The sequence below is a fragment of the Artibeus jamaicensis genome, unplaced genomic scaffold, assembly GCF_021234435.1.
Source record: "Artibeus jamaicensis isolate MK-2021 breed Jamaican fruit bat unplaced genomic scaffold, CSHL_Jam_final contig_1870, whole genome shotgun sequence".
Classification (NCBI taxonomy): Eukaryota; Metazoa; Chordata; class Mammalia; order Chiroptera; family Phyllostomidae; genus Artibeus; species Artibeus jamaicensis.
Genome location: NW_026521379.1, coordinates 3394 through 74398, shown reverse-complemented (window position 1 = coordinate 74398; position 71005 = coordinate 3394). Strand labels below are relative to the sequence as shown.

General features: G+C 41.0%; 1 protein-coding gene and 1 non-coding gene across 2 annotated transcripts; both read right to left on the bottom strand.

The window, feature by feature from the left end:
• Window positions 1-10593: 10593 nt before the first annotated feature.
• Window positions 10594-56372, bottom strand: LOC119056034 (adhesion G protein-coupled receptor E2-like). Its single transcript, XM_053671943.1, is given in 22 exon segments — window positions 10594-10669; window positions 22652-22762; window positions 22848-23016; window positions 24013-24104; window positions 24517-24583; window positions 26701-26936; window positions 27214-27411; window positions 31050-31229; window positions 31396-31616; window positions 31807-31914; window positions 40697-40874; window positions 41297-41374; window positions 41504-41550; window positions 42435-42626; window positions 43168-43325; window positions 43601-43754; window positions 46077-46231; window positions 46510-46558; window positions 48543-48692; window positions 53812-53931; window positions 54270-54323; window positions 56307-56372. Coding segments are annotated over 22 exon segments (2796 nt in total). The 5' UTR covers window positions 56365-56372; the 3' UTR covers window positions 10594-10648.
• Window positions 50475-50624, bottom strand: LOC128628377 (small nucleolar RNA SNORA57). The gene has a single exon (XR_008392768.1). It is a non-coding gene; the product is annotated as a small nucleolar RNA SNORA57 (small nucleolar RNA).
• Window positions 56373-71005: the final 14633 nt, after the last annotated feature.

Sequence of the window (71005 nt, the reverse complement as noted above, 5' to 3'; positions counted from 1 at the left end):
TTTAGCCTTCATTTGTTCCTCTAATTTGTGACTAAAATCAACCAGTTCTGTGAGCATCCTAATCACCAGTGTTTTGAACTGTGCATTTGATAAGTTGGCAATTTCTTGGTCCCTTAGAGTTATTGGCTCTGGGGGTTTGAGATCTTCTTGAGCCATGTTTTGCTCTGTTCCAGCCTGTTAAGTGTGAGGGGTAGAGCCCTAGGTGTTCACCAGGGCGGGGCAACTCAGTTGCTGGGTTGAGATGCTGTATGTGGGGGTGGGGTCAAAGAGAGGCATTAGCAGTCCCCTCTGCTGCTTCCCACCATTGTGGCCAGTACGGTCCGTCTCACTGCTCGCTCCTTTGCCTGGTTTATCTGTGCACAAATGTGTGACCATGGTCAGCCTGTGTCTGCCCACCGCAACCCCACACATGGGATCTGCCAATCACCGCCCGCATGCCTGGGTTGTTCTGGCCAAGTTTTTCTGTGCAACTGCTCTGCCAGTTGCTGGCTCTGCCCCTCTTACCGGTCTGGCTGAAGGGTTTGTTGTTGTGGGACTTCCGTATAGTTCAATTTTCTGTGTTTTGGTTGCGTTTTTGTTACTAAAGGCTTTGTTGTCTTTAAACTTGGTTGTGGGAGGAGGCACAGTGTTTCCATCTATGCCTCCATCTTGGCTGGAAGTCCAGAGTGGCATTTCTATTGTGGAAAATCATTGACAGTAAAGGTCAGATCTGAACACAACTCAATCTGTGAACTCATCATCAACAGGGGAAAGCAGGAAGGAACATGCATGGGGTGGAGATGAAAGTGGCCCTGATTTTGTTTCTATTGGTTCTGGTAGGGTTGCTTTCCACCATGGGCCTCCCTTCTCCTCCTACCCAGGATGCTTATGTTTAAAGTTTTGGCTCAGCTCTTCACCTTGGGTTGCACGTGGTGTCTGGGAATTCTGTAGCTGGGCCCAGCTGCCCAAGCTATGGCCTATCTCTTCACCACCATCAAGAGCTTGCAGGGTGTCTTCATCTGCCTGATGTACTGTCTCCTCAGCCAGCAGGTACCACAGCCCAACTCCCTTTCCATTCTCACTTCTCTCAGTGAGCTGACTCATAGCATGCTTTGCCTCTGCAGGTCTGGGAGAAATACAGGCAATGGTTGAGAAGGGTCAGGAAAATCAAAGTGGACTCTGAGAAGTACACACTCTCCAGCAGGGCCACACCTGAAGCTTCCAAGCCCAGCATGGAAAGGTGCTCCCAGAGCCTTTTGCTAACTGATCCACTTGAGTAGCTCATACCCCTCACACTGGATAACCTGGGAATACAGCAGGGGATGTCCTAGCATGACTCCCACAGGCCTCACTCTTTGAGTCCTTAACCATTAGTAATGTGCTCAGTTAAAAAACATGTATTTGCTCTTATTCCTTAGGAACTGTGTTCATCTTGACTTTTACATAACAGCACACTTATTGAACACCTGCTGCATGCCATGCATAGTCAACTGAATGACTGAGAATCAATGATCTGAAGCAGGGATGCACATGCCAGTCAGAGAGCCACATTATCTTATCCTTCATCCACCTCTGTGTCATAGTCACTCAGCACCACCCAACAAAAAAGGCAAAGATGGGGAAAATTATGTACATATTTAAGAATTAAACAGAAATCAGTGTTAGTTGGCATTTCAGACTTTCTTAGTAAGATTGCCTGATAGTTTTAGCACCCTCCACCCACTGCAAATTCAGGAAGGATAAGCCATAGTGCATGGAAAAATTCCTGGCAGTAATGACTAAGAACCACCACTAGTTTAGATTTAAAAAGCTCTTTCTTAATAAAATTTTTTTATACATGGAAAGTTCTTTTACTTAATTTTTCACCTCTTCTTCCATCTTCTATTAAACCTGTTGAGTCTTCTTTACCACTTAAAGGAGCCAACCGTGCTCCTAGGGAGTGTTGCATTTCTCTCACCTGTTCACCATGCTTCACACAAGCACTGGTTTCATGGTTGAATCTTCTATTTCCTTTCCTTCTCTCAGCAAATATTTTTACCACCTATTTCACAGACAATATCCAAGTCATTACAATGACTGTGAACTGCATGCTCTCAACCATACCATACAAACACTAGTGTGCATCATCCCCCTATTCCCATATCACTGACTCTATGTCCCTTCTTTCTGAAGACAGCAATTCCACCTGCATGTTGAATCCCATCATTCATGCCTTGTCAATTATTTTACATTATTTTTCACACATTCCCTCTCTCTTTCTCTTCCCTCTTTCCCTTTCTCCATCCATTTCCCCATTCATCCTTCCTTCACCTTTTCAAAAGTTGTTTCTCTCTGTTGTAGAAATATGACTGGTTCTTTTCTATCTTATAATCATGTACCACTTAGTCTGCCATTTCCTTGTAGCTGCTTACCAGCCAAGAGTTGACTCTTCTCTTTCTCTACTTCCTTGATTTAAATTAGTCTCTCAACCCATGTGAATATGGCTTCTATCCACCATCATTCCACAGAAGGAAATATCTCTTAGGTTATAATGATCTTCATGTCCTTAAAGGGCCTCCTAGAAACTCCTCACACTATTTATCACTGCTTTCTCATGAAACACTCCATCCTTATCCTGTCTCAATTTGACTTCCATGCTTCTCCTTCATGTCTTTCTTCATGTTTTCTCTTTTCCTTTATCCATTCATCCAATGGATTGGTTCCAGAACAACTTCAATTCTCATTAAATTCTTTCTTCCAAGGCTATAGCATTCATTCCTTTGTTTTAATCACCATTTATGTTTCTCTAGCTCTGACTTCTGTTCTGTAAACTAGAAGAGCATTTCCAGTTACTTATTTGACACCATTGATATCCCCAAGGCCCTTTGACTCAGTCTTCCAATATAAGAGTCAGAGTCCTTACACTATTACTAACCTTTCCATGGTGTCTTTCTCTCTGAATGGCACTATGTCCATTGTGTGGCCCAGCTTGAGAACCTGAAAGTTACTCTCATTAATTATTTCTCACTACTACCTGTCAATGATACAATCCTGTTGTTTGTATCTTCTCAGTATGTACCCAATATGCTCAGCTGACTCAGTCTCCCTCACATCCCCATGCCCCAACCCCATCCCTGAGCCAGGCTGTCACCTTCATTGCCTGAACCACTACAACATCCCCCTGACTGACCATCTCTTTCCAACGCCTCTTTACACAGAAGTCAGAGGGAGCTTTTCAAAACAAAAACCACAAATCATGTCATCCCTGTGTGAAACCTGTTATATGTACTTTCTCTTGAGTTCACTTCTGAATAATTTCCTGAAGCATGACATTTATAAACTTCTTGAGTAGAGAGAGGCATATGAAGTTGCCCATCTCAAACACTAGCAATTACACAGAGCTTTCTCTAGACCTAGAAATGAATAACCCATATTGGTGATGGAAAGGAGAAGGGAAAAACAGAAGAATTCAGTGCTGCTTTTATGTCCTTGGTAGTGGACAATAGATAGCATTTCTGACCTTTCATTAATTTCCCACCTTCCCTCTTTTATGACTGCAAACATAAAGTAACATTTCAAAACCTTGAAGCAGAGGGATCAGAACATACATTTTGAAAGAGATAGGTCATTTTTGTAGCACATTTAGTTGTTCCTATCTTCTGTTACTTGGGGTTTAGAAAATATAGGGAGATGAACCTTCTGAGGAAGCTGAGGTCTGTTACAATTGATATGGCCTTTTCCTATGCTGACCAATCCACCTGACAAGGGAATTTTGTGATTAAAAGCTTCTTAAATTTCTTATTTCTTTCATCAGAGTAAACTTTCAAGTTTTCTTTCCATATATTTATATTTCATTTCTACAATATTCTCTCTGCAGGTCAATTAAAAAGATCTTTCAGTCCATCATCTCTTATCCCATGGAATTCTAAACTGTCATTCTTTGAGCCATGGAAAGAGGATAAAAAGGTCTGTGGTGTGTTTCAAGAAATTCATATGTCAGCAACATGAAAGAAGTCATGGTGGACATGCTGGAAACTCAGTCCCTGCAAAATCTGGAAATTTTCTGTGTTCTGAAAGTATACCTGGAACACCCAGCATGTAAAATGCCAATGGTGGTCCAATTCCTTGGGAACTTTAGCTTAAGTTGGTGCAAAGTGGCTCCTTCCCACAAAGACTCTTTCAGAGTCTGACCATCTATGAGCAGGAAAACCAGCCTTGAAGGATTTTCATGCCAACAACATGAAAAAAATGGAATGTTCACATCATAGTCTGGATTTCTTAATTTCTTTGTTTAGTATTTCTATGGGTTTAATTGTTTACTCATTCAAAAATATTGTCTAAGGCAGAGATCAGAAGACATCCAGGTCCTGCCTTCACGAAACTCTCAGAGGGAAATAAAGTAATTTCTGCCGTTAGAGGTGCCTCAGAGGCCATCTCTGAGGCACCTCTAACGGCAGAAATTACTTTATTAGAACCACTGTCATGTCAACCATGGTACAGACTCCTTGTTCATCCTCACGTCGAAATGCAGGTCATGTCATGTATCATTCAGGCTTTGCGGGCCAGTGTGTTAGTTTATTATGGTTTTCCAGAGAAATATAACTGATATATTTCTTGGTTATTTAATATAATCCTATTGTTTATTTGTTTGTATTTATAAGCAAAGAAAAAAAGGTTCTCACACATTTAGATTTTCCTTTTCATCTCATGTAATGATCTATTTAATTTCCATAATTCTGATTTTCCAAGGACAGTCCTGGTGTATGCTTACTGTCCTGAGAAATTATTAATAGTGGCTTCTCTCACTCTCCAACATGTCCTTTAGATATAAAATCAAGACTGATCAACCAACACGTTTTACTTAAAATTATTTTATTTGTCAGACATTAATTGGTATAGCAGCTTTGCTTTGTTATAATCTTTTTACTTTTAAATTTTTAATGTTACCTCATCCTTTGTTTCAGGAAATTCTCATATAGCTTTATTATTGTCTGTTATTTTCTTCCACTTATTCTCAAAATGTCTGTCTTTAACTAGTATGTTTAGTTCATTTTCACTTGTTGTATTTATTGGTATGTTTTTAAGCATCTTTTTTGCTCCCTGTCATGCATTTGTTCTGTTTATTTTTAATTTCCCTTTGGATATACAATGAGTTTATAAGTTCCTTTTTTAAAAGGAGATTTTACATTCTATGCCTGGCCCTTTACTATAATAGTTACCTTTCATTGTTTCAAAACATTGCTATGTAACTTCCAAAGCCAACATCAATCACTGTGACAGCCTATCCCCTAAACAATCTTAGAATATTTTAACTTGAAACCCCTCCTTACCATACACAAGTTATTTTGGTCTGGCTGTACCATTACACATTTTCGTTAAAACTCTCTAAATTAGTCATTATAGAGAGCTTTGTCTTAGTCTGTCTTTCTGTTGAGGCTTAAACACATTTTAACACTTTCTTTGAATGGTGATTTTCCTTGAGTATCATTATATAGCTCTGAATCTGATAACATGTGCCCCAGAGAGAGTTTGTGAGCAGTGGAAGTGCTTAGATTTTGTTCATTTGAAAATGCCTGCATTTCACTATTATTTTTCCCACTTAGCTTTGCTAGTTATGAGGGAATAAATACCCTCTTTTACCTCAAAAAATTTAAGTTAGATTTCCATCACATAAAATTGAGGAAGTCCTGATTAACACAAGTGGTTTGAAAACTTATTTCTTTTTATTCCCTTGAATCCTCCTCCATTTCTATTGGTTCTATAGAAACCAGTAGATTTTTTTCATTTTCATTTATATGTCCAAATGAGAATATTTAGTACAAGATACTGACTCACATCATAACGGAAGCTGAGAAGTTTTGAAATCTGCTGTCTGTAAGCTGGAAACACCACCAGTGGGTGGTGTAGTTAAATAACCTGAGAGACATAGAGCTGATGGTATAGATTCCAGTCTGGGATCTTGAGAACCAGGAGCACTGAGGGTGGAATATAGGTGTCCCAGCTTAGTCAGGCTGAGTTAAGTCAACCTTGCTCTGCTTTTGCATTTTTCTTAGGCCCTCAACCACTTGGATAAGCCCATCCACATTGGAGAGGGCCATCTGTTTTCTCAGTTTACCAAATGCTAACCTCTTCTGGAAACATCCTCATGTAGACCCCAAAATCATGTTTAACTATCTATCTGGGCATCCTGTGACACAGTGAAGTTGATAAATAAAATTAACCATTACAGCCAAATATAGGCAAACTTTGGAAATGGTACAGATTCAGTTCCAGCAGTACAATAAAGTACATATTGCAGTGAAGTAAGTCATACAATTGTTTTAGTTTCTCTGTGCATGTAGAAGTTATTAAGTGAGCAAAGCATTATGTTAAAAAAACAATTTACATGCTCTAATTAGAAAATACTTTAATGCTAAAGAGTGCTAACCATTCTGAGCCAGTTAGAAAAATGGTGCTGATATACTTGCTTGAGGCAGGTTGCCACAAATCTTCAATTTGTAAAAAAATGCAGTGTCTGTGAAGTGTAATAAAGTAAAGTGCAATAAAATTAGGGTATGCTTGTATCTATAGCAACACCTCACCTCTGCCATTGTAGCATAAAAACAGCTATAAACACTCATAAACAAGTGAATAAACATGTTGTGTTTTAATACAACTTTATGTACACCAAATTTGAATTTGACGTAATGTTCACATGACACAAAACATTCTTCTGCTGACTACTTTCGTCAATTAAAAATCTAAAACATTTTTTAGCTTCTGGGCTGTACAAAAACAGGTGGTGAGCCAGGTTTGGCCTGTTGGCTGTTGCTTGTTGACCTCTGTCCTAGGATGTTCAAGAGAGCTCTTTGTCCTACAGTAATTTATTTATTCACTATTCAAATATTTGATTAGCACTTGCTCTTTTGAAAGGGATGATGCTAGATTGAAAGAAACTAAAATGAACAAGGCAGACATAATCTCCATGTCCAGGATCTTGAGGACCTTTGTATTATTAGTTAGCTTAGGCTGCCATAACAAAACCTCATAGACTGGGTGTCTTAAACAACGGGGATTTATTTTCTCACAGTTCTGTAGACTGAGAGGTTTAAGATCAAGGTTGACAGAGTTCAGTTTTGGGTGAGAAGTCTCTTGCTGTTGTGCTGAAGTCCACCTTCTTACTGTAGGCTCACAAGGGCTTTTCTCTATGTTCAAACATGGAGAGATTAAAAACAAAGGAAAACAAAAGATAAAAAGCTCTTGTGTGTTTTTTGTGACAAGTGAAAAGGGCACTAATCCCATTATGAGGGCCCCACCCTCATCTAATTCTGATTATGTCTCAAAGGCTCAATCACAAATACCATCACATTGGGGTTAGTGCTTCAAAATGAATCTTTCTGGGGGTGTGGGGGTGGGGAATACATGAACATTCAGTCCACAATAGTATGTAAGGTGGGAAACTAGGGGACCTGGAAGATACAGTAGAGTAGATACTGTGGGGACAGGGTATAAAGTGGACATAGCCATGGCTGGGAAGGCAGGTGGGAGGGAGCTCTAGGGTTAGCTGTTGGAAGCATTCCTAGATGATTATGATTTAGGAGGCAGATCTCAGCATTTACCCTTTTGCTTTCTTTTAAAATCTGCTAAATCTACTTTATTTATAATGGGAATAACAGCATTAATTTTCTCATGAATGTTCTGGGAGAAAATAATGATTAAGTTCTAGCGTGAATCACAAAGACAAACTAGAGCTAACTAGGGAAAGTACGCTTGGGGGTCTCCCAGCTCATTGCTTTAGAACTAAGTCACTGAGTCAGAAACAGCAAGGAGAAACAGCTCTGAAATGGGGTTCCACTTCTCACACTGTGGTCCCAGCACAACTCCACTCCCATCAAAGGGAGCGGGGAGGGGCTAAGACACAAGGGTGGAGAGGCCTGTTCCTCCAGCTGCACTTGGAGGGTCTGTTGTAATAGCTCGCATGGCACAGAGTGCCCTCTTTCTGGATCTGATGGTCACTGTCTGGATGAGGAAACAGGAGCTCATTCAGGATTGAGCCCCCCGGTGGAGAACACAGGATCTGGGCACCTGCAGCGCCTAACAAAAAACCGAAAGTCAGGAGACCACAGCGCACAGTACCAAAACCTTAAGTTTAAAGGCCAGGGGCCACAAAACTACTGACAGCGGAACGTGCAGACTTGGAGTTTTCCCGGGGGTGACTTTGATATGTAGAAGTTGGATCTGGGTCCTAGTGACCTGAGTACTGGCATGAGTCTGGGTTATGGAAGTTCCTCGGGGTTAGAGGGGCAGCCTCAGCGGTAAAACGGCGGGGGGCACCCTGGAGAAGGAGGCATGGATAGAGTGAATGGAGGGACCCGTAGGGGTGGCTGGGAACCGAGCTGGGCCAAGTCAGCCTTGCCCTGGGGCATTCTGGGGTGGGAATTTGAAAGGCTGATAGAACAAGACAGGGGTTTGGGAAGAACTGCCTGGAAAATTTTGCGAATGAAGATGGGAAAATTGGGAAGATGGTGAGAGGACCTGATGGGAATTGACTTGTATTGGAGGAGACTTGTGCAGAGAAAAAGGTACATCTAGGAATTTATGAGGAATTTATTAATAAATAACTAATTAATAGTAATTAATTAATATGTGTTTATTTACTTTCCTGTTACCTTTTATTTACAATTTCCAAGTTAAGATGAATTTGGACCAATACAGTAAACACACATATGCTGTTCATCTAGAGTCAACAATTGCAACAATTTAGAGTCACACTGAAGTTCTTTCTTAACGCATATGCACATGTATACACGTTCTTGCTGGCAGATATAATGACACTTTATTTTAAAATATTTATTTATCAAATATTGAAGAATTTAAATAATATTCTCACATAACTATGATACTATTATTACACCAAAGGAAATGATCAATTTTAATAACTTTTTGATAATTCATTTTAAATTATAGTCAACATACAATAGTAGTACCAAGTATACAACATAGTAATTAGATACTTGTTAATAATAATTATAATATCTGATACATATAGATGATTTCCCAATTGTCTCCAAAATATTTTTATGGTTGTGTTTCTAAATCGGAATCCCAATATAATTGACATTAAATTTGATTGTTATATTGCTTTTGTCCGTTTTCTAGAATAGCCTATAATTACTTTTTCAAGTGATAGTAACTATTTTTTTTAAATGATACTGACTTTAGAAGTGTCCAGATCACCTGGCTTGTTTAATGCTCTATATTCTTGAATTTTCTGATTGCTTCCTCATGATGTCAGTTAACTTCTTATTCTGTTCCCTATATTCCATGTATACTGATACTTAGGTCTGAAAGAACAGATCTCAGCAAGCTTTTTCTATAATAGACTAGTTAGTATTTTTCTGGTTTTGTGGCCTTGCAGTGTTACAACTATTCAGGTCTGACATTGTAGTATGAAAAAAGCCATAGACAACCCAGCAGTGAATTATTTTGATGTGTTCTAATAAAACTTTATTTACAAAAGCAGGCAGAGGCCCAGATTTAGCCTGCGTGTTAGTTTTCCAACCCTCGGTCTAAAAGCTGGGTTAGATTTAGGGTAGAGTGACTTGCACATAATTCATCATTTACTGCACATGGGATGTCGTAACTTCATGTCTTATCAGGAGACATATAAAGTCAGGTTTCCCATTATTGACAATGTGAAGCTGATCATTAAGTTCAGATCTCCCTATTGTCAATGTGCACTTTATCCCTTGTAATTAATCAGTAATCTGTGAGTTGTTTTGGGGGGCACTGTAGGACTAGCCTGTTCTCCAATAGCTTTTCACATTGTGTTTAGTGCCACTTACTCAGTATTGAAAAATCATAACTTTCTACTTTTATCTTGTCTTTTACGATCATTGGCTGATATTTTTAGGTATCACTATGGACTCATGAATGTTTTTAATGTTCTAACCATTTACAGTCATTTTCTGTGGTGTTCAGATTATACAAATGTGGTCTGTGGAAACCCACAGGAAATTTCTTTCAGGTGTAATTGCTTTGGAATTAGATCTTGCCTAGATCACATGCTTTGGATGAAATAATACATATAAATACATCTTACATGATGTGCTGTAGGAATATACGCCTTTTCCAAGCTCCATTAGTAAAATGTAAGGATGTAGAGACTGCATTGATTTTCCTCTAACTTTTTTTTTTTTACATATAAGCTCAGTGAAATCAGGACCTGGGATCTCTGTGAAACAGATTGTAAGAAAACTATTTTTTGAGTGAAAAATCAGTAAGTCTCTAGACATGAAGAGTAAAGAAGTCAAGGCATGCAGGTAGGGAGACCAAATACAGGTATTTGACTGGACATTACTTTCCTTTTTTATGATCTCATAAGAAAGATGTTTGGGGATGGTTTTCCTTGTTATGCTTGAGGGACATTTTTGTAGAGAAACAGGTTGAAGTTCAGGGCTTTAACCCAGGACAACCGAGGAACCGGATCATAGCTCCCTGACTATTCTGGGAGTGAGCTGAAGCATGCTGTGTGGACCAGAAAATCCCAGTTCCCTAGCAGTTGAGTGTCAAATGTTTTGTGCATGCTCTCTCCCACAATGGTGCCAGGATCAGTTACTGGTAACAGACAGAAAAGTATTTTCTGTACTCTTTGCCCAAAGGATGACAGGTCAGTGTTTTCCTTATTTTCCAGGAGACAGGATCATCTGGTTTAGTTGTTAATTTTATTCTCCTGAGAAGGAAGAGGTAAAAATGATACCGTGCTAAAAAGTGTAGGACCTGTACTATGACAACTAGAAAACATTGTCAAAAGACATCAAAGAAACTGAAAAAATGGAAAAAATATTGCATGTTCAGGGATCAGAGGATTTAATATAGTTACACTGGCAGTATCTCCACAGTGATCTACTGAGTCAACACACTCCTTATCAATATCTCAGTTAAATTTTCCTCAGAGATTGACAAACACATTTTAAAATTTATATGGGACTTCAAAGGGTATAGAATAGCAGAAACAATCTTGCAAAAGAAAAACAAATTTGTAGAGTTGATGCCCCAGTTTCAAACTTGGTACAAACTATAGTAATCAAGATATGATGGAAGATTAAATGTCCAAAAATGAAACCTTGTATTTATGATGAATTAGTTTTCATAAATATGCCAGTACAATTCATTGATGGTAAGAACAATTTTTCAATAAATGATGATGGGACACCTGGATATCCAAATGTGAAAGAAGGAGAAGAGGAAGGACCATTAAGGAACAAGTATAAAGGACCCATGGAGAAAGCCAAAGGTGGGTAGGATTGAGGGTGAGAGAAAGGGATGGGAGGGGAAGGGGAGGTTGATGGGGCAGGGGAAATGGAGATTGAACAACAATAAAAATTCAAGCACAACAATAATTGTGCTTGAACAACAATAAAAATAGATAAGCTCTGGCTGGCACAGCTCAGTGGATTGAACCAAAGGGGTTGCCAGTTCAATTCCCAGTCTAGGGCACATGCCACGGTCGCAGGCCAGGTCCCCAATAGGGAGTATGTGAGAGGTGACCACACAATTATGTTTCTCTCCCTCTCTTCCCCTCTCTCTAAAAATAAATAAACAAAATCTAAAAAAAAAAAAAGGATGCACCTCACACCATATTAAAACCTCAAACAATTTTAAAAAATTAATTCCAAATAAATTATATACCTAAATATAATAACTAAATCTGTAAGTGTTTAGAAAGAAAACATGTATTAATTTTATAGGTATTAAGCAGTTGTTTAAGTATAATACTGACAGTGCAAATAAACAAAACAAGATAAATTGGACTTTACTGATTTGAAAAACTTTTGTGTATCAATGGTCACTATCAATGGTATAAAAAATCAATTAACAGAATGAAAGAAAAATTAAAAATCATATGTCTGACAAGGGACTTGTGTCTACAATATATGTAGAATGTTTACAACTTATCAATAAAAATAAATGACTCGAATGAAAATAGCAAAAGACTTTAAATAGATATTTCCCCAAAGAAGGTATGCAAAAGTCTAATAACCATGTGAAATGATACTCAACATTATTAGACATTAGGGAAACACAGATCAAAAGCCTAATGAAAAAGCACTTTACATGCACTAAGTTATGAAAATCTAAATGAGCTCTGGCTGGTGTGGCTCAGTTGATTGAAGTGTCATCCTGTAAGCCAAAAAGTTGTGGGTTTGACCTCTGGTGGGGACATATGAGAAAGGCAATTGATCCATGTTTCTTTCTCACAATGATATTTCTCTCCCTCTCTTTCTCCCTCCTTTCCTCTCTCTGTAGAATCAATAAGCATGTCCTCAGGTTATGGTTAAAAAAAAACCAACTAACTACAACAAGTTTTGATGAGGATGTGGAGGAAATTGGAACACTTACATATTTCATCTTCTCGTAGAACTGGGGAACCATTTTAGGGACTTTTATGCTACACGGTAGTCTATAAAATATTTCTTTTGTGAAGATAACTGAGTTTTATGTGACTAACTACTGGAGGAAGGATAAGAGTAGATGGGGGAGACCAGCCAAGCAAGGATGACAGCTGAGTTTAGGGAGGTGTGGGAGGAGGTGTTGGGGTCAGTGTCAACAAGGCAGATCTGTGACTGCTGAGAAGAAAATACTAGCATGGTTTAGCAATGAACTGATCTGGTGCAGAACAGGGTAGGGGAGAGGATAATGGTAAGGATTTTTCAGGTCTTGACTGGTACAATGAGATGAATGGAGATGCCACTCAAAGAGATGAGAAACCCTGAAGAGGAGTAAGTTGGTAAAAAAAAAAAAAGATAAATTCTTTTATTGCCACATTGGGCTCTTCTGAGATATCTAAGTAGAGACGTCAAGCAGGCAATTGGGAAGAGTTTATCTGGGGATCATAGGTAGTTCAGAGCTACAGAAATATATTTGGCCATCATTTCCTTCTGCGTGGCTCACTGAGTGCCTTGCCTTGTAGACAAGATTGTCTATAAGGAGGCTATAAGGTGGTAATGGAAGTGCTGCTAAAACAAAGTTAGGTAGAATAAATGGAATCTAAAGAAGATGAAGAAAGCTCATCCAGAAAGGGAGAATGCCAGGGATATTGTAATTAATATAGGAGCTAGGGTCAAAAGAGAAGTTTCATAGTAAAGGCAGTAACCACAACATCCAAAAGTAATGACTGCTACAGTGAAATGAGTGGCCAGAGGGGAAATAAAGCCAGGGCCCTCACTACTGCAATCTAACAAAGAACTTAACACAGGTGGCTAAAAGCAAAGGAAGGTGTGTCTCACCCATTAACCCAGTAATTACTGAGCCTGGTCCAATAAGGTTGCCAGGCATTCCGAACAACACAAGTAAACTATGATAATGCAGGGGGGAGCCCTTGAAAGTCTATCTATAATCTCCACTAACTGGCAAAAGGAAAACCTTGAGACTGTGTATGCATCCCAAGTCTTAGAAGGGGTAAGAGGAGGGGAACTACAGTGCCCTCAAAAGCCTCTAAAACAACTTTAATGAATTATCTGCCTCCTATCATTTACAAAAGGGACAAATAGAGTCTAGATCAAGATAAGGATTCAGACTAACAGGCCCCCATCTCTACCTACATTTGGGCAGTCACAGAAAACTGGAACCACTTTTACCCACCAATAGAAATGTAATTTCCTTACCCCTACCCACCAATTATATAAGTCTTAAGAACAAAGGACTCAACCCTTTTTGGGCACCTGGCCTCTGTACACCTGGGTGCCAGTCACCCAATCTCTGCATACTCTGCTTTTGACACCTTTGCTCTGGTTTTCCCACTAGAACTTAGTGCTAATAAACTTTGCATGCATGCTAATAGGCTTACTGACCTGTAATTCCTTACTGTGTTTGTGAGAAGAACCAGGGTTTCCCCAGTAACAAGAGGACAAACAATATTTATTTTATCCAGTGATATGAAGATCATCACAGGCTTAAAAGAAAGCAGGAATGGTGGAGACAAATCCCAGTTTTGATTGTGTGAAGCAGAGGGAGAAATCAAATGTATAACTTAATACTTTTCAATAAGGTAGAAATTTCCCACGTGGCAATAAAGGTGGAAAGGATGCTGTTGAGAAGGTGGGATTGTGCAAGGATCAGAGAGAGGATACATGAACAGTAAAGTAATGGGAAAGTCAAGAATGTTGGGAAGCAAAATGTAATAGAAAGATTAGGGAGGAAGGAAGATGGTGATGGAGTAGGAGGGAGCAGATTCCACTTCCCCATACACACGGGAGACAAACCTGGCTGATCTACAGAGGAACAGAGCAAACGGCCAACAGTACCCCAGCATATATGAAAATAAGAGACCAAAAATTGTAGCAGACACTGAAAAACAAGACGGTAAGGAGAGTGCTTCAGGACAATAAGGTCCCAGGGACCAGTGTGGGGACCAGGGTGGCTGTAGCCCCAGGCCGGCACCCGGCACCAGTGTTGGGTCTACCACAGACTTCTTGGGAGTGATGGGCCTGCCACAGAGACCTTGGGAGAGAGCTGGGTCAACTGCTCCCTCCCTCCTAGCCAAACAAGGTATAAGCAGCACTGGGAGAGACCTGGTTGCTTGAAGTTGCAGAGAGGGGAATAAGGACAAAGAGACAAACACACAGGGGCTGTGAGAACAGGCAGAGTTTGTGGGCACTGGCTTGGGAGAGTTGAAAGTCTCACAGTGACATGCACTGACCCCCGATAGTCACCGGTTTGGCTGGAGAATTGGGCTGTACGAAGAGGCAGACTTGAGTAGGAGGAATTTTTCAAAAAGAAGAACTGTTTGGGGAATTCTCTGGCAACAGATGCTTGGCCTACTCCCCTCCCAGCCGGGCAGCAATCCCAGGTTTTGAGGAAGGTTGCCTGCTGGAGGCTGTGGGAAGCTGCAGGAAAGACCCTGTGTACCCCCACAGCACTGGGAAGGGACTGAGGCAGCCTAGCCAAGCACATGTGCATGCGTGTGAGCCCACATCCCAGCTCACAGAAGTAACTGTGAGGAAAGAGCCTCTGAGAAAAACCTGAATCCCACGAATCCCACACCAGAGATGCTGAGGAGTGGTGCCAGACTAACTCTAGACAGAGTGCATGCAAGAATGGCTGACTACACATTGGGAAGGGAGAAAAGCTATACCAATTGCCCCTCAGCCTGCTGCAGCCAGCAAGACCAGAAAAAACATTTTGGCCAGTTTGAAACCAACAAGAGGTGTTTTTTTTTTTTAAAGTAATCTTTTATTTTTGTTTTATCTTTCATTACTTTTTTCCTCTCTTTCCTTCTTTCTTGTTTTATTCCTTCTTCCTTTTTTTCCAACTTTATTTCTTCCTCCCCCCTTCTCCTGCTTTTTTTTCTTTTAAATACCCACAAGTGAGACAAAAGAATCTGGAACTGTGAAAGGACCACAGTTGGACCCAAAGAGGGGGCATCCCAACAGCTGAGACAGTGAGACAAATTCCACTTTGCTATTGCAGAGAAACTGCAAATTACTGAATATTTATAGTATTATTTTAAATTATTCTCACATCTTTTATTTTAATAGTATTTTTGTATTCTTATTCTTTCTGTATAGCCTTCTTTGCTTGGCTGGTTATATTGTTAGGTTTCCCTTATTCTTTCTTTTACACTGTATTGCTAATTTACTGTCCTTCATGTCACTTGTGTTCCTTTGGCACACTACTCAAAGTTCTATACCCCCTATTCTTGTTATCCAGATCACATAGATTCTGTCATATGATTGTTGCTCTACTTTAGTGGTTAACTCTATTCTCTCACACACTACACCTATTTACTACCCTTTACTCTCACCTTACTTCAGAATCTTACCTCCCACAACCACACTGCTTTCTAGATCCAACTCACAATTATTCCCTCCCCAACAAGAGTCCTATCTTTTTTTCATACTTTATTAAAAGTGGCTAGTTGCGTGGAAGATCACAGTTAACACTATACATAGCCAAAGGATCTTCTATCTTTTCTCTACTGGCTGCTACTGTAAATATCATAGAATACTCTCTTGCTGTCTTAAACCATTTTGCCTCCCCTCCAACTGATTACAAAAAAGAATAGGTGGAAGTGGTGAACACCAGGATACATACTGGAAGAGGAAGCCTACCAACAAAGGAACCACCAACAGATAACAACAGAAGAAGGTAAAGGAGGGAGTGGAAACCTCACAAACCTCAATCCAGGACCTATCTGAAAATATGAATAAATAGTGGAGAAACTACCCAGTATGAATAACTGAACAAGAGTGAAAGAAAATCCTCAAAAACTTGTACACATGGAAGAACTAGCTTCAACACAAACTGCCCTAACCAGCACAACAAAATACAAGAGGTGGTGGACAGAATGACCATCAATTAACCAACTGGTAGGCAGAACTCACAAAAGGAAGACCCCAAAACAATCAAAACCCAAAGACAAATACAGAGCCAACTTAAAGAACAGCCCAAGACCAGTGATCTCATGAGATCAAGCAGACTACACCACCGAATCTCACAGGTATTCTACCACAGAAGTTCACACCATAAACCCAGGAAGCCAGAACGAAACAATTTAAGAAGCTGAAGCTAACAAGAAGAGTCTCACAAACAATGGGAAGACAAAGAAACAATCCCCAAATGAAATGAAAGGAGAAAGCCTCAGAAATAATGCTAAATGAAATAAAGGCAACTCAACTCTCAGATATTGTGTTAAAAGCAATGGTTATCAGGGAGCTCAATGAGCTTACAGTGAATTACCAGAAACTACAGGGAAACTACAATGAACTCACCGCAAATTATATCAACATGAAAAAGAAAATGGTAATATCAACAAAGGCCAAGAGAAAATGAAGAATGCAATATCTGAATGGAAGAACACAGTGGAAGAAATCAAAAGCAGGATTGATGAAGCAGAAGATCGGATCAGCAAGTTGGAGGACAAAGTAGAAAAAAACACGCAGAATAAGCAAGAAAAGGAAAAGAGGCTTAGAAAGAATGAAGAGGCATTAAGAGAAATGCAAGACAATATGAAATGTAATAATATCCATATAATAGAAATATCAGAAGGAGAAGAAGAAGAACAAGGGATAGAAAATCTACTTGAAAAAGTAACGATGAAAAACTTCCCTAATTTGATGAGAGAAAAAGTCACACAAATCCAGGAAATAGAGAATCCCAATCAAGAAGAACCCAAAGAGGCCCACTTCGAGACACATCATAATAAAAATGGCAAAATTTCAAAACAAAGAGAATCTTAAAGGCAGCAAAGGAGAAATAGGAAGTAACATACAAGACAGCCCCAATAAGGTTAGCTGCTGACTTCTCAAATGAAATTGTCCAAGCAAGAAGAGAATGGCAAGAAATATTCCAAGTAATGAGAACCAGAGGCCTACAACAAGGCTACTTTACCCAGCAAGGCTCTCAATCAAGATAGAAGGCCAAATAAAGAGCTTCCAAGACAAAAGAAGTCTAAAAGAATACACCTCCACCAAACCAGCTCTGCAAGAAATACTAAATGGTCTGCTTTAAGAAAGGAAGAAAAAGAGAGTGACAATGAGAAGCACAGGTATAAAAATGACAATGAATTAGTAACTATCAACAATAACCTTAAATGTAAATGGATTAAATGCTCCAATCAAAAGACATAGAATAGCTGATTGGATAAGAAAGCATGACCCACACATATGCTGCCTACAAGAGACCCACCTCAGGATAAAAGACCTACACAGACTGAAAGTAAAGGGCTGGAAACAAATTTTCCAAGCAAACAAACAGGGAAAAAAGCTGGGGTAGCAATACTCATATCAGACAAAATAGACTTCAAAAAAGGACCATAAAGAGAAGCCCAGAAGGTCACTTCATAATACTCAAAGGAAGAATCGCCAAGAAGACATAAACATTGTAAATATATATGCATCCAGTGTAGGAACACCCAAAATACATAAAGAATATCTTAGAGGACTTCAAGAAAGATATTGACAGCAACATAATTATAGTAGGGGATTTTAACACCCCACTGTCAAAAACAAGCAGATCTTCCAAACAAAATATCAAGAAAGATATTGTGGCATTGAACAATGCCCTAGATGAAATGAACTTAATTGATATATACAGAGTCCTTCATCCCAAAGGCGCTAAATACACATTCTTTTCAAATGCATATGGAACATTTTCAAACATAGACCACATAATAGGACACAAAACAAGCCTCAAGAAATTCAAGAAAGTTGGAATCATACCAAGCATTTTCTCCGACCACAAGGGATTGAAGCTAGAAACCATCCCCAAGGGAAAAAACCCCAAATACTCAAAATCATGGAGATTGAATAGCACGCTATTAAACAAAGAATGGGTCAAGAATGAAATTAGGGAAGAAACAAAAAGTTCCTTGAAACAAATGAAAATGAACTCACAACAACCCAAAACTTATGGGACACAGCAAAGGCAGTCCTGAGAGGGAAGTTCATAGCAATACAGGTCTACCTAAAAAAGACAGAAACATTTCAAACAAACAACCTAACCCTATGCCTACAAGAACTCTAGGGACAACAACAAAGACAGCCCAGAGCAAGTAGAAGGAAGAAAATAACCAAGATCAGAGCAGAACTAAATGACATAGAGACTAAAAGCACAATTCTAAAGATCAATGAATCCAGGAGCTGATTTTTTGAAAAGATAAGCAAAATAGACAAGCCTTTAAGCAGGTCCATCAAGAAAAGAAGAGAGAGGACTCAAATAAACACAATCAGAAATGAGAGAAGAGATATTACAACTGACACCAAAGAAATACAAATGACTGTAAGAAATTACTATGAAGAACTGTATGCCAAGAAATTTGAAAACCTAGGTGAAATAGACAAATTTCTAGAAAAATATGATCTTCCAAAACTCAGTGAAGAAGAAGCAGAAAGCCTGTACAGACCAATAGAAGCACATGAAATTGAAGCAGTAATCAAAAATCTTATGACACACAAAAGCCCTGGACCAGATGGTTTCACAGGAGAATTCTACAAAGCATTTAAGGAAGAGCTAACCCCTATTCTTCACAGACTATTCAAAAAAATCCAAAATGATGGAAGACTCCCAAACTCTTTTTATGAAGCCAGCATCATCCTAATCCCCAAACCAGATAAAGATACAGCAAAGAAAGAAATCTTCAGGCAAATATTGCTGATGAACATAGATGCTGAAATCCTCAACAAAATATTGGTAAATTGCATCCAACAATACATTAAAAAGATCATACACCATGACCAAGTGGGATTCATCCCAGGGATGCAAGGATGGTTCAATATTCACAAATCAGTAAGTGTAATACATCACATAAACATAAACAAAGACAAAAATCACATGATCATATCAATAGATGTGGAAAAAGCTTTTGATAAGGCACAACACCCATTTATGATAAAAACACTCAGCAAAGTGGGAATAGAGGGAGCATTCCTCAATATAATAAAGGCCATATATGCGAGACCTACAGCCAACATCATACTCATGGACAAAAAATAAAGTCTTTTCCAGTAAGATTAGGAAGAAGAAAAGGTTGTCCACTTTCACCACTTCTATTCAATATAGTATTGGAAGTTTTAGTCACAATGATCAGACAACCAAGAAAAGGAAATAAAAGGCATCCAAATAAGAAAGGAGGAAACAAAACTGTCATTGTTTGTAGATGACATGATAGTGTACAAGGAAAATTCTATAGACTCTACCCCCAAACTGCTCAACCTAATAAATGAATTGGCCTAACAGTGGGATACAAAGTCAATATCCAGAAATCAAAGGCATTTTTGTATACCAACAATGAAACAGCAGAAGCACAAATCAAGAAAAAATTCTATTTAATATAGCAAAAAGAAAAATGAAATACCCAGGAATAAACCTTACCAAGGAGGTGAAAGACCTCCATGCAGAAAACTACACAACACTAAAGAAAGAAATCAAGGAAGACACAAACAAATGGAAACATATACTGTGTTCATGAATTGGAAGAATTAACATCATCAAAATGTCCATAGTACCCAAAGCAATTTACAGATTCAATGCAATACCTATTAAAGTACCAATGGCATATTTCACAGACATAGAACAAACACTTCAAAAATTTATATGGAACCTGAAACAACCCCTAATAGCAGCTGCAATTTTGAGAAAGAAGTGCAAAGTAGGAGGGATCACAATACCTGATATCAAACTGTATTACAAGGCCACTGTAATCAAAACAGCCTGGTACTGGTATAAAAACAGGCACATGGACCAATGGAACAGAACAGAGAGCCCAGAAATAAACCCAAGTCTCTATGTCCAATAATATTTCACAAAGGGGGCAGCAACATAAAATGGAGTAAAATAGCCTCTTCAACAAATGGTGTTGGGGGAACTGGACAGCTATGTGCAAAAAAAATCAAACCTAAGCACCAACTTACACCATACACCAAAATAAATTCAAGGTGGATAAAAGACTTAAATATAAGTCGTGACACCATTAAATTCCTAGAGGAGAACATAGACAGGAAATTCTCAGATGTTTCACACAGCAATATTTTTACTGATATGTCCCATAGAGCAAGGGACATAAAGGAAAGCATAAACAAATGGGATTTCATCAAAACTAAAAGCTTTTGTACTGCTAAAGAAAACTATTAAAATAAAAAGAGAACCAACTGTATGCTAAAACATTTGCCAATGATACCTCAGACAAGGGTTTAATCTCAAAGAATTTATGCAACTCCCCACTAAGAAGACAAGCAACCCAATCAAAAAGTGGGAAAAGGAGTCAAACAGACACTTCTCCAAGGAGGACGTACAGAGGATCTAGAGACACATGAAAAGATGCTCAATATCACTAGCTATCAGAGAGATGCAAATTAAAACCATAATGAGATACCACTTCACATGGTAAGAATGGCCATCATAAACAAAGCAACAAACAAGTGTTGGAGAGGTTGTGGAGAAAAGGAGTCCCATGTTCACTGTTGGTGGGGTTGCAGACTGGTACAACCATTATGGAAAACAGTATGGAATTTTCTAATAAATCTAAAAGTGAATATGCCTTTTGACCCAGCAATTCCACTGTTAGGATTATATGCTAAGAACCCTGAAACACCAATCTAAAAGAACCTATGCACCCCAATGTTCGTAGCAGCACAATTTACAATAGTCAAGAGTTGGAAGCAACCTAGGTGCCCGTCAGTAAATGAATGGATCAAAAAATTATGGTATATCTACACAATGGAATTCCATGCAGCAGAAAGAAAGAAGGAGCTTCTACTTTTTTGCAACAGCATGGATGGAACTGGAAAGCAGTGAAATAAGCCGGGTGGTGAAAGACAAATACCATATGATGTCACCTTTAACAGGAAGCTAAACAACAAAACAAACAAGCAGGCAAAATATAACCGAAGACACTGAAATAGAGAACAGGCTGACAGTGACCAGAGGGGAGAGGGGAGGTAATTTCAGGGGAAAAGGGGAAGGGTTTACAGGAGCAAGTATAGAGGACACATGGGCACAAACTAAGGGGAAAGGAAATGGGAGGGAGGTGGGTAGCACTGGGTGGGTGAGCGTAAAAGACAGAAAACTGTACTTGAACTACAATGAAAATAAATTAAAAAGAAAAGAAAAAAAGAAAGATTAGCTCGCTATCCAGAAGCACATTTTGTCTGTGGCAATAGAATTGCATGAGGAGAGAATGAACCAGGTGTCAAATGCCTGGTGTTTTGAGAGCACAGAGTTGACTTTGCTACATCCTGCTGAGTTCATTTGCTGTGAAAGAGATTGGTAGAAAATTTGCTAGAAAGAGGAGCTAGAGGAATGAGGCTTTTTGAGGAGTGAAAAATTTTGGAAAGAGCAGTGGTAGAGTGTTGGACAAACAAGTGAATGAGAAAAATGTGTAAAGCTTGGCAGGCATTGTGATGGGGTCATGAAAGTTGGGAGAAAATAAATGAATTGTCTGAAAACCTCATACAATTCATATAGACCCTGTGAGTCCCACTTTCTTCACCTACCAAGTGGAAACATAATAATACATATCTCCAAGTGCAGATGTGAAGAACATGTGAATAAAAGCATGAGACAAGGTTTTGTTAACCAGAAGATACATATGTTCATTGCCTTTCCCAGGATTTCTCCTCAGCCCTCTGTGATTCTCCATCCTGGCTTGCATTATTTGTGTATGTTGAAAACATGAGAAGTGGTAGCAGAATCTGATGGAAAGTCTGAAATCCAACTAACACCTATTTCCCTGACTGTTATGATGACATGTACCATGCATTTGTCATTCTTCATATAGAGAGGAGCCTGCAACGACTTGGGACAAGAGGTGGTGCTGTGACTGTGCACTTTGTGGGTCACAGCTTCACACTACTAGTTCCCACTTGTTAAGCTGACCATAACTTCTCTCTCTGCTTATGAGGAAGTTTTGTGTCTTCTCACTCAGTAAGATTAAAAACCACATGCACCATATCACACAAAGTGGGTGTTCTACACACATGGGGAGTGAGAAGGTAATCATTTGCAAGGTTAAGGTGAGCACAGAAACACAGTGAGTGAAAGTACAGGTAAACCTCTATTTATGACAAGAAAATGCCTTGGAGTGAGTCCACAAGTGAGGGCAGCGGGAGCTGTGCTAGGGCATCTCCTGCTATACACATAGTTGTCTAGTGTGATGGGCATGAGCTTCTTGAGTGGATCAGTTGGTTAAGGGCTCTGAGAGCAATACGGGACCTACCACGTTGTCTTTGGAAGCTTCAGACATGGCCATGCTGGAGAGGGTGTACTTCTCAGAGTCCACTTTGGTTTTCTTGATCCTTTTCAACCACTGCCTGTATTGCTCCCAGACCTGCAGAGGCAAAGCATGTTCTGAGTCAGCTTACTGAGAGGACTGAGAATAGAAAGGGTGCTGGGTGGGAGTGGGACTGTGGTACCTGCTGGCTGAGGAGACAGTACACCAGGAAGATGAAGACACCCTGCAGGCTGTTGATGATTGTGAAGAGATAGGCCATGGCATGGGCAGCTGGGCCCAGCTGCAGGATTCCCAGACACCATGCACAGCCCAAGATGAAGAGCTGGGCCATTGCTTTAAATGTCAGCATTCTGGATAGGAGGAGAAGGGAAGCCCATGGTGCACCCAGAATAACAGATTAAGGCCACTCTCATCTCCACCCATGGATGCATGTGACTGACTTGTGATTTACTTTGATTTCTACACTCAATAATTCTCTAAACAAAAATGGTGTTAGGAACTGTGATGGCATTTTGATTTGGACTGAAGTAGTAATAATTTTCAATGTGGGTTTCAAAATGATCATAACGTATCATGACTGTCCCTAATTTCATTCAACTGACATTACTGAAGATGTTCGATGTATCTGACTCTGTGCAGGGTCTTGGGTTTAAAAATACGAAACACAATTTCTGTGTTCACAGACCTTACAGTTTCATGGAAAGATTAAAACAAATGGTTACTTATAATATTTGTGATGTGTGAAGTATCTCTCTGCCTGGGTCCTGTCCAGTACTGGTCCTGTCTTCTCCCTTTCTGTGAACTGTCCCCAGGTATGTTTTGCTCAGAATAGAGGCCACTCATTCTGTGCAAAGTTGAGGAAAGCAAAGGACACCCCAAGCCTTTCAGAAGATGTGGTATATGCATAAAGAACCTGATTATAGCAGGTGTAGGAGTGGAGAGGACAGAGGGAAGAGCTTCCACAAAGGTGTGGGCATGAAGGTATGTGCTGGGTTTTGGGAACAGGTAGGTGATTTCCTAAGAGTTTTATAAACATGAAAATGTTCTTTGGATATTTTTATAGGGCCATGGAAGCAATACTGTGTCATATAACATATAACAGAACAAAGTTAATCCCTCTGTAGCTGAGGTAATTTCATGCTGGCTTTATGCAGAAATAAAATATTTTTGGCTTGCATTTCGGCAGCAAAGCATAGTATCTGAGCAGGTTTCCAGGGAAGGTGGCTGGCTTTCTCCTCCTGTCCTCTTAGAATCCCTGTGAAAGGATACCAGGAGCTTGGAACCATAGGGCCCTGCTCCTGGACCCTGCTTTGTGTGGGGCGGTGTGCCCCTCTGACCTATCTCACCTCGTGTTCTGGAGGGTGGACACATCCTTGTTGAGGGAGGAGAGCTTGTTTTTCAGAATCCAGATGGTCATCAGAAAGAAAGCCAGGTTAATCTGTGGAAACCCCACGAGGCTTAATGAATAAATTTCATATCTGTATAGCTTTCTCCTAGCTCATCAAACACCTAACTCAGCAGGAAAGAAGCTTTTGCATTTCATAGCAGTCATAGAAAAAGTGACCGACCATCTAGTAAGTCTTGGTTCTTGTTGTCCTGTAAATGGAGTGACCAACTTCCAGTTTTTGCAGTTTACAGAGGAATTTTCACATTTCAGCACTGAAAGTCCAATGCCTCACGGAACCTTTGCATCCTTGTTTTAAACCAAAAGTTTTGCCTTCTGTAAGCCCCTTTGGTCCTGGGAAAATCAGAATATTTGTTCATCCTGCCTGTTACCCCTTTTATACACCTGCTCTTTGACTGACCCTCAGCTGAGCAGGAGGGATGCTCTGATGCCATCCTTTACTCACAGAGATGATGATGCAGACAGGGCCAAGGAAGGTCCATACAAATCCCTGTTGTGTGTGGAGCCAGCATCTAGGAGAGGGATGGAAAGGGTTCGGAGAACATATTTGCCTTTGTAGATAAACAATAAATAAATTAACATATCCTTCACTTTCCACAGTTTCTTCTACCTCCTTTATTATTAATATTAATATTGCTTTTTTGGTAAGAATACTTATGCAAAGACCTACCCTCTTAGTAAATTTTAAGTCTATAGTACAGTATTATTAATAATAGGTACCATGTTCTATAGATCTCCTTATCTTATTTGTCTTTCATAATTGAAACTTTGGGTGTGCCCTTGGATATATGTGATGGTCCTGGCTGTTTACTTATCTTCAAATTTATCAGGTTTTTGCTTCCAAAAAGGTTTTTTAAGTCCTGGACCTCAGATATGCTGGCAGAAAAGTATATACATTTTTAAATGAAAAATCAAGATTTAATCAATAAATTAATTGATAACTTATTGGATGAATATTTTGTCTCCTTTGTATTAGCACATGTGACTGACCTGAAGTACAAGTTGCAATTAAGATAGACTGGTCTTATTTTTCAGGGAGGCCCCAGCTGGGTGGGAAGGTCATCAATTAGACAATAGGAACAATCAAGGTGATGAGTTTGTGATCAAATATGAAGAGCTATGAGAATAGGTAGCTGGAGCAATAGCCTAGTATGGGGTATAGGAGGTTCAGGTAGTTGGGAAGGGTGCCTGAGACAACCGATTGTGTTCATTCTGAGATGTGAAGGATGAGCAGGTGTAAAGAGGTGAGAAAATTTGGGGACATGCCAAATGATAATAAAAATATAACAATAAACTGATAGTAGTAATTCAGGCTCATGTGCATTATATAATTTATTCCTCATGACAACAGTGAGACTCAAGTGATCACAGCTTGGCATGTAATGCTTAAGAAAATGTAGTAACTCAGGGCCACACTGAAAGAAATGATAGAACTGGAAATGATCCTAAGTGAGATGCTTGTGAATGAGTTGGGAGGTGTGAGAACCATGGAGTTAGATGGAGCCACCAGAAGACTCAAAGTGAACACTACTGAGGCTGTGTTGGCAAACTGCACCTTGTGGGTCAATGGGGCCACCACATGACTTTGTAAATGTGTTTTACTGGAACACAGTTGCACTCATTCATTTTCCATATTGTCTACAGCGGCTCTTGGGCTACAAGGACAGGGGTGAATAGTTGCAACAGAGACCACATGGCTCACAAAGCTGCAGTATTTACTTTGTGGTCTTTTGGAGGTAAAATCTGCTGACTTTGATGCAAGTTATATAGGGGAGGCAGCTTGCCAGGGCTCCTCTGATGTCAGCAAACATGAATTTTATCAGCACAGGAGTATGTAAATGACACACTGTCTGGATTTGGTCCTGGCTCTGCCACGGACCAACTGTGTGATCTGGGCTGTGTTGGTCATCTCTGTGCCCCAGTTTCCTCATCCATAAAACTCATACAACACTGGTTTCTACCCCAGTGGGTTGTTGGGAGGACGACTTGGGTTGCTATGTGAAAACTGTTCAGAACAATGATTGCATGTCAGAAGTGATCTCTAAATCTTAGCTCTAGTGATCACAGTTTCATTTTCTAAATCATCCTCCTTTTTTCTCTTAAACTGAGGAGAGAAGTAAGTTATACCAACCAATGCCATTTCTTCATTTCCAGTTTTGCTTTCTAGAAGATTTCAAACATTAAATGCAATGAATATTATATCAATATACATTTACTATTATATAAGATGGGATTAATATGTATCATGCTTGTTAATGTAAGAGTCATTAATATAGAGTTGATATTTAAAAGATTAAATAAAACAGTATGCCAGCTAATTTATTTTAATATTAATTTATATTAGTTAATGTTTTATTATGATGATAGTATTAGTTTTTAATATAATACAATCAACATTATATGAATATATATTTAACATACTATATAATTAATATTTAAAACAATGAAATTTTAAGTTCTTAAAAACATTTCTTTCAAGGAATGCAATCATGAAACCAGGAAGATGTCTTTGGGTGACTACTGTGTTTTTCTCTGTTTATCATATTCTAGTGAAAGTAAAGTGCTACATGGGTTCTCTGATGGCCTTGTTCACGTGGAGAAAATAAGACCAGTGTGAACTTTAATTTACCGGGCAGGTGTTCCATAAAGTTGAGGCCTGGATGCTGCAGAAATGGCCACAATGACAGCTGGGACTCCATAGCCCACAAGGAACATGAACTTCTTCATGAACCTGCTCACACTGGAGTAGTTGACCACCATCAGATTGCGTGCAGTGAGAAACAGGTGCAGGCCCTCCAGCAGCATCCAGGTAAAGGAGGCCAGGTAGAGGTAGTGTAAGGCACCAGCAATGATGGCACACAGCACCTGGGGGAAGAAGTTAGAGTCACCAGGTGGGATTGTCAGTGGGAGCATGGGCCCAGAGCTTGTCCTTACCTTGCCATTTGGACAACCTCTGTTGTATTTGCAGGAATTGTCAAAAAAGAGTGTATCTGCTAGTTGGGGCAGTCAGTGTGAAATTGGCTACTCACCCCTCTAACCTTCCCAGAATCCAAGGACATTTTATTAAGTTGTCCACCACAGTATGGCCCCATAAATTCTATTTTCTGACAGGTCAGAGGGTCATTTGGGACAGTGTCAGTACCTTGTGCTCAGTTCTGTCAATGGCCGTGAGGAAGAGCAGGTGGGCCAGGAAGAGGCAGATGCAGAGCTGCAGGTGGAGGGAGGTGCTGGTGTTCTGGATGGCTTTGCACAGCAGGAAGGTGAGGGCCGCCAGGAGGAGGCACAGCAGAGAGAGGCTCAGCCCCACATAAGTGATCACAGCCAGGGTGGGATCCTCCTCCTGGGACCCAGCAAAGAGGAGATCTTAGTCACACTTTTCTGCTCTGGGTAAATGACCCTTCCACCATTTTAGAATTTTTTTTGCGGGGGGGCAGGGGGTGCAAAAAAATTAGGAATAGATCAGGTAAATTTTAGGTATTTATGGATATTGTTAGAATTTTCTAGGGTTCTGAACTGATTGACTCAGATGTTGGAAAAATTGAGGTATAGGAAAGTCTTCACTCAAGACTGATCCTTGGAGTTCACAGGGTTTATTTTTCCTTTACACTTTTTGGCATGACTAAGCTGTATGTTATCATGTGAGAAGAATGAATTGTGTATAGATAATTGCAACATTATTTATGAGGAGATGATCAAGGCCTTCTATGAGAGGCCTTCAAGTATAATTTATGGTGCATTCACAGAACGAAATGGTATGTGGCAATAAGCTGTCTCTTTGTAGGCTAGAATAGAAAGTTTCTTAGATGTAATAAATAAAACACAATTTTCACAACAGTGAAAAAAACACAGCACCAAGTCTTTGAGCAGAAGAAGACCAAAGAACAAGTACCTGCATTATTTTATACAGGGTAGGGCAAAATAGGTTTACAAAATAGGTTGTGAGTACCTGAAACACAATGTTTATTCTTCCATTGCTACTTATTATATTGTATTGTTTTCCACACAAACAACCAGAAGCCTACTTTTGGCCCACCCTGTATGTATAAAAATATCCATAGAAAATTGCAGGAGAAACTAACAACTTTGGTTGGTTGAGGCAAGAGGTACTAGGTGTTGGGATTAGGGGAATGAGATGAACAATCTTTAGTATTTCTCTCTCATTCTGTTGGAATTTGAAACACAATTTTTTCTTTTTGTTTAAAGTATTTTTTATTGATTATGCTATTACAGTTTTTCCAATTTTTCCCCATTTATCCCCTCTCCACTCTGACCCCCCAACCCTCCACCATTCCCTCTGCCCCTTAGTTCATGTCTATGGGTTGTACATATAAGTTGTTTGAGTCTTCTGTTTCCTGTACTATTTTTATCTTTCCCCATTTATTTATGCCTGCTAATTATGCTTCTTCTTCTCTGTATCTTTTCCCCCTTACTCCTCACTTCCCTCTCCCCATGACCTCCTTCTTTGTGATGTCCATTTTTCTGATTCTGTTCCTGTTCTGGTTGTTTGCTTAGTTTTTGTTTTTCTTTTCTTTTAGGTTCACTTGTTAATAGTTGTAAATTTGTTGTCATTTTATTGTTCATACTTTTTATCTTCTTCTTAGATAAGTTCCTTTAACATTTCATATAATGAAATGATATTCTTGGTGATGATGAACTCCTTTAACTTGACCTTATCTGGGAAACACTTTATCTGCCCTTCCATTCTAAATGAAAGGTTTGCTGGATAGAGTAATCTTGGATGTAGGTCCTTGCTTTTCATGACTTCAAATACTTCTTTCCAGCCCCTTCTTTGCCTGCAAGGTTTGTTTTGAGAAATCAACTGATAGACTTATGGGAACTCCTTTGTAGGTAATTGTCTCTTTTTCTTTTGATGCTTTTAGGATTCTCTCCTTATCCTTAATCTTGGGTAACTTAATGATGATGTGCCTTGGTGTGTTCCTCTTTGGGTCCAACTTCTTCAGGACTCTCTGAGCTTCCTGGACTTTCTGGATGTCTATTTCCTTTGCCAGATTGGGGAAGTTCTTCTTCATTATTTGTTCAAATAAGTTTTGAATCTCTTGCTCTTGTTCTTCTTCTTCTGGCACCTCTATAATTCAGATATTAGAATGTTTCAGGTTGTCCCAGAGAGTTGTTAGCCTCTCTTCATCTTTTTGGATTCTTGTTTCTTTGTTCTGATCCAGTGGGTGTTTATTTCTTCCTTTTCTTCCAAACTGTTGCTTTGAATCCTGGCTTCCTTCTTGTCATTGTTGGTTCCCTGTATATTTTGCTTTGTTTCATTTTGGGTATCTTTCATTTTTTGACCAAGCTCAATCAGTTCTGTAAGCATTTTGATTACCAGGGATTTAAATTCTCCATCAGAGAGGTTAGCAATCTCCTCAACGATTAGTTCTGAGTAGTTTTGCTGTGTTCTTTCTTTTGGGTCATATTTTTTTTGTCTTGGCACACCTGCTGAATTGTAAGGGGCAGGGCCTTAAGCATTCACCCAGGTGGGGCAACCCTCTTTGCTGTGGAGGAAGGGCCAGAGAAGGAACAATGCAACTTGCCTATTCAACCCTAGTGCACTTTCTAACAGACTCTCATGTCAGACTGGAAGTACCTCTCACTGCCACAATCCCAACCTGTAGCCCACAGTTAGCTCTCAGTTTCCCCCTTAAGTCAGCCTCTATTGTGTAGCTCTTCCAAGCTCTAGCTGGCAGACAGCTTCTTGCCGAGGTTTTTCTGAGTTGGCCTGCGTGATCCGCCTTACTGGGCTGGTTATTCTGGTTGAGTTTTTCTTAATTCCTTGGATGTTAGAGTTCCATGCAGTTTTTGGTTGTTTATTAATTTTAGATTGGTCGTTATCATCATTTTAGTTGTGTGGGGAAGTGAAGGGTTTCTACCTACACTTTCCAGCCTCCATCTTGGCAGGAATTCCAAAACACAAATATTTTAAATCTTCAGTAAATGTAAAATGGTATGTAAATACAAGTATGGATATTGTGTTATCTAGCAATGTGGCCAGAGGAAACGTGGTCATATATTGTTATTCATACTTCTGGAAGCTTCTATGAGATGTGGCCATATGGTTGTTATCTTTTTCATGGTTATTTTCATGTGGGTGCCACATTTATATCAGTAAATGTCCCCTTACCTGAAGTCTCCTGAGCAAGCTTCTGGTTTTGTTGAACTAGAGAAGTAACCAGCTCAACAGGACAGGGGAGGAGGCAAACACAGCCACTAATTCACCTGTACTCACTGGATTCCCTGGCCCTCTCTGACCTCTGCCATCACCAAATCCTTCTTTCTGCTGCCCCTGATTACTGCTGTCCTGAAGATCCTTTTGGTAGGCAGAATCTTAGTTTGGCAACCATAACCCCACCCACACGTGTATGCATAATTGCTTCCAGGTTGTCAGTCAAATGCCATCTGGGTGCTTCTGTGAAGGCAGTCTGGGTGTAATTCAGATCCACAATCAATTGATTTGAAGAGAGGGAGTTTATCTTGGGTGGGTCAGACCTAATCAGATGAGCCCTTAACTGATCTAGGCTCTTGGAAAAAATGATTCAAACTTTAAGTTTGCATGTGAGGGAGCTTCTCCTGCTGGCCTCCAGATAGGAGCACTGATCTACTGTGGGAGGGTGAGGAGAGGGCCACATGGGAAGGAATGCAGGTAGCCCCTAGAGCTGGGTGTGGCACCCTACTTCCAGTTAGCAAGGATGTGAGAAATCAGTCTTACAACTGCAAGGAAATGAATTCCACCAGCAACCAGGGAGCTTAGAGGAGAACTTCTAGACTCAGATAGATTGCAGGCCTGGCACACATAGTCATTTCAGCCTTGTGAGACCTGGAGTAGACAACCCAGCTACACTGCGTTACATGGTTGACCTGAGGATTCTGCAGGATAACAAATTTGTGTGTGTGTGTGTTTAAAGAGCAACATCTGTGGGAATTTATGACATAGCAATAGTCATTGAAGTCAGCCTCTCTTAGGTCTCTCACCTGCACATCATACTGGGCCATGAGGACGGCAAAGCTGCTGAGGTGGGTGCATTGGCAGGTGGTGCTGGTGTCTCTGGAGCCCACCATCTTGCAGCCTTTGGTGGACCAGTGACCACTTCCATTCTGGCCATGATCCCAGAAGACACAGAGCACCTGCTGCCTTGGCCCAGGGGTCTCTGACTGTAGGAACAGGGCACAGGTGTGAGCTGGTGGTTTTGGTGCCCAGAAATGCTGACCCTTGCTTGTGAAGGGCCTCCCTGGGGAGATGGGAGAGCCCCTTGAGCCCCAAGACTGTGACAAGACTCAGGCCTCTTCCACACCCACAGCCCCACCCTGCAGAACTCACATGCTCAAAGACAAAGGTGACTGGGGAGCTGAGGTTCTGGGTGTCATTGTTGCTCACAAAGACAGAGATGACATCTGAGAGCAGGATGGGGGAGACCCCCTGAGGCAAGCCTATGTGCGTCTCATGCAGAACTTCTGGTCCCTCAGTCTCCAGGATGAGGGGGGCCCCTGCCAGCAACTTGGCCATCCCTGGAGTAGAGATAAGGCCCACCACAGAAGGGCCTGCAGGGCAGGGTTAAGGTTGACATTTGGGGTGCCCAATAGGACCCCTTCTTCTTCAGGTAGAATATTTCCTTGTGGACTCACCATAGCCCTCACTTTCCTCTAGACTTCAATTTTCCATTTGCCCCATCCTTGGGCATCTTGTCCCACTGTGAAGCCTCAGTGACCTTCTCCCCATCTCAGCCATTACCTGAGTCTCTGGATTCCTGAATTGTATCCCACTTCAGCAGCATCTTTGCTTTATTGACACTCAAGCTGACATTCCATTGTCCTTTCTCCTTTACCTTCAGGGACAGTTCTGTGAGTTGTGGGAGTTACATAAGGGAGTTAGAGTAGTCACTGCACCTGCAATGGCTGCTATAATACCCTATCATATATATTTAATATATTATATAAATAATCTATATAAAATATCTATATATTACATAACATCATATTTATATATTAAATAATATATATTATTTATATATAATGGTCTTATTTGGCACACATAATAACAATATTACACATAATGTTTGGTATACATAATAATAGCATATATATCTTATGGATTTACAAAGAATTATGAGAGAATATCATGAACAGCTATTGAACAACTGAAATAACCTAGATGAAATGTAGAAATTCCTAGAGACAAACAAACTTCCAACACTGAATTAATAAGAAATAAAAAGTTAGAACAGACTTGTAACAGGTAAATAGATTGAACCAGTAATCAAAAACTTCTCAAAATATAAAGCTCATAACTGATGGTTTCATTGGTGAATTCCACCAGCCATTTATGAAAGAATTAATACTAATCCTTTGTAAAATGCTCCATAAAATAGAAGAGGAACACTAAGTAATTCTATGACTTAGAATTCTATTCTAAGTAGTCACCATTACCCTGAGAACAAAGTCAAGTAAAGACATCACAAGAAAATAAAACTGTAGACCAATATCTCTCATATACAGAGATGCACAATTATTGGACCAAATATTGGAAATATTTTAATCTAACAAAGCTCAACATATGTACATGGAAAACTACAAATAGTATCAAGAAAAAATTTAAACCATAAATAAATCAAAAGACATTTTGTGTTAATGGATTGGAGATGGCAATAGTCCTCCAAGTGATCTATAGACTAAATTTAAACCATATCAATATTATGAGTTTTATTTATTTCTTTTTACAGAAAGGCAAAAGATCATCTTAAAATTCATAGGGCATTGCAAGAGTCCCAAACACTCAAAGCTACCTTAGAAATAAAAAACAAATCTGGAAGATTCACAGTCCCTGATTTCAGAGGTACTGCCAACGTAAAGTAATCAGAGCAATATGGTACTGAGTTCCAGTCAAGATGGCAAAGTAGGTAAACACTCTACTCACCATGACCACATCAAAATCACTTCTAAATTACAAAACAATCAACTTGTAACCCTGAGAAGACTAGCTGTAGAGAGGTCCTGTAACCAAGGAAATAAAGAAAAAGCCACATCAAGACTGGTTGGGGGTGGAGACAAGTTGGCTGCACACTCAGTACAGCAGCTGAGAACTCAGATAGATGTCTCAGCCGCAGAGATCCCCCCTTAAAAAGAAGGAGTCCAAGCCCCACACTGGGCTCCCAAGTCAGAAGTACCAGTGCTGGGTAGAAAAGCCCCCATATCTGGCGGTGAGAATCAGTAGAAATTCTGTTCACCTGGGTGAGATGAACGGTTGTTGGAAAGCCAGGTGTCCTCTTAAAGGGTCTGCACACAGACTCACATACTCACAGGCACTTTTACCCTGGGCTCTGGCAGAGGGAGAGAGGCTCAGGGGCACCAGAGACATACAGGGAGAAACTGAGTTGTATGGCCTCAGGGCCAGGGCTGGAAGGAGAGCTTCCATTGTCTGAATGTTGAGTCTTCCTCCCACACAGCTGGCAGGCAAGCACCACCTTTTCTGTGTTGAGCCCTTCCCCCACACGACCAAATCTGAATCTGCATTGGCCTGGTGAACATCACTCACCCCACCTTGAGGATTCCCTGAAACCCTTCCCCACCCAACTCAGGCCCCACCAAAGGCTCTTTCAGCAGCAAAAAGCTGGCATATACCCATGTACTGCTGGAGGCTGCTTAGAGGCAGGTAGGCAGCCTTGGCCCATGCTGCAGTCTTTCTTAAAAACTCTCAAAGGTCCACAGGCTCCAGGCAGTCAGTGGCTGGTCTCATTGTGCCCTTGGCCTTTTGATGACTGGCCCCAGGCTCAGCACTGATGCCAAATCTGAATCTGCATTAACCTAATGAACACCACTTGCCCAATCCTGGTGAATCCCTGAGACCCCACCTCACCCAACTCCCACACAGCTAAAGGCTCACTCAGCAGTGGAGCCTTACAGGCAGCTGGAAAGTAGCAGCAGTCCTTGGTAGCCTGTGGCCTTTTCTGAGAGCCCCCAGGCTTGGTACAGATGGCAGCTTGTCTCAGTTCACAGACCTCCTCCACAGGACTCCAGGTTCAGCACAAGCAGCTACCAGTCATGGATAGATTTGTAGCTCCTACAAGATGGCCCTGTGCTGATCACTGGCCCCAGAACCAACATACCTGGTAGCTGACTTCAGACTACAACAGAGCAGTACCTGATTAGCTCCACAAGTGGCACAACCAAAGGGTGGTTTCCACAGACACCAGAGCCCCACTGGTGCAAATTCCTCACCATGGAATCAGCCCCTACCCAACAGTTCATACACAGTAGTTATGGACAGTCCTCACAGCCAGTCAGCCTGAGGGTCAACCCTACCCACTGATGTGCCAACAGCAATCAAAAGTCAACTACAATAGGAAGGCACATTCAGCTCACACAAGAGACACTCCAAGAGCACTGGGCTCAAGAAATCAGGGAGACTGCACCATTGGGACTCACAGGTCACCTGCTACAGAAGGCCACCCTGACAAGTCTGAGAGACATAGCAGATCTACCTAATACATAGAAGCAAACAGAGAAATAACCAAAATGAGGAGACAAAGAAACTTCTCACAAATGAAATAAGAAGAGAAAACTACACAAAAGAACTAAACAAAATGGAGGCACAACTCAAAATGGATCAGAGGCCTAAATATAAGATGTGAAACAATAAGTGACATACAAGAAAACATAAGTATTAATCTTATCGGCTTTGGTCTTAGAGAAGATTTTATGAAGTTGACCCCAAAAGCAAGAAGAGGAAAAGCAAAAATACATGAATGCGATTGTATTAAATAAAATGCTCTACACAGCAAATGAAACCATCAACAAAACAAAGAGACAACCTATGGATTTGGACAAGATATTTGCTAGTGATACATTTGATAAGGGGTTAATATCCAAAATTTATGAAGAACTCATACAACTCAAAGCCAAAACAAAACAAATAATCCAATTAAGAAATGGTCAGAGAATGTGACAGACATTTCTCCAGTGAGGACTTATAGATGGTAAACTGACATATGAAAAGGTGCTCAACATCACTAATCATCAGAGAAATGCAAATGAAAACCACAATGAGATACCACCTCACACTTGTCAGAATGGCTATCATCAATAAGTCAAAAATCAGTAAGTTTTGTGCATTGTTGGTGGTACAATTGTTACAGCCACTATGGAAAATAGTATAGAAGTTTCTAAAAAATTTCAATAAAACTGCTTTATGACTCAGCAATTCTACTTCTGGGTATTTTTTTGAAGAAATCCAAAGTAATAGTTCAAAAAGATAGATGGACCACTGTATTCATTGCGATATTATTGACAATAGCCAACATATGAAAGCAGCTGAAGTGCCCATCAGTACATGAATAAAGAGGAGGTCATACATATACACCCTGGAATCTTATTCGGCCACAGAAAAAAAAAATCTTGCCATTTGTGGCAATGTGGGTGGACCTAGAGGATTTTGTGCTAAATCAGATGAATCAAACAGAGCAAGACAAATGCTATGTGGCTTTACTTTAATGTGGAATCTCAAGGTCAAAATAAACAAACCAGAATATGACTCATGGATACACAGAATAAACTGATGGTTGCTGCATGGGGAGAGGTCTAATTAAGGGACTGGGTAAAAAAGAAAAAGGGGGATTAAGAAGTACAAATTGGTAGTTACAAAATAGTCACAGGAATGTAAAGTATAGCACAGGGAATATAGTTAATAATATTTTAATAACTATGTATGTTGCCAGGTGGGTACTGGACTTATCAGGGGATCACTTCGTAAATTATATAAATGTCTAACCACTATGCTGTACACATGAAAATAATAAGAAATAACTTCCGCCAAGATGGAGGCATAGGTGGACATCTGTGTCTTCTCACACAACTAAGTTTAGAGACAACTAAATATTAGCAACAGAAAACACAGCCAGAACACAGAAAATTGAACTTTTCGGAAGTCTGTTAAAAACAAATTCTTCAGTCTGACCAGTAAGGGGCAAAACCAGCAGCTGGTGGAGCGGGGTAGCACAGAAAAACTCGGTCAGATGGACTCAGGCGCACGGAATCCAGGTGCAGGGTTGGACCTAGTGAGCGACTGAGTGAGCGACCAAGCGAGGGGAAACAGCGAGGGAGCAGGGCTGTGGGTTGACTGTGGTTGCGCATTTGTGTGTAGATAGACAAGCGAGGGAGTGGGCGATTGGACAGGGACCCAGCGGGTCCCCGCTGCAAGTGTCAGGGAGGGTGCCACCACTTCCCTGCTCTGACCCCACTTCCACATACAGCATCATAACCCAGCGACTCTAAGTGGCCCGGCCATGGTGAACCACCTAAGGCTCTGCTCCTCACCCAGCAGTGCAAAACAGCAGAGGGTACCGCCATTTCCCCGCTCTGACCACGCCTCCACATACAGCGTCACAACCCAGCAACCTGGGAGTCCAAGGCTCCTTTCCTCACACTTAAAGGGCGCGAACAGACCAAAAATGGCTCAAGAAGATCTCAAAGCCCCAGAGCCTATAAATCTAAGCAATGAAGAAATAGCAAAACTCTCAGACGCACAGTTTAAAACACTGGTGATCAGAATCCTCACAGAACTGGTTGATTATAGCCACAAATTAGACAAATATATGAAGGTGAAACTAACTGAAATGAATAGAATTGCACAGGAAACCAATAGCAATGAAAAGGAAACTGGGACTCAAATCAATGGAGTGGACCAGAAGAAAGCAAATAATGGCCAAACAGAAAAGAGTGAAGAAGCAAGAATTCAAAGAAATGAGGAGAGTCTTAGGAACCTCCAGGACATCTCTAAATGCTCCAACATCCGAATTATAGGGGTACTAGAAGGGGGAAAGGCACAGACACCAGTGGAAAACTTATTTGAACAAATAATAAAGGAGAATTTCCCCAATCTGGCAAAGGCAATAGACTTCCAGGAAACCCAGGAAACTCAGAGAGTACCAAAGAAGTTGGACCCAAGAAGGAACACACCAAGGCACATCATAATTACATTAGCTAAAATTAAAATGAAGGAGACAATCCTAGAAGCAGCAAGAGATAAGGGGATAGTCACCTACAAAGGAGTCCCCATCAGACTGTCAGCGGATTTCTCAAAAGAGACCTTACAGGCAAGAAGGGGCTGGAAAGAAGTATTCCAAGTCATGAAATCCAAAGACCTACAACCAAGATTGCTCTATCCAGCAAAACTTTCATTTAGAATGGAAGGACAGATAAAGTGCTTCTCAGATAAGATCAAATTCAAGGAGTTCATCATCACCAAGCCCTTATTATATGAAGTGTTAAAGGGACTTATTGAAGAAAAAGAAGTTAAAGAAACATGAACAGTGAAAGGACAACAAACTCACAGTTATTAATAACCACACCTAAAACAAAAGCAAACTAAAAGGACAGCTAGATCAGGAGTGGAAACATAGAAATGAAGATCTCAAGGAGGGTTAGCAACAGGGGAGTGGGAGGAGGAGAAGGGGGGAGAAGGTACAGAAAAATAAGTAGCATAGACAGTAGATAGAAAATAGATGGGGGGCAAGAATAGCATGGGAAATATAGAGTCTAAACAACTTGAGACACATGGTCATAAACTAAAGGGTGGGTTATGGTGGGGACGGGGGGTAGGGTGGAAGGGAATGAAGGGGGGAATAGAACAACTGTAACAGCATAATCAATAAAAAATTTTTAAAAATATGTATTAACAAAAACTAAAAAAAATAAATAAAACAGAAAAAAGAAAATAATAAGAAATAATATTGAATGTCAATTCTAATTTAAAAAATAATAAATAAATAAATAAATAAATAAATAAATAAATAAATAAATATTATATTTAAACTAAAAAAAAGAAACCAGTATGATACTGGCATAAGGATAGACATATAGACCATCAAAATGGAATTGAGAGTCTAGAAACAAACTCACTTGTCTATGTTCAATTAATTTTCAACCTGAGGTGCCAAAATCCTTCACTGTAGAAAGAGTAGCTTCTTCTACAAATGGTGCTTGGCCACCTGGTTATCCATAGATACAAAAAGAAGTTGGCATTTTACCTCATTCATTAAACAAAAAGTGAACTTAAAATGAGTCAAAGACTTATATTTAAGAGCTAAAACTAGAACAATTAGGAAAAAATGTAAGGGCAAATATTCATGGTGTTGAATTTGGAAATGGATTCTTAGATATGATACCACATGTACACACAAGAAAAAAATAGATAAAGTGGACTTCATCATACCCAAAGCATCTGTTCATTAGTGAAGATGGTGAAGAACATGAAAAGACCACCTTTGGAGTGGCACAGAAGCTGCAAATCATGTATCTTATAGGATATCCTCTTAGAATATATTGCAAATGCTTACAGCTCAACAATCAAAATTTAAAAATAGGCAAAGGACTCGAATAGATGTTTATCTAAAACACATACTCAAATGTTCAAAAATGACAGGTAAAAATGTTAAACAGCATTAGTCATTAGGGAAATGCAAAACAAAACCATAATGAGATGTCACCTGACATACACTAGAAAAGCCATAAAACAAAACAAAACAAAACAAAACAAAACAAAATGGAAATAACAAGTGTTTCTGATGATATGAAAACCCTAGTAAATTGCTGGTGGGAATGTAAATGGAAGAGGCATTTTGGAAAAATAGTTTTGTGGTTCCTCAAAAAGTTGAATGTAGAATTACCACATCACTTAGAAATTTCATTCTAAGTTATGTACCCTAAAGAGCTGAAAATGTTATTCAGACAAAACTTGTACACCAATATTCATATTAGCATTATTCACAATACTCAAAAGGAGGCAACAACCTACATGTCTATTAATAGATGAATGGATAAACAAATGTGGTATATCCATATCTAATGGAATATTATTCAACCACAAAAAGGAAAGAAATATGATACTGTGAACCCTGAGTAACCAAAGACACCTATTAAGAAGGGCTCCTGGTAGCTAACTGGGCTCAAATTAAAGAAAAGCAGAAGCCTAGCAGCCTTTCCTGCACCGGGCCTCTCAGGCGAACTGTACATCACAGACTTGTCTCTATGCTAAAGGGCCTGTCTGTACTCTAAAATGCCTGCCATCTGAGCCAGCCCTTATAGAGGATTCCTGGAATCCTATTTCAACCAATAGGATTGAGGATTCCCCATCCAGCCAAGGCTGCCCAGTGGCAACCAATCAGACAGTCTCTATTCTGACCAATCAGGAAAGTACCCTTTAGATCAATCAAACTGTATGCATTTGACATCATCATTTGCATGAGAATGGAACAATCAGAAACTGGGGGTGAGGACTTTTGTCCATATAAGCTGCTTCGTTTCCTGGGCTGTGTCTCCCGGGCTGTGCTGAAACACTGAAGGTGTCTCACTAAAGTGTAGTAAAGCAGGCCTGCGCTTCATGGAGCAGAGCTGAGCAGAGTAGAGCGGACTGCTGAGGAGCAGAAGAGAGGTTTAGCTGGAGAGGGCCTGTCCTTCAGCAGTTCTGTTTTCACAGCCTTGCTGTACCACAACTGAACTATTTTGCACTGAGTACTTTTCTTCTTTACCACACCCCAAATTGGGGATTCCTGTCTGTGTCTGAATTGGTGCCAAGTATCATCTGCTGACAATACATGCTACCACACAGATGAACCTTGAAAACATTCTTAGGCAAAAGAAGCTAAATTATAGGGTAATGTACCTAATGATTTGATTTATATGAAATGTTCCAAATAGGCAAAACAGGTAAGTGGTTGCCAGGGGCTGGAGGAGGAAGAAATGAGGAGCAACTCCTTAGTGGGTACTGTGTTTGGCTTTGAGTGATGAAAATATGTTAGATGAAGAGGTGATGATTATAACTCCAAATGTACTAAATGCCACTGAATTGTATAATTGGTTAAAATGGTGACCTTTATGTTGTGTGAATTTTACCTCAATAAGACAAATCATTTAAAATATCAAGTAATATTAAATATATATTCTTTAAAATAAAGTAAATTATTCTCTTTTGAAGCCTTTTATATTTTAAATTCTTCATTATCTTTATTTCATCTGTTCATAATTAATTTTATAAGGAAAATATATTATTTATAAATGTATTCATTTCTCTTTTATTGAGTTATAACTGACATTACTTTCAGATGTTCAGATGGTTCAACACGTGTATATTGCAAAATGATCACCACGATAAGTCTAATTAACACCAGTCATTATACATAGTTACTAAATTTTTAAGATTTGCTATAAGGACCTTTAAGATTTACTCATGTAGATGCTTTCCTATATGTAATACAAAGTTATTAACTATAGTTGCCATGCTGTGTATTTCATATCCCCATGACTTATTTATTATGTGACTGGAAGTTTGTAGCCTATGACTCCTTTCATCCCTGTCAACCACCTCTCACCCCCTGCCTCTAGCAACCACCAGTCTGGTCTCTGTATCTATGAGTTTGTTTTTTAGATTCCACATACAAGTGATATACAGTATTTGTTTCTGTCTGACTTATTTCACTTTGCACAATTTATTCATTTCTTTTCAAGCTTTTATTTTAATTTATTTATGAGAATAACACTGAGATACAAGTGTGGTTACAAAGCTGCTCTGAGGTTGGAATGAGGTGGAGAATGGACAGAGCAGAGCCAGGGGCAGAAGGCCTGGTACTTACCTGTGCCTCCAGCTGCATTAAAGGTCAGTGACTCATTGGGTGGGATCTTGCTCAGCTCTCTGAAGACATGCTCCATGTTGAAGAGCAGGTTAGTGGCCACAGAGTGCTGCTCTGAGCGGGCACAGGTCTTCAGGTCTTCAGGGTTCTCCAGTAGGCCATCAACCACCTGTATGACGTTCTTGAGTGGGGAGTGGGGAGATGGGGACACAGAACCAGTGGATATTGCACCAGAGGAGCTACAGGAAGACTCTACCGACTCGGCTACAGAAAACCAATTATTTGGAGATTTAAATGGTACCAGATGGGATTCCCTGAGTCTTCGCCCCTGCAATCCAGTCATTCAGAGGTCAGCCCTGTTCATGAATGCCAATGTTGATATAAACCCAAAGGGCAGGAACAGCGAGAAGAAAGATGCTAATCTGTGCATGTGGTGTCTAACAGTGAGTACAAACTCTGTGTGTCTGCTCTTCCCACCCACTCAGGAGAGATGGGGACTCAGAGTAGGGTACCAGTGTGTTGGGGTCTGTCTCTTCCCAAACCAAGGTTTCCCCAGTCCTCTATGAGATGCCTCCACCTGCCTCCCTTGGGTTCTGTCCTTACCTGGATGGTGTCCATAGCCAAGGATGATGTGAAGTCTCTACCCAAATCATCAATTTCTTTTAAGAATCGGGAATAGCTCTGGGGCAAGGGGAGATGAGATGGTCAGAGAGACTCCCAGGTGGATAGGGGAACTTGGGGAAACTAGGTGGGTGCTGCAGGAAACATGGAGGTAGTTCCTGCCTCTTGGTTTCTGCTTGAGCCACTCACCTTGCTGTTGATTCTAGGGGGTGCAGACCAGTTGGGGAAGGATGCCCCTGGTAGGGAGAGAACAACAATTTATTTGGTGTGTGTGTGTGTGTGTGTGTGTGTGTGTGTGTGTGTGTGTTGGGGGTGAAGTCTATTGACGGGTCTGGCAAGGTGCCTTCCCAGATTGTCATTTGGTAATTCACAGACCCTGGTTTGGGAGCATCTGGAAGAAACGCTTGTCCTCCATTTCCTCCCCACTCATTAGTGGGCCCCTTTTTTTATTCACATGAAGGCCTCATAGCGTAGTAATGTGGTAGCCTAGATGCTCTGTTGTCTGGAAGTTGATGGAATCAGCCTGAGTCCTACCTGTCTGCCACCCCCAGTACCCTCAGCTTTCCTGGGAAGCTCCCAGTTGGGGTGGGGGACAGAGACACAGTGGGACTTCTTGAGAACTGACTGGAAAGAAAATGCTGTATCTCACTAGCAGGATCCATTCTGGGTTCCCATAATAGCCTTTGTCCTAATTCCTAAAGGCTGGCTGCTCACTGGCTGAGTTCTTCTTGGATTCCCATTGATGCTGTCAGGGCAGCAGTTCTCCCTCAATGCCAACCCTGAGAAATCTTGAGAGAGATGGTCCAAGAACCATCCCTGAGGCAGGCCCTCCACAGATGAGACTATAGTACAGGGGGAGAATGAAGAAGTTGCTGGACAACACAGGGCCACCCAGACAGTGACACCAAGTCCTGGTTGGTCACTGGGGGCTGATGTCCAGCCAGGCATCCCTGGTGCCTTTCTCTCATTCCTAAGAAGGCATCCTCTAGACTGGCAGGGAGTGGTGAGAATCCATGTCTGAGGAAGACCAGCAGAGGTGAGGGTTGTCTGGCTGAAGAGGGGAGCGGGTGTGATGAGTGAGGAGTGGCAGACATTTTCTGTGCCCACCAGGGACACAGACCTCTGTACCCCCATTTGTGAGGTAGTTGTCCCCGATGGTGCCCTCTGTTGTAGCCTGGTTCAGATGGTAACCTCTTCCGTTTATGTGACTCTTCAAGCTTGTGTGTGTGTGGTGGGGTTCGTGTCATCCTTCCCAAACCGGGCCCAACATTCTTCTGGGTCCTCGTCATCTGGGTTGTCCTTACATGGTGAGCTGAAATTACTGGGGGGTGGTTCAAAGGCATCACTTAGAGATAGATGGAGTCTGAGCAGCTGAGAAGTGGGGCCAGGGTGTGGGGGTTGTTGGTTGGGGACAGGGCTGGCCAGGAAAGATGAGCCCACCCTAGAACCTCCACTCCCATGTTTCTGGACAAACTTACTGGGTCTGTCAGAAGCCAGGAGGCCTGAGAGCCTGTCTGGTGTGGCCGAGCTCACATGTGCTGCAGTGGGGGAAGGTCTCTGTCTGGCAGTCACTGGTGATGGTGGAGAGGATGGATATTGTGCTGGAACACAACATACTATGAGCTCCTGAAGTCTTGGATGTCATCCCTCTCTTGATTTATGGAAATAAGATGCCAGAAAGGCAGGAGGGATCCTTTGAACTTCCAGAAATGACTCTCTGTGGAGGGTTTTGGGCCTTGGATTTCAGAGAGGGCAGGTGACCAAGTAGGACAGCCCTCTTATGTTGTGGAAAGTGGGCCAAATGACCCAAAACTTCACAGACAAGCAGGTGGAAAACACAGGGAGGTTCTTACCTTGACATGTGTTCTCATTTTCATTCCTGAACTCTGTTTTTCCAGAATGAGGCCTATATCCCGAGTTGCACCTGCAGTAATAGCTTCCCTCTGTGTTCTGGCAGTTGGCAAATTTTCCACAGGACACCACTGAGGGTGGTTCACATTCATTAATGTCTGGAACACAAGAAAATAAAGGGTCACCTTCCAAAATATGAAGTATCCTAATATCACTCCCCCTCTTGTTTCATAAAAATAAGATTCCAGGTTGGCAGGAGGGACATTCTGAACATCTGGAAGTGGCACTCTGTGGAGGGTTCTGAGCCTTGGGGTTCAGAGAGGGTAGATGACCAGGTAGGTGCTCAGAATGGCACTCTGATGACCGAAGAAAGTGGGGCAATGGGCCCCAAACTGCAGGGACAGGGAGATAGAGGATGCGGGGTCATTCTTATTTTGACACGTGTTCTAAATCTCATGGGGCAAATACATTGCCCCAGAAAGAAGCTTGTATTCTGGGTCACACATGCAGTAGTAGCTCCCCTCCATGTTCTGGCAGGCTGCCAGTTTTCCACAGGACACTGTCAAGGGTTGTCTGCACTTATTGATGTCTGAAACAAAATGGGGCAAAGGGTTACCTCCCAATGGTGTAAGATCCCATAAGACAGGCCCTGGTGCCCAGCCAGAAACTGTCATGGGGACTGAATAGTACACAGGTCCAGGGTGGCACTCCTGGGGCTGGGCTGGGCTGGGCAGAGCCAGCTGCTGCAGAGCCCACTGACCTCTCTGTTCATATGTACTCTCTGACTGCTCTGAGAGCACCTAGACTCAAACACTCTGTTGTGTCATGATGGGGCAGGAAGGAGGGCTGCATCCCCCATTCCAGGACTTGAGAGGTAGATGGAGGCACTGCCTCAGGCTACAAACGCTCCACTGTGGTGCTGTTTGCACCACTGGAGACCTGGGAGTGGCCTCTAGTCAGAGAGAGTGTGGCAGTGGAGGCCACTCTCAGTGCTGAGATCATGGAGGGGGTCATGGCTAGGCACTGTCCAGGGTGATATTATCATTCACACCTGAAGATAGAGCCAGGTGTCTGGCCTCTGCCCATTGAGGTCTCCACCTCCCATTACTCAGAGTGGCCCAAGGAAACTGCACCCTCCTTGTCAGGCCCTCTCCCAGCTCACAATGTCTGCCCTTTGGAAGATGCCCCAGGATGTTTTTCTCAGGGGAATCTTCTTGTCTCTACCTCTGGAGGAAGTTCCCCCTTATCAGAGCCCATCATGGGGGTGAAATGAGGAAGCAGCACAAAGCTGTTCACAGCTGAGTCACTACAGTGTTTTCTGGCATCTTATCTCCTTGTTCTCTGAGCCTGAGACAGAAAGAGATGCCAATGACCTAGGTCCCCTTTGAGTAGCTCAGGGACTCACTGAGCAGGGGCTGGACACTGTTGGATAAAAACAATGGCTTAATGAGAACCACATACACAAGAATGAATCAAAATGCAGATGCAGGAAACCAAAGACTTTGGAACCTGATAGGACTCTCATCTGGTCTCTTTCAGATCAAAGTTTCTTCTTTGAACATGTGGGTTTTCCTTCTAAGGTCCCTGGCCTAGTCTGTGGGTGTCAGCACTAGGTCAGAGAAAAAGCAGGAGGGATGCTTCTGCTCTTGGTGAAATGGCGACAATGGCTGGAGGCCTGTCTTCCAGGTTAAGGGTGTGGGGTAGAGAGGTGTGAGAAACAGCTGAAACTAGGTGTGTGGCTCTGGAAGATATGACAATGGGAAATTACTCAACCTGACAAGTGTGCTCCCAGCAAGGAGCTGGGATCCAGTTACAGTAGCAGCAGGATCTCTTCCATGTCCACTGAGTCTACAAATTTTCATGAGACAACCACATGTGAATGCACAAAGGACTTTTTAGGAATACCTGCAGGGTCATGGGTGGAGTGGACATTACTCAACATCTTTTTCTTTCCCCTAATAAGATGTACTTTTCACTCAATATTAAATACCATATAGATACTTAGAAAACAAAGAAAATGCAAAAACAACAAAGAAAATCACCTATAAGTTCACTACACAGACTACTGGGAAATTTTAGGTATTTTTAAAATTGTTTAAAACACAAATGAGTGTTTTTAAATTATCAATAAACATGCATCTAAGACTATTTTGAGTAGATGAAGAAAATTTCTTGTTGTAAAAATCATATAATTTTTTCCCCTTGTATACTGTGGTAAAATTCACACAGCATAAATTTACTATCTTAACCATTTTAAGGATACTTTCCTTTCTTGATCTTGTGTTATTGAAGAATAAAAACTCCAGTTTTAGTCCTGGATCTAGGTTCTACCACCTTATTAATTGTGTGATTTTGGATAATTTACTCAATCCCTTTGCTACAAATTATGATATTTTAAAAAACAATACTACCATGAAACCATAAGTGTCCTAGAATAAAACATAGGAGCTGAACTCCTTGACATTAGACTTGGCAAAAATTTTTTGGATTTGACATCAAAAGCAAAGGCAACAAAAGCAAAAATAAATAAATGGGGTTACATTAACCAAAAAAGCTACTGTATAGCAAAGGCAACCATCAAGATAAAACCTACAATTTGAGAGAAAAATGTTTGCAAATCACACAGCTGATAAGTGGTTAACATCAAAATACTATATAAAGGACTCAGAACTCAACAGAACAACAACAACAAAACACTATGCAATCTAGTTTAAAAATGGGGAGTGGATTTGATAGACTATTCATGAAAAACTGCCCACGTCCCTCTTTTTTCCCAGCCCTGCCTTCTCTCTTATCCTTGACAAAGTGCTCCTGTGCTGCTCTCAGAGATGAGGGCTCTGGATGCCCCACAACCTCCCGCCCACTCAACAATTTCTGTATGCCCTCCAATCCCCCACCCAAGTCTCTGTACCATTGCAAGTCTCCGTGAGTTTGGTGATGATCTCCCCAGATGAAGAGCTGAATCCCGAAAGACAGCGACAGGCAGTGGCATTGACACATGTGGAGTGCGGGGGACACCATGGAGCACAGTCTTTGGGGACAGAGGCTGTGGGGATGGAGACCATGGTCAGAAGGCCCAAGAAATGGAGGAAGTCAGCTACCAACTGGGGGTCCAAAAGGAGAAGGGTGTAGGGAGGGAGTGATGCTACCATTGGATTTGGAAGAGCTCAGAAAATTCTAGACATTTATGGAGGAAGAAATGCTTCTGTTAATTCCAGAAGACCATCTCTGGGTCCAACTTGTGGAGTAAGCCTCCTCTCCCCACTTGTTGGTGAGAGGACCCAGACCTCAACAAGCACTCCTTGGTTTAAGTCACCGGGCCTGGCTGGGAAAACTCACCTTTCAGGTTTTCCTCCGCAGCAGTCAATGTCAAAAACAGCTGCAAAATGAGTCCTGGGACAGATAGACAGATGATAAAGATAGGAAAGTGGAACTTGTTTCAACCCTTGTCCACCTGTCCATTGCCACCTGGGCAGGTGGCTCTAGCCCTGCAGCCCACAGCTTTCTGACAGCTTCTCTGAGGTTTTTACACTTGGAATCAAGGACTCAGTCTTTCCCCTCCATTTCCTGGGACTCCCCAAGGAGTCAGTCATTGACAGTCACAGCCCTCAGGGAACTTCAGGTGCCACAGGTAATGGGACAGAACATACACACAGCTGATGACAGGGACACATCTTAGAAACCCCAACCTCTCCCAATGGAGGATGTACATTTTACAGGAGGAAGAAAGTCCTCATATTGGTTTGCCTTCTACAGTGTCCACATACGTTGTTCTTTGGCAATGGCAGAAATCTGCTTTGTGAAGACCTCACTCTCTCCTCCCTGGCAAGTAGGTGCCATTTCACATGGAGGCATCCACCCTATGGGTGACTGTGGTGGCCTCGATGCTCTGTTGTTCAGATGTGGGTGGAAGTGGCCTGAGTTCTCCCTGTTTTTCAGCCCCTGTGCCCTTGCTTCCCTGTGCAGCTCCCAGGTGGGGTGGGGACATCATGGTTACCTATGGCCTAGCCTGAGGATTTGGACAAAGGCCAGGATGGGCTTCCAGGGAACCAAGAGCAGGAGGAATGCTACATCCTCTGAGCAGTACAAATCTTGGCTCCCAGTGATGGCCTTTGTCCTCCCTCCTCCAAGCCATCCTGAATTCTCCGCGGGACTTCAGTGTTGTTGGCAGAACCAAGCTCACATCCATGCAAACTCTGACACTCCAGCCCCATGGAGCTGGGTCAGGACCCACCCGTGAGCCCAATTCCTCAAAGGGCTTGCAGGAAGGAGTGAGGAGAATAAAGATGATGCCAGATAAACCTGACCCACCCAGACAGTGGAAGATTCCAGCCTGTGGTGGACAATGAAGGTTGGTGTCCTGTCCAGGGCGGTCAAAATGCCTCTTCTAACCCCCACAAAGGCATCCCTTGGACTGGCAGGAAGTGGTGAGAATCCACTTTTGAGCAAGGCCAGTGGTAGGTGAGGGCTGGATGACTTGAGAGGAGAGCAGGGTCTGATTGGTGAAGGGTGGCAGCTGTTTCTATCATCTGGCTCCTTGGTTTCCCACCAGAGACAAAAACATGTAGGTCCTGCTGAGGGGAACTCAGCCTCCATCATCTGTCCCCCAGTGGTCTGGGCCCCCAGGTGGCCTGGGTTGCCCTCTACAGGAGAGAGTTGGGCATGGAGCAATGGTGTCCAATTATGTCCTTTCTTTCAATCTCATCAAGATAGGAGCCTCTTCGTTTTATCCAGCTTTCCAAGTATGTGTGGGGTAGTCTGTGTCACCCTACCTACTCCAGCCATCTGAGTTGCCCACAGGCCCAGGAACTGACTTGTTAGATTAAACAAGAGTGGAGACTTGTTTGGGGAAATAGATGCAGCTGAGCAGCTGAGCAGTGGAGTCGGGTGCAAGGAGGAGTTTCATCAGGTGTGGGCGTTGACTAGGGCAAGGCCAGCTGGGGAACATGGACCTGCCCTTGATTCTTTCCACTCCCACATTTCTGAACAGGGCCCTTTAAGGCCTGTGGATTCTGAGAGTGCTCTTGGGGTGGCTGAATCCATGCAGACTCTAGTGAGGGAAAGTCTCAGCCTGGCAGTCACTGATGAAGAAGACAAAGATGAATACTGCACTGGAATGCAACACTCTGTGAGCTCTTGAAGCATCTTGAATGACACCTTTTTCTTTGAGTTATGAAAATAAGATATCAGGTGGTAACAAGAGGATGTTCCAAAATTGTCTAAGTGGCATTTGGTGGGGGAGTTCAGAGTCTTGGGATTCAGAGAGGGTGAGTGACCTAGTAGGGGCCCAGGCTACCCCCCCGCCATGGCCTGGAGAAAGGACTGAGAATCCCAAACCTGATGAATGAGGAGAAGGAAGACACAGAGTTATTCTTACCATCACATGGTTTGTGGGGATCAATGTCGAACATTGCCTCAGAAACAGGTCTGTAGTGTGGGTTGCACATACAGTAGCTCTCCATGAAGTCCTTACAGTCTAAATATACTCCACAGGAAACTCTTGAGTGTGGTCCACACTCCTTGATGTCTGGAACACAAGAAGACAAAATGTCACCTCTCAAAGGCATAGGTTCTCACAGGTCAGAGACCCTGGCTTACAGTCTGACCCTGTGATAGGGACGGGACAGAATGCAGGTCCAGGGTGGCACTCCTGGGGCTGGGCTGGGCAGAGTCAGCTGTTCCAGAGCCTGTTGACTCCTCTGCTAATCTTTACTCTCTGGCTGCTCTGAGGGCACCTAGACTCAGACACTCTGCTGTGTCATGATGGGGCTGCATCCATCTTTCCAGGCCTTGAGGGATAGACGGAGGCACTGACTCAAGCTATAAACCTTCCGCTCTTGTACTGTTTGCATCATTGGGTTCTTGAGGGTGGCTTCCAGTCAAGGTGGCAGTGGAATTTGAAGGCCACCCTTAGTGGTGAGGTCATGGAGGGAGTCATGGCTGGGGGCTGACCAGGATGCTGATCATTACACCCTTGAAGACAGAGCCACATGTCAGACCCCTGTCTGTTGACAGCTTCCACCTTTCCATTATTCATAATAGCTCAAGCACACTCCACCCTCCTGGTCAAGCACTCCCCCAGCTCCCAGTGTCAGCCCTTTTGCGGATACCCCAGGATTTCTCAGGGGGCATCTTCCTGTCTCCACCCCTGGAGGAAATTCCTCCTTATCAATGTCCATCACAGATGTGAAATAAACAAGCAGTATGAAGGTGCTCATAGCTAAGTCTAAGGGTGTCTTCTGGCATCTTATCTCTCCATGTTCCCCACACATGAGAGAAAGATACCTGTGAACTAGGACCCCTTTGAGTAGCTTAGGAACCCTTGGAGGAGGGGCTGGACACCACTGGCTAACAAAAAAAAAAAACAAACAACAAAACAACTTAATAAGAACCAGGGACACAAGAAATCAAAATCCAGGGACAGAATGTTTAACCTTGTACATTCCAATCAGAGGATCAAAGACTTTGGATCCTGAAGGGACTTGTGGGGTCATGATGAGTCAAGGCAGGCAGCTGGTCTCCCTAGGTCAGAATTTTTTGTCTGAATTCATGGATTTCCCTTTTATGGCCCAGGCTGTGGTGTCAGCACCAGGACATGAGAGGAGCTGGGAGCAACACACATCTGTGGCATTCATATTCAACCCCTACTCCCTTTCAGATGATGGCAGTGGCTGGAGACCTGTCTCTGAGTTTCATGGGGTGGGGTGGAATAGAGTGGGGGATAGGTGGGAACAAGGTATGTGGGATGAGAAGACATGACAGTGGAAAACCCCTGAACCTGACAAGCACCCTCAAAAAAAGCTTAGATCCAGGTACCTTAGTAGTAGCATCTTCTCTCTACATCTGCCCAGTTTACAGTTTCCCATGAGATATGCACATGCAAATGCACAGAGAAACCTTTAGGCAGACCTCTACGATGTTCATGGATGGGCTTGGCAGTAGTTACAACAATGTGGTTTTTTTCCCTGATAAAATTTACTTTTCCACAAACTTTAAATAACACATGGATACTTGGAAAACAAAGAAAATGTAAAAAGAAAGCAGATAATCATACACAAGTCCACTATATAAACTACTAAAAAATTTAGGGGCGTATTTTTCTCATCTCGTTAAACATATTGGGAATATTTTCATTTAGTACCAATAAAGCTGCATCTAAGAGTATATTGAGTAGAGGAAAAGTATTTATTGCTGCAAAATTTTATTTTGCTCCTATTTTATGGTGATTAAACATACATAATTAAATTTTCCACTTGAACCGTTTTTTAAATTTAAATTTAAATTTAAAATTTAAAATTTTTATTTTTACCAGTGTCCTGGTGTTTGAGGATAGAACCAGCAAACTGGAAACCTTTGGCACCACAGACATGATGCCGAGGGAGCTGGAGCCCTTTCTCTCTGCCTCCGTACATTGCGGGGACCAGGACCACTTGCCTGACCCCCCACCAAGAAGAGGAGGGTTGAACCATTTTTAATATTATAATTTCATTTTATGTTCCCATTTTCTTGATGAATAAAACTCCCTCAGTTTTAGATCTTAGTTCTACCACCTTATTCGTTGTAAAATTTTGGCAAGTCACTAAATCTCTTTGAGCCAAAATTTGATAATTTAAGAACTAATGCTACCTTGAAATCATAAAATTCATAGAAGAAAACATAGGTTGGAGTCAGCTCCTGGACATCTGTCTTGGCAATGAATATTTGTATTTGATACAAAAAAAATAAAGACAACAGAAGCAACAATAGACAAGTGATACTACATCAAACTAACAAGCTTTTGTACAGCAAAGAAAACTATCATCACGATGAAAAAGCAACCTGCAATTGGGAGAAATTATTTGCAAACCATGTATCTGATAAGGAGTTAACATGCAAAAATGCATAAAAATTCATACAACTTAATAGCAGGAAACCCAAATAAATGATGGGGGACTCAAAAGTTGAAAATTTTTAGTTTAATGTAATAGTTAATAAGCCTAATAGCTAATGCATGTAAAAAGCTATTGTTTCAGGAACTGCAGGTATGGCCCTCCCTGACTCCAGGAGACCACCAGCGATTGACATTTGTGCTCCTGAAAAGACCATAAACAATCAAGGTGGTATCCAAGTCATTGTGTTCCTGGGAGAGACAGTCCACTGCCCAGAACACAGATGAAAAAAATCACCCAGGATGTGGGGGTGACTACTTCATGAGAGGTTCCCCTGGTGCCACGGACAAGCGTGAATGAATAAATATGGCTGAGACATGCTGGATCTGCTTTGGGGTGGAAGGTGGGCCGTGGCCAGTTTCTTAGGGGAGACAAAGGCCAGCAGAGGCCAGTTTCTCCGAGGAGAAAAAGGCCCCGAGCGCCTTTCTCCATAGCCTTTTATTGGGTTGTAATACACAGGAATACAGGGCGGCAAGGATCAAACAGTAGATAATATTACAAAGAGATCCGAGTCAGTGTCTGTCAGAAAGAGAGTTGCAGAAACTTTGGGAGACATACTCATTTCCTCTTGGACCCTTATCATATGAATGAAAGCACTTTTAGCAGAGCAGATTTCACAAGTTAATCAGCAAGTCTTTGTGATGCCAGATTTTCCCTCAGGACACGCTCTAGCAAGACAAAGAGCTGCACCTCTCCCCAACAGATATTCAGGCTTAAGAGGATTAGAGCCAGGAAGCGCTTTTCCCAGAGAACATGGGGACTCAGGCTTTGACAAAGCTGGGGGGCAAGAGTCCATTGCTCCCTCTTTGTTGAGCACCGCCCCCCCCCCCCCCCCCCCCCCCCCATCCTTCCATGAAGGCCTCCCAAGTGATTGAGTCTGGCTTAGGTTGCCCCCTGCTGTCAGGGGTGTTACCCGTCATTGACTTCCGACCAAGCTTTGGAGGCAGGGAGAGGAACTGAGGCAGCATTCACTACCAGAGACAGGCTTTGTCTCCTGCGGCTGGCATTCCAAAGGTCGTCTCTCACCCTTAGCCACAAGGGGTAGAGATACAATTCCTAAAGTCAGGAAGAGCGGTCTACAACAGCAGGACACAGTTAAAGAAAATGACTGGTTGGCGGATGAAAGGATGTTAGGGAAATTGCCAACTGCAGCTTTTATCTAATTGACCTTTTTTTCTGAATTCCAGACCCCTTACCTACACTCTTCTCCTTATAAAAAGGGTCAGTTGAAAATGAAATTTAAGATGGTCTATTAGGGTACAAACCCGCGGTCTTCTCAGATTGCTGGCCATTCTGAATAAAGTGCCCATAAAGATTCAATCCCTGTCTCTGCTTACTGGGTCTGGTGGTGATAGGCAGCACAAATGCTGGCTTTTCCAGTTTCAAAACAGATTAAAAAATGGGTAGAGGATCTGAATAAACATTTTTCAAAGAAGACATCCAAATAGCCAACAGATACATGAAACAATATTCAACATCACTAATCACTAGACATGCAAATCAAAACCACATAGAGATATCACCTTACACCTGTTAGAATGGCTATTATCAAAAGGACAAGAGAAAACAAGTGTTGGAGAGAACATGAAGAAAAGGGACCTTGGACATTTTTGGTGGGAATTTAAATTGGTGCAGCCCCTATGTAAAACAGTATGGAGGTTCCTCAAAAATGTAAAGATAGAACTACCATGTGATTCATCAATTCTATTTTTGGGTATATGAGAAGTAAAATGACAATCTTGAAAGATATCTGTATCTGCATGTTCATTGCAGCATTATTTACAACAACCAAGATACAAAAACAACCTGAGAGTCCACTGATAGATGAATGGATAATGAATAATAACGAATATCATTCAACCATAAAAAGAAGGAAACTCTGTCTTTTGTGACAATATGGCTGGATCTTGAGGGCATTAGGCTAAGTGAAATGAGTCAGAAAGAAAAATACAAATACAGTATGACCTCAATGTGAAATAAAAAAACCACAAACATATAGATATGGAAAACAAATTGGTGGTTTCCAGAAGTGGGGTGAAATGAGTGAAGGTGGGGAAAAGGATCAACTCTAGCTCTGCCACCCTGGCTCTGTTGTGAGTCTGAGCAGGCAACCATGATTGCGAGTGGACAGGATTCCTGGTGAGTGTGAGCTGGTGGGGGAGCCTGAGGTTGCAGGCTCTCAGTGTTTCTTTCCTCCTGTTGCTCCCCTTATTTTTTCCTTTCTTTGTGCAATGAAAATAATAATTACAATAACAGCAGTAACACAAAAATAGTCACATTTGTTGACAATTTGTTGAAATAGTCACAAATTGTCACATTTGTTGACAATTTCTCTGTTCTCATCTTTAAAAGTTTTTTTCATACAGATAATTATGAAACCTCACACCATTCATGTGGGGTACACAGAGTGATTATTCCCAATATACAGACAAGGAAACTGAGGGGAAGAGAGGAGACACAATTTCCTGAAGGTCAGAGAACCAGTCAGTGGTAAAGCTAGGCTTTGAACCCACACAGCTACTGTGTAAGCTCTCGACATGCTCATACTAATCACAAAATCCTGATTGCCCACTTCCCTCATGCTCTCCTGCCCTGCCTCCTCTCTTTAATCTTCAACTAAAAGCTTCAGTGCTGCTCTCAGGGATGGTGGCTCAGGATGCTCCACAATCTTTCCCAACAGCCTCTTTATGTCCCTCCATCATCCCCAAGCCTTCATACCATAACAACTTTTCAAGTGGCCAGTGAAGACATCTGGAGATGCAGAACTGAATCCCGGAGCGCAGTGACAAGCATGGGCATTGACACATGGAGGGTTCGGAGGGCACCATCGAATGCAGGCTGTGGGAACACAACAGTGAGGATGGAGACCATGGTCAGAAGGCTCAGGGAATGGATAAAGCCATGGACAAATGTGGGCCCAAGACTGGAGAAGGGGAGAGAAAGGAGGGGTGGCTGCTATTGGAAAAGGAGAGAGAAAAACAAAACAAAACTCTGGGTATTTAGGGAGGTAAAAACAGCTTCCCTTATCTCCATCTCTCACCTTAAGGGAAGATGGTATTCCCTTAAGACCATCTCTGAGCCTCACCTGCAGAATAAGCCTTCTTCCCTCCCAACTGGCGAGAGGACCCAGACTGCAGCTTAATATCACCAATGGGGGTCTGTCTGGGCAGACTCACCTGTATCTTTCAGGGCTGCAACAACCCAAGGCAACATCAGCAGCACTGACAGTTCTGGGACAGAAAAAGATGGAGAGATGACAAAGAAAAGAGAATCAATCTCCAATTTCAACTCTTGGCTGCATGGCCATTGCTTTCTGTCGAAGTGGCTCTTGCCCTGCAGTCTACAGCCTTCAGCAGGTTCTTCTTGTACTTTATTCAGAATCAAGGACTCCATCTTTCTCCTCCATTTCTCAAGACCCCTGACACCCCACCCAGCAGAATCAGTCACCAAAAGACACAGTCCTCATGGAACCTCAGGTGGCACAGGTAAGGGGACAGAACATACACACAGCTGCTGAGAGGGATACGTCTTAGAAACCCCAACCTCTCCCACTGGAGGGGGTACATCCTAAAGGAGAAAGTCCTCAGACTGGTGTCTCTTTGCCCAGACCCAGTTTCTTATTTTCTGTCAATGGCACAAATCTGAGGATTTTTTCCAGAATCATTTCCCTTGTTTAACGTACGTTTTCTGGGTATACAAAAAGAACATGGGTATTGGAGTTAGACTCCAAAAGTGCGAGTCCTCCCTCACAGTATCAACAGGAATAGGAGCTTTGGAATCAAGAAAAGGAAGGTGATGAGGGGTGAGGAATGAGAACTAAGGCACCTGCAGGTTGAGCCATTATCTCCTGGGTAAGTGGCCTCTCCAGATAGAGGACTGTGGCTTCTATGCCTCCTTCTATGCAGCTTCCAAATGAGCTCTTGGTCGCCTTATTGTGCACTGAGGGCTCAACTTTTGCCCTTTCTCACCCTGTTCAGTACTGAGAAATGTCACTGAACAGACTGCGTGGTATGAAAACCACTAAGGGTGCAGAGGAATAAGCTCTACCCTACAGGCAATAACTGGGTCACCTATCAGAGTCTGTCATGTCATCCATGTGAGCATGAACCCAATGAAAATTCAGATCTGTGTGCCTTTACAGGAACTTCATTCCATTATTAAAAAATCATGCTCCAAAAATCAGATAATGATAAATATGGCTATTTTTCATAAAAACCAGAAAGCAAATTATAACCAATGGGGACAATCTGTAAGGAATACCTAGCTTACCAGATGACAGTTATTATCTGAAGCATTGAAAGAAATAAAGACTAATCAGACTTCAGCTAACATCATTAATATTGATTTTTACCAATTCACTGTCCTTTACATCCTGCCATGATATGCACACAAAGATAATGTATTTCTTAGCATAATGGAGTTTTCAGATAATTTGATGATCTACTCTTCTGAGACAAACAATATAGGCAGTGTGTTAATTAATCTTGTGGATCAAATTGGCTAAGCCACAGTACCCAGACATCTGGTGAAACACAAGGTGAGATGTTGGTGTGAATATGTTTTTTTTAAAAGATGAGATTAACATTTATATTGGTAGACTTTGAGTAAAGCAGATGACCCTCCGTAATCTGGGTAGGCCTTATCCAATCAGTTAAAGACCTGAACAGAAAAAAGACTGACTTCTTCCTCTGATGGAAGAGAGAATTCTGCTTCCAAATTGCCTTTGGACTTGGATTTGAGATGCAATGTCAATTCTTCCCTGGGTTTTCAGCCTACTGGCATGCCCTGTGGACTTTGAATTTTTCAGCCTCTACTATCTCATGAGCTCATTCTTTATAATAAAGCTCTCTCTGTCTCTCTGTCTCTCTGTCTCTCTACCTCTCTCCCTCCCTTCCTCTCTTCCTCCCTCCCTCTCTCTTGCATGTGCTTTCTCCTATTGATTCTGCCTCTAGAGAAATGACTAATGCAAGGGGTAGAATGAGAAATGTCTGTTAAGTCCTCAAGTATGCCCTAGGAATGAGTTTCACTAACTTTCCCTTTGAGAGTTAATACATATGAGCTAATACCCTTCTCAAAATTTGTTTGTTTTGTTTCTTATAAAAACAGTGAAAAAACAAGCTAGATATCAAGAAAAACAGGCAATATTTTCAAACTGGGTAGAGAGTTCCCAGATAGCTTTAACTGTCTATTGTCACTGTTATAATTCTACCTACCTGGCAGGAGTCTTAGACATCTGTTTCTCATGGTGTAGACACCAGCAAGCCCAGCCATGGAAGACGTCTGATCTTGGTCTGTGTGTGTTAAAAACACTCCCTGTTTTAAGCATGTGTTGTGCCCTGGAGGAGGTGACTTAGGAAACCACTAGTTTGGATGCTTTCTTCCCCAAATCTGCCCAATAATTAACTTCTCAGAGGCACCACTTCTTCTTAAGGATTTGCATAGTTTTACAAGTACTTGTACTAGAAGCCTCCTTGAAGGTGTTTTTTTTTGTGTGTGTGTGCGTGTTTTCTTTTCTGTAACTGTTTTTTAAATTTTTGACACTATTACAGATGTGCCCCATTTCCCCCCTCCCCACTTTCCACCTAGCCACTGCACCCCCCACCAGCCTTCACCACATTGCTGTCTGTGTTATGCATATGTGCTCTTTGCCTATCTTCTAGTCCCTCCACAATCTCCCTCCCGTCTGACAGTTGTCAGTCTGTTCTGTGTATCCATGCCTCTAGTTCTATTTTATTCATCAGTTTATTTTATTCATTAGATTCTATTTATAGGTAAATCATATGGTATTTGTCTTTCTCTAACTGGCTTAATTCACTTAGCATAATAATCTCCAGGTCTATCCATGCTAGCACAAAAGGTAAGAGTTCCTTCTTTTATACAGACACATAGTATTCCACTGTGTAAATGTACCAGGGCTTTTTTATCCACTCATCTGCTGATGGGCACTTGGGCTGTTCCCAGATCTTGGCTATTGTAAACAATGTCGCTAGGAAGATAGTGGGGCATATATTCTTTGTGATTGGTGTTTTGGAATTCTTAGGATATATTCCCAGGATTGAGATTGCTGAGTGTGACTCTTAAATTTCTTGACATAAGAAGATGTGATATTGTGTAATCAAAGACCTCCCCAAATTAATAATCACTCTGCTAGTCTTTTTTGCCTATTTAAGGACCTCAGGTCACAGTGAACAGCATTATCTATTAATAGACATTTTATTGAAGTATAACTGACCTACGACATTACATAGTTTCAGATATACAACATCATAATTCAATAACTGTGTATACTGGGAAATAATAACCACAATGTCTAGTTAACATTCATTACCACATACTTTTACAATTTTTTGTCATGAGAACTTTTAAGATCTACATTGTCAGCAACTTTCAAATATGCAATACTTTCTTACTGACTATAGCCACCATGCTGTACATTAGATTCCATGATTTATTCATTATATAACTGGGATTTTGTATCTTTTCACTGCCTTTATCCATTCCACACCCTGCCCTCCCACACCCAGCTTTTCTCTGGCAATGACCAGGCTGTTTTCTGCATCTAAGAGCTTTTTTTTTTTTTTATTTCACAAAAGAGTCATATGGTATTTGACTTCCTCTGCCTGACTTATTTTTCTAGGCCTAATGATCTGAAGGTCCATCCATGTTGTCATGAATAGCAATATTTCATCCTTTTTATGGTTAAATAATATTCTCATCCATGGATGGACACTTACATTGTTTCTGTGTCTTGGCTATTGTAAATAATGTTGCAGTTAACATTGGAGTGAACATATCTTTTTGAATTAGTATTTTCTTTAGGTTAATACCCAGAAGTTAAATTTCTGGATCATATGGTAATTTTATGTTTACTTTTTTCAGGAACTTTCAAAAGTTAAATTTATGTTGCTATTTTGAAATAACTAATAGGTTGATGTGAAATTGTAGAAACAATGCTAAAAGGTCCTGTGTGCCTTTCATCCAGGTTCCTACAAAGGTTACATTTTTATGTAATGATAGTCAAATACTTAATCCAAGAAATTAATATTAGCACACTGAATGTAAATAGTTCTGTGACATTTTCTCCCATGTGTAGATTCCTATAACTGTCTCTGCAACCAAGATACATAAAGATTCAATCATCACAAAGATCTCTTCCATGTTACACCCACATTCCTAAACCCTGGCAGGTCTAAAACTAAGGTGTTTTTTATTCTTCAACAATACTCCTAACAGTCTTAGATTCACACCTACTGCTATGTTTTAAAAGAAAAGGAAAACAGCCCTGGCTGGTGCGGCTCAGTGGATTGAATGCCAGCCTTTGAACCAAAGTGTTGCCAGTTTGATTCACAGTCAGGGCACATACCTGGGTTGTGGGCTGGGTCCATGTCGGGGGTGCATGAGAGGCAACCACACATTGATGTTTCTCTCCCTCTCTTTCTCCCTCCCTTCCCCTTTCTCTAAAAATAAATAAATAATTTTTAAAAAGATAAGGAAAATATACTTCCCAAATTTGTCTGTAGTCTGTGTGATAAAATTCTGTTAATTTTCTCTGCATTTTTTACATTTTCTGTTATCTATGTGTCCATGTCAATTAGTTGTCTAGGGCTGCTATAACAAAACAAAACAGACCAGACAGCTTGGACAACAGATATTTCTTTTCTCACAGCTGTGGAGTCTAGATGTCCAAGATCTAGGTGATGTCGAGATCTCTGGTGTCTCTTTTCTTAAGAACACTGATCCTATGTAATTAGGGCCCCAGCCTTCTGTCCTCATTTACCTTTACTACTAAAAGACCTCCTCTCCATATATAACTGCAGAGGTTAGAGTTTCAACATATAAATGTAATGGGGACACAATTTACTTAAAATACCATGTTTTATTGAATATTCGTGAAAATTATGGAAAGAGTAAATTTTACATAGGAAGATGTCTTGATTTTCACTTAATTTCTTAAGAATATTTTTTTCTGGATATAGAATTCTGGGTTGACAACATTTTTCTTTCAAAACCTGAATCATGTTGTGCTACTGGCACCCATAATTCCTGATGAGAAATTAGCTGGTGTTTCCATTGTTTTCCCTTTACTGATGAATATCATTACTTTTTCAATCCCTTGCTGCTTTCAAGATTTCTTTCTTTGCCTTTAGTTTTCTAAAGTTTTATTTTGATGTATCTTGGCCTGGATTCCTTTTAGTTTATCCTGTGCAGAGTTTCCTCAGTTTTTGAATGTTTATGTTTTTGTCTTCTGGAAAATTTGAGAAATTTTTATGCATTTTTTCTCTGAATGATTTTTCAGTTCCATGTTCTCTCATTCCCTGTAGAATTTGAAACAGAAATATTAAATATACTTTGTTATAGTTCCACAGGTTCCTGAGATGATGACAATTCTTCTTCTCCTCCTCCTACTTCTTCTTCTTCCTCTTTTTCTTCTTCCTCTTCGTTTTCTTCTTGCCTATTTTATGTCTCTTGTTCAGATTGGGTAAGTTATATTGTTCTGTCTTCAAGATTATTGATTTCTCCCCCTTTGTCTCATTTTGTTATTAAGCAAATTCAGCAGAGTTTTCATTTAACTTATTAAACTTTTCAGGTCTAAAAATATTTTGGAGACCAAAGTATTTTGAAGACCAAATATTTTGGTCTTCATTATATCACCTGTTTCTTTGTCAAGGTTTTCTATTTCTTTACTGAGATGATCTATGTTTTCCTTTGTTACAAGACATTGTTTGCAATTGCTCATTGAAGCATTGTTTGATTATGGCAGCTTTAAAGTACTCATCAAGTAATCCTAATTTGTTTCTAAGCTAAGATTTTCCTGGCTCTTCATAGCTCAATGATTTTTTAAATTATATCCTGGATACTTAAGGTATTATATTTCAAATCCCTGGATTTTAATAAAACCTTCTGTTTTGGAAGACTTCTCTGACACCATGCCATCTTGTTGCTGGAAGTGAGGCTGAAAATCCAAGTTTCCCACTTGGGTCCACTGACTCTCTGGTGAGGAGGGATACCTTGTCACTCCTGAGTGGAGTAGGAAGTTATCCCTTCCACCAGCCCGCTGCTTACACCATTCTTTCTTGGAAGCCTTGCAACTGCTGCTCCCACGGCCTCTACTGATATAACTGAGAGGAGCTCTCTACTATTGGGTTTGATGGAAGTCTCAGCTGCTTCTCTGCTACAACCCCATTGGGGTGGCAGGAAATGCTTCATTATAGGTGGGTTAGGGTACAGCTCTAAACTTCCCACTTGACTTTTGATGATGAGCATAAGAATGTGACCAGTTTTTCTCTGCGATGTTTACTTGGAGTGGGGGAAGTTACTATTGAAATATTTTATGTTTTGCTAGGCTTTCCCTTTTCTGGTCTTTGGATAAAAAGGGAAGATATAATCTAGCTGCCCATTCCAAATTGAAATCTGATTAAGAACATTGATCCTTTCCATGAAGATGGAGGTGTAGGTAGAAACACTTTTCCTTCTTGCACAACCAAATCTAAAAACAACAAAGTTATAGCAACATAAACGCAGCCAAACCACAGAAAATTGAACTATATGGAAGCCTGACAACATCGAACCCTTCAGCCAAACCAATAAGAGGGCCAGAGCCAACTGCAGAGTGAGGTCGGGCAGGAAGGACCCACTGGACCTACCCCAGCACGTGGCCCAGGTGCGCCGGCAGCTGTGGGTGGATCCCAGGTGTGGAGTAGTGGGTGGGTCCACTGAGGGCTGACCGCGGTCACACATTCGAGTGCAGATAAACCATAAACCGGTGAAAGAGCTAGCAGTGAGACAGACCGCACAAGCCCCAGAGGTGAGAAGTGGCAGAGGGGACCGCAATTGTCCCTCGCTGACCCCGCCCCCAAGTACAGCATCACAAACCAGCAACCTGGGTTACCCTGCCCTGGTGAACACATAAGGCTCCACCCCTCATACATAACAGGTGCAAACAGATCAAAACATTATGGCTCAAGGAGAACAGCTTGAAGCTCCAGAGCCAATACTTCTAAGCAACCAAGAGATAGACAACCTATCAGATGCACAGTTCAAAACACTGGTGGTCAGGATGCTCACAGAACTGGTTGATTTTAGTCACAAATTAGAGGAACAAATGAAGGCTAAACTAATTGAAATAAAGGGAAATGCACAGGAAACCAATAGTAATGGAAAGGAAACTGGGACTCAAATCAAAAGAGTTGACCAGGAGGAAGAAAAAAATGACCAAACAGAAAAGAATGAAGAAACAAAAATTCAAAAAAATTAGGAGAGGCTTAGGAACCTTCAGGACATCTTTAAACATTCCAACATCCAAATTATAGGGGTACCAGAAGGGGAAGAAGAACAGCCACAAGTGGAAAACTTATTTGAACAAATAATAAAGGAGAACTTACCCAATCTGGCAAAGGCAATAGACTTCCAGGAAATCCAGGAAGCTCAGAGAGTCCCAAAGAAGTTGGACCCAAGAAGGAACACACCAAGGCACATCATCATTACATTAGCCAAGATGAAAATGAAGGAGAGAATCCTAGAAGCAGCAAGAGCTAAGGGGACAGTCACCTACAAAGGAGTTCTCATCAGACTGTCAGCTGATTTCTCAAAAGAGACCTCACAGGCAAGAAGGGGCTGCAAAGAAGTATTCCAAGTCATAAAATCCAAACACCTACATCCCAGATTGCTTTATCAAGCAAAGCTTTCATTTAGAATGGAAGGGCAGATAAAGTGCTTCTCAGATAAGGTCAAATTTAAGGAGTTCATCATCACCAAGCCCTTATTATATGAAATGTTAAGGGGACTTACCTAAGAAAAAGAAGATAAAAAAGATGAACAGTGAAAGGACAGCAAACTCACAGTTATTAACAACCACACCTAAAACAAAAGCAAACTAAGAGGACGGCTAGATCAGGAGCAGAACCATAGAAATGAAGATCATATGGAGGGTTAGCTACAGGGGTGTGGGAGAAGGAAAAGGGGGGAGAAGGTACAGAAAATAAGTAGCATAGATGGTAGGTAGAAAATAGATAGGGGGAGGGCAAGAATAGTATGGGGAATATAAAATCTGAAGAACTTGAGACATGTAGTCATAAACTAAAGGGGGGGAATGGTGGGGTAGGGGTGTGCAGAGTGGAGGGGAGTGAAGAGGGGTAATGGGACATCTGTAGTGGCATAATCAATAAAATATAGGGAATCAAACCCGTGACCTTTGGTTACAGAACAATTTTCCACCCAACTGATCCACACCATCAAGGGCTCAATTTTATTTTGATTACAATTGTAATGGGAATAATCTTTCCTCAATTTACTATTAATGTGAGAACAGACATGTGGCATCATCAGGTGCAGATTGGTGTTCAAAGATACTCCTGTCCACAGGGGTCTAAAATTATGCTCTGAATAGGATGTACAAGCTATTCTGGACCTAGTGCACAGACCTCAACACTTTGACTGCTGGCATCCTCAGTATTTATCCTCCCTGGCAATATAGTTATGTATTCTTATCCCAAGGGGTGGCCCTAATCACACAGGATCAATGTTCTTTTTAAATATATTTTATTGATTATGCCATTACAGTTGTAATGGCATAATCAGTTGTTCTATTTCTCCACCTTCATTCCCCTCTACCCTGCACACCCCTCCCCCACCATTACCCACCTTTAGTTTATGACTACATGTCTCAAGTTCTTCAGATTTTATATTCCCCATACTATTCTTGCCCTCCCCCTATCTATTTTCTACCTACCATCTATGCTACTTATTTTCTGTACCTTCTCCCCCCTTTTCCTTCTCCCACACCCCCTGTAGCTAACCCCTCCATATGATCTTCATTTCTATGGTTCTGCTCCTGATCTAGCCGTCCTCTTAGTTTGCTTTTGTTTTAGGTGTGGTTGTTAATAACTGTGAGTTTGCTGTCCTTTCACTGTTCATCTTTTTTATCTTCTTTTTCTTAGGTAAGTCCCCTTAACATTTCATATAATAAGGGCTTGGTGATGATGAACTCCTTAAATTTGACCTTATCTGAGAAGCACTTTATCTGCCCTTCCATTCTAAATGAAAGCTTTGCTTGATAAAGCAATCTGGGATGTAGGTGTTTGGATTTTATGACTTGGAATACTTCTTTGCAGCCCCTTCTTGCCTGTGAGGTCTCTTTTGAGAAATCAGCTGACAGTCTGATGAGAACTCCTTTGCAGGTGACTGTCCCCTTAGCTCTTGCTGCTTCTAGGATTCTCTCCTTCATTTTCATCTTGGCTAATGTAATGATGATGTGCCTTGGTGTGTTCCTTCTTGGGTCCAACTTCTTTGGTACTCTCTGAGCTTCCTGGATTTCCTGGAAGTCTATTGCCTTTGCCAGATTGGGTAAGTTCTCCTTTAATATTTGTTCAAATAAGTTTTCCACTTGTGGCTGTTCTTCTTCCCCTTCTGGTACCCCTATAATTTGGATGTTGGAATGTTTAAAGATGTCCTGAAGGTTCCTAAGCCTCTCCTAATTTTTTTGAATTTTTGTTTCTTCATTCTTTTCTGTTTGGTCATTTTTTTCTTCCTCCTGGTCAACTCTTTTGATTTGAGTCCCAGTTTCCTTTCCATTACTATTGGTTTCCTGTGCATTTCCCTTTATTTCAATTAGTTTAGCCTTCATTTGTTCCTCTAATTTGTGGCTAAAATCAACCAGTTCTGTGAGCATCCTGACCACCAGTGTTTTGAACTGTGCATCTGATAGGTTGTCTATCTCTTGGTTGCTTAGAAGTATTGGCTCTGGAGCTTCAAGCTGTTCTCCTTGAGCCATAATGTTTTGATCTGTTTGCACCTGTTATGTATGAGGGGTGGAGCCTTATGTGTTCACCAGGGCAGGGTAACCCAGGTTGCTGGTTTGTGATGCTGTACTTGGGGGTGGGGTCAGAGAGGGGCAATGGCATTTGTTCTGCTCTCTCTGAGACCTTGGTCCCCTCTGCTACTTCCCGCAAGCAAACCGGGCCCTCTGGTGCCAGCTCCCGGGTGTGTGGGCTTGTACATCCTCCAGGACCCTGTGGGCCTCTCCAATAAACTCTCAGTGAGCCTGGCAGCTTCTCCCAGCACCTCGACCCTGAAAGTTTTTCCAATTGGTGCTTTTAGGCTTTAATTTCTGTCACTGGGGCCCTAGCTTGCGTGGTCTGTCTCACTGCTTGCTCCTTTGCCTGGTTTATCTGTGCACGAATGTTTGACTGTGGCCAGCCAGCCACCTTGCGCCCTCACTGGGTCCACCCATTGCCACCCCATGCCAAGGATCCGCCAACCGCTGCCTGTGCTCCTGGGTTGGTCCTGCCTCTTTTTCCTGCCTGACCCACTCCACCAGCCACTGACTCCTCCCCTCTTACCAGTCTGGCTGAAGGGTTCGCTGTTGTCGGACTTCCATGCAGTTCAATTTTCTGTCTGTTTTGGTTGCATTTTTGTTACTAAAACTTTGTTGTCTTTAAACTTGGTTGTGCAGGGAGGCACAATGTTTCCACCTACGCCTCCATCCTGGCTGGAAGTCAATTTTACTAGATTTTAATATAACAGCAATTTGTTCAGTAAACAATATTTTCTAAATGAACAAACTGTCATCCTGGCACCAATTGTTGGAGAGAATATTGTTATTTTCTTGGCTTTACATGCCATTTTTCACATACTGACTTGAAATGCCACTTCTGTTTAACACTGTATGTTATGTATAATGTATTCTTTATTTTGTTTCATTGGTTCATTTCTCTTCCTCCCCTTCTCTCCCTCCCTTTCTCTCTCTCTAAAATCAATGAGCATGTCCTTGGGTGAGAATATATATATATAAACTGAGAGTAGCATCACTATAAACTTTTATTTTTTCCAGTTTTTCAATCACTTACTGTATGAATTTTGCTTTAGTCTTGCCTAGGATATTGTCCTTCATTTTCTAATGTTTTAGCTAATACAGACTATCAGTGACTATAAACTATAATTGAAAAGTAAACAAAAACAGAAAAAAGAGAAATAATATTGTTAGTGTTGATAGTTAGATATTAATAAAGGAAGGGAGTAAAGGAAATCAGGCATTATTAAGCAAAATAAACTAGGGAGCTAAATTGGAGGTTACAGCATTCGTAGGCACTCCAGGGTATTGCAACTTTGCCCCACTAAGGGCAAAACACTCCTCCCTCCCCCACCTAGGGAGGAAGGATGGGCTTTCCAATCTCCCCAGGGTACCACCAGTCCATCTGCCCAGACTATGAGGGGAAGGAATGAACAATAAAAAGAAAAATTTTCTGCTGGGCACACACCCAGTAGAAGCCCAGATGTCACTGGGGAGGTGCTTCCACTCTGAGGCAGGAGCATGAGGAACTAAGAGGGCAAAAATGAGGAGCAGAGCCTAGCTTGGGAAAAAAATAGATTGGATTAGGGTCAAAAAAATCTTTGAAATAAATCAGGGGGAGCACCCAAAACCAGCCTATGACAGATTGGTTATTTTGAAAGGAAACTTGGTCCTTCTCAAGCCCAAGATAATATAATTCAAGCTTAACAAATCTCTCTCTCTCTCTCTCTCTCTCTCTCTCTTTCTCTCTCTCTCTCTCTCTCTCTCTAACATGTGTTCTCTCCATTTGCACATTCTCTCTCTGTACCAGCCATGTGCCCCTAGTAACTACTTGGGGCCATGGGCGTGAGCCTGGGTTCAGCAACACAGTGTCAGCTGAAGCACAGCCAGGAAAAGAAGCTAAACTACCCATATGGGAACAGGGATGAAACTGGACTGAACCAATGGCACAGAATTTTTGAATCCTGGCCTTTCATTTAGGCTTGATGAAGACAAAATTAGACTTTTTCCACAGGGGGATGACAGAAATTAGACACTGGGAACCTGAGCACAGCCATTTATTTCAGCACCAATAAGTCTTACCACTAAACCCCACCCTCCAATGTATAGGTCCTTGGAAATGCTTTTTCTGTGACTCCATGAAAAGACCCCATTTCCACTGGCAATAGTAATAACAAAGAGAAAAAAAGTAATTTTAGTAGATTTTAATATAACAACAATTTGTTCAGTAAACAATATCTCCTAAATGAACAGACTGTCGTCCTGACACCAATTGTTGGAGAGAATATTGTTATTTTCCTGGCTCTACATGCCATTTTTTCCACACATTGACTTGAAATGCCATTTCTGTTTAACACTATATGTTATGTGTAATGTATTCTTTATTTTGTTTCATTGGTTCATTTCTCTATTCCTGGAAAAATGCTATACTTCTTTAAAATGCCATAGGGTTTTGTTTGTTTTGTTTTTTCTTTTGGTGTTTTGGGAGGCAAATTTCTGTGTTTGGTATCAAATAAATCTAAATATGGATTTATTTGGACTTGGATTAGGGGAGACTTTAATTAGAAAGACTATTCCAATACAGAGAATGCTCTGATCCTCAGAAATCTGTGAGTATCTCAAAATCATACAGAAAAAGATTTGTCTTTTACAGGGTAAAAGAAAAGCAGGCAAAGATTAGCAGAATCTTAGGAGGGGAAATTGCAAAAAATAAGGGAAACTATCAGAGTTGTGACAGGAAATGGGGATCTCTGTGGTCAGCCAGTTCCCGAGAGAAACTGATGAGAGGGCATGTTATACTTTCTGTGTGTGTGCTCGGTCAGACTTGGAGAGTCTGACTAAGCAGAGTTCAGGGTCCCATATTATAAGAGAAGACTGATTTAAGTATGGTCAAAACAAGGCTGAGGGAAAGAAATGGATAAGGTGAACACTTGATTACTTATTATTGTTTACAACTGTTCTGTCTCTCCTTTCACATTTTTTTTTCAGTATAGCCTTGTAGATAGTTTACTAAATTCTGTAAAAAATGTCTTGGGACTTTCACTGTGATTGTACTTACAGTGTAGATTAATGTGGAGTTAATAATTTCCAACAGCATTAACGTTTTCTATCACTTTAGTATAATTCTCTTTATGTAGGTTATGTTTTTTTAAAGATTGTATTTATTTATTTTTACTTATTTATTTATCTTTAGATGGGAAGGAGAGAGGGAGAGAAACATCAATGTATGGTTGCCTGTCGTGCATTCCCTGCTGGGAACTGGCCTGCAGGGAACCGGTCTGCAACCCAGGAATATGCCGACTGGGAATTGAACTGCAATCTTCTGGTTCGCAAGCCTGTGCTCAATCCACTGAGCTACACCAGCCAGGGCTGGTTATGGTTTTTTTAGTTACACTTTATAGTATTGTCCTTGAGGACTTTGTGCATTTCTTTTTACCCATTTATTAAGAAAGTTTAGTTATTTTCAGGGCATACAATAATGAACAACTAGATAATGAAAATATTGACAAGTGTGTATGAACTTCAATTTCTAGATTGCCTATATCAGTAACATCCATATACATATAACTAAAGTTTATAATCAATGTTTATTTGACAATGCTTCCCATGTAATTTAACATGCTAAATAAAGCTAGATTCACATACCTATCTTTTTAGGTCCCCAGTAAAAATTCTTTCTAACCTTATGCACTTCTTGTATCAATGTTTCTAGCTATTGTTGAAGTTTTGTTTTAAAAATTTAAACGAGACTGTCATTGTTTGCAGACAACATGATAGTGTACATAGAAAAGCCTATAAGCTCCACCAAAAAACTACTTAACCTAATAAGTAAATTTGGCAAAATATTAGGATAAAAAGTCCATATTCAGAAATTGAAGGCATTTTTATACACCAATAATGAAATACAAGAAATAGAAACTAGAAGAAAATTCCTATTTACTACAGCAACAAGAAAAATAAAGTATCTAGGAATAAACCTAACCAAGGCTGTAAAAGACCTGTACTAAGAAAATTATGCAACACTGAAGAAATTAAGGAAGATACAAACAAATGGAAACATATACCATGTTCATGGACTGGGAAAATCAACATCATAAAAATATCCATACTACCCAAAGAAATTTATAGATTCAATGCAATCTCCATAAAATACCAATGACATATTTCACATATGAAAAAAATGACACTAGACCACCAATTTACACCATATACTAAAAAAACTCAAAATGGATAAAAAACGTAAATATAAGCTGAGACACTGTAAAAGTCCTAGAGGAAAATGTAGGCAGTAAAATTTCAGATATCCTATGCAGCAATATTTTTGCTGATACATCTTCTAGGACAAAGGGAAATAAAGGAAAAGATAAACAAATGGGACTACATCAAATTAAAAAAGCTTCTGTACAGCTAAAGAAAACATTAGCAAAATGAAAAGGCAACTAACCATATGTGAACATATATTTGCCAACAATACCTCAGACTAATCGCCAAAATATATAAAGAACTCCTACAACTCAATGCTAGGAAGGCAAAAAATTCAATTAAAAAATGGGCAAAAGACCTGAACAGACACTTCTCCAAGGAGGACTTACAGAGAGCCCAGAGACATATGAAAGGATGTTCAGCATCACTAGCCATCAGAGAGATGCAAATTAAAACCACAATGAGATACTACTTCACACCAGTCAGAATGGCCATCATAAATTAATAAACAAGTGGTGGCAAGGATGTGGAGAAAAGGGATCGTTAGTGTACTGTTGGTGGGAATGCAGACTGGTGTAGCCACTGTGGAAAACAGTATAGAATTTCCTCAAAAAACTAAAAATGGAACAGCCTTTTGACCCAGCAATTCCACTGCTGGGATTATACCCTAGGAACCCTGAAACACCAATCCAAAAGAAACAAGGAACCTCAATGTTCATAGCAGCACAATTCACAATAGCCAAGTGCTAAAAGCAACCTAAGTGCCCATCAGTAAATTGGATAAAAAAAACTATGGTACATTTATACAATGGAATTCTATGCAGCAGAGAGAAAGAATGAGCTCCTACCCTTTGCAACAGCATGGATGAAACTGGAAAGCATTATGCTAAGTGAAATAATCCAGGTGGTGAAAGACAAATACCATATGATCTCACCTGTAAGTGAAACCTAATCAACAAAACAAACAAGCAAGCAAAGTATAACCAGAGACAATGAAGTTAAGAACAAACTGACAGTAACCAGAGGAGAGATGGAAGGGGATAGCGGGGGCGGGGGGGAGAAGGGGGAAGGATTTTCAGGAACATCTATAAAGGACACATGGACAAAACCAAAAGTGGGTAGGATCAAGGGTAGGAAGTGGGGATGGGTGGGGTGGGGGAAAGTGGTGGGAAGAAAATGGAGATAATTGTACTTGAACAACAATAAAAAAGGTATTAAAAATAACAGAACTGAAATTGTGGTATCTGTTGTCCAGGAATCCAAAGTTTAGCCATTTGGGATTCTGAGAACTCAAGAAACAGAATATCCATGAATGGTAGATGTGAGAAACTGGAAGAATGTAGAGCTTGGAAAGTAACTGGAGAGTCAAAAAATGGGAAAGACTATTCTGTTATACTATTCCAATATTTTATCGTAAGTTAGTCTTATCATTGAATTTAAGAATTTCTTTGTATGGTGCAGATATGAATCTCTTATCACATTGGATCTTAGTCAAAAAGCTGAGAAGTGATGGTGAATCTCTTACTAACAAGCAAATATTTTATTTTCAGACTTAAAATTTTTATATTTTATATTTTTATTATTGTTCAAGTGCATTTGTCTCCATTTTCACCCTACCACTTACTACAGTGACATTCATTAATAAGATTATATAGGTTTTGAGTATATGAGTACACTTCTATGACACATAATTTATATATTACATTGTGTACCCATCACCCAAAGTCAACTCATCTTCTGTCACTTCAGACTTTTAAAATGGTGTCTTACCATCTAGATACTTTCATTTAAATAGTAAATCTCATAAGCTTTTTTCTTTAACTTTGAATTTTGATTAAAAGGATGTTATTAATGAAATTTTAATTGTGGCCTCTGTTTTCTCTTGAAATTTGCCATATGTTCATAATGTTGTCCACTTTCCTCAGCAAAACAGGGTTTTCTTAACCTTGGGGGTAACAGAAGAGAACATAAAATTTCCTGTTAAGGTGTACTTTCTCCTTATTTTTTTAATTTTTAGTTTTTTAGAGAGGGTAGAAGAGAGGGATAAAGAGGGAGAAAAACATTGATGTGTGAGAAAGATCAATTGGTTGCCTCTCAGAGGCCCACAACCAGGGACCTGGCCTACAACCCAGGCATGCGCCCTGACCAGGAATCAAACCAGTGACCTTTCAGTTTGCAGGCCAGCACTCAACCCACTGAGCCACACCAGCCAAGACTACTCTCTCCTTATATCTTACATATTGTTATAGAAACTTTCCTGTTTCTATAGTGAAAAGGAAGACATCTGTTTTTACCATCTGTAGAATGTAAGGGAATTTAGAACAGAGTTTCTCAAGCTCAGCATTATTGACATTTAGAGGCTGTATAAATCTTTGGCTGGGGACATCCTGTCCATTGTAGAGTGTTGAAAAGAATCCCTCACCTCCACTCACTATGTGCCATTTGGTACCCATCCAGCTGCATAATGAAAGATGTCTCCAGAAACTGCCAAATGTTCCCTGGGACAAGATTGTCCACCAGGTGAGCACTGCTCTAGAGCCTTGTACATACTAATCATAGTTATTTAAAATTCAGTGTTCATTTAAGTCTGGTTCTATCGATTTCTTCATAGGTTGCTTACTCTTGTCTTGGCTTGTGTTTTATAATTTTTGGTTAAATGCTACTGACAATAGGCATAGCTATTCTTCTGCTAGGCTGCTTTTGAGGGAGCTTGAATCTACTTAGTGGGAGGTATTTCACCCTGGCTTCTATTTTGTTCTCGTGTGACCTTGTTATCTTGTGCTTGTCTTGGGGCTACTTTGATAGAGGTTTTTTTTTTTTCTCATTTCTCCACTTTCAGATGTAAGCTTTCCTGGTGTGGCTGCCTCTCAGAGGGGGGTCTCCCCACATTTCTTCCACTCCCTCAGAGATTCTGTATTATCT